The sequence below is a fragment of the Chaetodon trifascialis genome, chromosome 13 (genome assembly GCF_039877785.1).
Source record: "Chaetodon trifascialis isolate fChaTrf1 chromosome 13, fChaTrf1.hap1, whole genome shotgun sequence".
In the NCBI taxonomy this organism is placed as follows: Eukaryota; Metazoa; Chordata; class Actinopteri; order Chaetodontiformes; family Chaetodontidae; genus Chaetodon; species Chaetodon trifascialis.
This window is the reverse complement of record NC_092068.1, coordinates 5250829-5322917: the sequence shown is the minus strand read 5'-3', so window position 1 is coordinate 5322917 and position 72089 is coordinate 5250829.

Genomic DNA, 72089 nt, shown 5'->3' with positions numbered 1-72089 from the left:
TTATAACATAAATTGTTATTATCGCCTCACAATAGGTTTTTAATCCAGTGATGTGTGACAGTCAGATTCTACTCAATTTATGGCTGTCATGTCTTTTTTTTTTTTTCATAAAAGGACAGTAAAGTTCATCTGATGTGAGAAATCAGGAGCATTATTATGGAGAAACCTTACTGTCACATCAGTAGATCTCCTTGATCTGCTTTTTTCCATCCCAAGGACTTCCCACTTCTCCAAGCAGGTGTTCAGAAGTCTGGGTTAACACCCTACCACCACACACTCATTCTTTCCCCATCACTCGTTCCCTCCCCTCCATTTCTCCCTGAAGAAAATTAACACTCGCCTCCCACCCCAGGTGGTGAGGGGAGGGGCAGCAGGAATGGAGAGGCGGGGAGGGCGGAGGAGTGTCGAGAGGCTGATTTATCTGAGCCTGTCAGGCCCTGGGAGGCCTCAGTGGGTATTTATGTGTGTGTCTGTTGTGGGGGTCTGGAGGGGGGTTCAGTGTGTTTACAATGGGTGCAGGGAGAGAAGTGTCTCTCCCACCTTGGCCCCTGGGTTGGCACAGCGGAAGCCCCTCTCTGTCTCATTAGGATGTGTGTGTGTGTGTGCGTGCGTCTGTGTGTTGCAGGGGGGTGCAACAGTGTGACAGTTCAAAGTGACATTCACACTCCCTTCTTTCTCCTGTCCTCCTTCTCACTTTTACACACACACACACACACACACACACACACACACACACACACACACACACACACACATACACAGAAAGAGGTAAAAAGGTGTCAATATGTGACGTTAGTCTTGATGCCTACTGTATATGATAACTTGGTATATTTGCAAAGCCAGCAGCACAGTGCTCACCAACACTTACCAGCTAACCAGCACACACACACACAAGCACACGCACGCATGCACGCACTCACGCACGCACGCACATTCAGTCTTACGCACAGTTCAATCACCAGGTTTGTATTATTTACGACAGTTGGAAGTGGGCATGAAGTAATACACCCTCTGTTATGTTTGTACTACTTATCATCACAAAGGCAACTTCATATTCAGAATGTGGTAAATAATCTGGACTTTTAGCATATTTTTAGCCTCAACTCCAAACTATTCATTCCCTCAGGGATAATATATGGCCCTTTTACAATGTACCAATTACCCACTGCTTCTAAAATTCCATTTTTAACCTTGCGAAAATTAGGCCAAACCATTGCTGGATTTAGTAAGTGGCTATCTACTGTATATCCTTATGGATATATGTAACTTTTTTTTGTACCTGCCACCAACCCCATCAGGAATGTGTCTGACAGTGTTCGCGCTGTCTTTATAATGACAGAGTAATGAGGCAACATGAACAGAAGTGGTGCTTCACATAAGGGAAAGTAGATGTGTGTGTGGTTGTGCATATGCGTCCATGCACATTTGTGTTTCATCCCAACTCTGTGCCAGTTCCTCCACCAAGCCACTCAGATGACAAGATTAACAACCCTATTGCTAGAAAGTAATAATGATGATTCTGCAATATGATAGAGTTTCTTTTTTTTCTTTTTGTTTAAGTCTGTGGCAACATTTGAAAAAAATTCAGTTTCGTCAATATCTGCACATGGCAATTACTGTGTGATTATGGCTATGGAAACGTGGTGATTATAACACACAGGATATGCTTAAAGTATGCTTAAAGTTAGGTAACTTAAACACTTTGTAAAGGTTAGGGAAAGATCACATGCTTCATGCCCATCAACCACCCTGAACTCCACACCCTCACTATCCACCTCACTGTATAAAGGGCACACTATGTCTTACATCGGCACTGAATGTTGGCGCTGGCCATAAATTGTGAGCTGTGGAATCTTCCACTATAAATGTAATTCTAGAGGACACTGTGCTGAGATTTAAGCCAGCCAGACAGCAAAGCAAAAAAAAGCTCGTCATAAGTGGTCGCCCAGCTCCCAGACCACAAAGAAGGGCTATGCACCCTGAATGGCCGACCTGTGTAATACAAAATGCCACTAGAAGGTACACCAAGAAGGTGGATGCACATCCTGGCACTGGGGAGCCAGTAGCTCCCAGTATGGACCCAGTCCTGCACCCAGGCCACATCCCAGGCTGACAGATTCTGATGTTTAGATTTTTCTCTTTTGTTGTTTGATGTGGTCAGTTCCTCGTGTCACCTGTCACTTAGGCTCATGTTCTCTACCCCAGATGCCACTCTTGCCCATTCAAGCTCCGCCTGAACCAACCAGTAGTCTTTGTTCAATGTGTTTATTGGTCAGAATCAGTACAGATACCAGGCATGCCCCAGAGCACCTTTGATTTTATATCAAACAGGTACCTGCTGTTGGTAACAGCTCCATTAGACCATGCATACCGTGCCAACTTTATTTGTTTTTAACACTATGCAAAAGAAAACAGAATATGGTCAATATCTAATCAATTTTCATATAATTGTGACCGACAGTGTAAGGTTAGTAATGATAAATTATACAGACACAGTGGACCAGTTTGCCCAGCTGTCAAAGAATTGCACATGCTTAAATGTCTTTTTTTTTTTTTTTTTTTTTTTTAAATTTCACATCAATGTTAGTTTAAAAGTTGAGGTTCAAGGTGCATTCTTGACCTTACAAACATAATAATGATTCTTAGTTTCCCTGGAAACATCTAGTGTTCAATAAAACAGAATTAATCTGAAAATTTCCAAGGTCCAGCATGAACTTTGGACCTCAGTTGGGAAGGTAAAGTTTCTAACATGCAATCATAACAGCTTTAGGCTGTAAAAATGTTTTTATTGCACCTGGATATTTTAAATCAATCAAGGTCATGGCGATAATACTGCGATCACTTTTCAAACCATCCTTTTTTTACACATGAAAAATTGTGCATCGCATTGTGGAGCAGTGCTTATTCAACTGCAGCTTCATTGTCAGCCGTGCGGTTATTAACCCAACACCTCCAGTTGGGCTGTGCAAGTATTTCCTCGCATTAGCATACAAGATTTATTTCACTAAACCCATTAAAACTAATAAGCACACAATTACCAAGCACGTAGAGAACACAATATTCATATCAAAAAAGCCAGAGCTGTCATATTGTCCTGAGCGTGTGCCAAGCTCTCCATGCTGACCATGTGGTCCAGGATTATAATAAGAAGCGCTCTCTGAAAAAAGCAGCTCCAAGTACTTTTACAGTTAGAGCTGCTTACTAATTGGACAAACATAATTACAGAGTTCTGAGGGAATGGGCATTGCTTTAATTCATCATAATCATATATCCCAGTCTTTAAATAATGTGCGCATGTGTGCAGTCAAGTAAAGGTAAAAGTCGTAGCATATGGTCGCCACAAAAGAAACTGAGGCTGAAGAAAGATATCGACTGTGAGGATGTCTTTTTTTAACTGACAGGGAGCAACAATGAAAAGATGAGGGACAGCGATAGCATAAATTAGCAAGAAGCGTCTCTTTTCTCGTCTGATTTCTTCTTCCAGATGCCCTCTCCCTCTCTTCTCCCCTCTGTCACTTGCAATCTCACTCTCCCTCCCCTTCCAATCCCGGCTTCCACTCCTGATCTATCTTTCTCTCTTTAAAGATGGGCAGAGTGTCACACAGAAGAGAGGAGGAGAGGAAGCGAGGAAGGAGGAGGTGGGGGTATGCACTATGCAAAGCAGGGCCTCGGTAGCCAAAGTCGGCAGGCTGAGATGAGGTGTCAGCATTGCACGGGTGCACTGATGTATGAATGCGGCGAAATCAAACGCGTCAGTCGACAGACAGGAGGGGGTTGGAAAGGTGAAACCAGCGTGCCGAGAGAGAGCAGCTGTACATCGGCGTCAAGGTGCTACCATCCCTCCCTCCTTTCCTCTATCACTCTTCCTTTTTTTTGTCTTTTTTTTGTTGTGTTCCACTTATTTATTTATTTGCCTGTATTTCTTCATCTCTAACTCTCTGTTGCTGCTTCCTGTTTGGTGCCATGGAAGAGGCCACAGCCCTAACAAGGCACAGCGGTCACAACGAGAGAGCGACAGAAATAAAGAGACAGAGGGGGAACACAGGTACTCAGAAAATATTAGCATATCCCTAAGGAATACCAACTAAATTGATACAGAATGAACCCAACCCCTCCTTCTCTCCATTTTCACTTCTTCCCCCACCTCCTCCTCCTCCTCCTCCTCCCCCTCCTCTCTTTTCTCTCCCCCAGACCTCTCCCAAGGTGTCACGGTGTCTTATTCATTAATATGTGTAAATCCTTGTTTTCGTCAACACGGCGGACAGCGGGCAATATCGCCAAGCGACATCGGTCGGCCGGTGTTGCCGCCTGCCTGACTTCCCGACTCCGGTTCATCGGCTGAGGCTCGTCACTCAAAGTGATGAGCGAGCCAGGGCTGAGGAAGTGAGAGTGAGAAAGAGCTGGGAGAAGAAAAAAGAAAAGGACGAGGAAGGGGAAACAGAGGTGGGAAGAGGGAGAGAGAGAGGTACAATCTGTTAGCTTGGGTGTGACTTCATACAGTCTGAGCTGAAATGTTGCAGGGCTCAAATGGAAATCACTTATTAACTAGTCCATGACAGGTGAGTGAATTTCAGTACATTTGTCATCATGAAGTAGCGTGACACATATTTTTTATTGCGATGTAGAGTTTAAAAAGGATGGAATCAAAGACAAAAGACAACTGTTACTGCTACCAAGAAAACAGCAGGACGAGGCTGAAAGCTGGAAAACTGAGTAAGTGCACTTAGATTTTCAAAAAACAACATAACATTTTTGTTATTATTGTTATAAATATATTTTCTATTTTACTAATGCAGCAAAATTCCGGACATGACTTCAGTGGTCGTCAACAATGGCAATGCGCTGTTCCACAGTCTGATACCGCTTACTGCTGTGTACAGTACAGTATATCATAATGTTACCTCACATCCACTCCACCGTTCAAAATGTTCAGTAAGTGTACTCTGTGCTACCCCTCGCTGCTAAACATCCATAATGCAATATTAAACTGGCGCAAAATAAGACATGTCATACTTTGCCCTGAATTGTGAGTATTAACGTATTTCAAAGCAAATCAAGTTGTTTTGTCCCTGAGTGCACTTTCAGAGGTATTTAAGATGAGTCATCCCTTTTAAGAGCACATAAGTGGAAACAGTCACGGCCACATTTGAAACCACTTAGTTGAAACAATAGAAAAAGAATGCAATTTGCACTGTTGGAATTAAGTTGTCTGACTTAATGTGGTGTACTGACTTCTTTTTTTTTTAATTTTCCATAGTAATAGAGCCAGTTTGCTCAGTGAACATGCTGACATATACTGGACATATTAAATTATAGGATCTGCAGGAAAAAATCAATTAATGGCTTAGGCAATAAGCAGTAAGCTGGAGCTGCTCTGACATGCCAGGATGGAACTCTTGTGACACTAATACATGCTACATTATTTGAATAAGGACTGAAGGCTTACTCCATTGATTTTTATTACAGAAACAGCAAATTGATTTAAAGAACACTTGTAATGGGAGAGTGAAACGTAAAGGCTTAAAGCAGGCCTCATAGCAACTAACATTATAATTACAGTCAAAGCATAAGTAGCCTAATTCAAAGGACAAAATGATTTTTGAACTATATATTATTGGTTCAATGTCAGTGCAGCTTAAGGATGATGTGGCGATGGTGACGTCTTCCCGAGCAGTTTAAATGCAGTGATTCTTGTATCGCAGCAAATGGCAAAAGGAAGGTGCGTATCAAGAGTTTGCAGTCGCTCACATTAAACCCATGTTGCATTGCAAACAGCTCCTCCATTACTGAGGATGCCCCGCTGTGAACTCTCAACTGAGCGCGTGCAATCCACACGGGGCATGAGGGATGCGTAGCACCGTGCTAGTATGTTAAGATTTCATTTAGATTTCATTCATGTTTTAAAATATCTCTTGCGCGGGGGCTGCATGGGAATATATATTCCATGAATGGGAAATGCCTGGATGCGTGTGTGTGTTTGTGTGCATCCCGCACTGTAGGACCATTCATCGGTGAACAAGGCCCTTGCCGTTTTCAATTTCCAGAGGTGTCAGCCGGACCTGAGGAAGGCTGGAAGCTGATACATCAGTCGAGCCGCCAGTCCTATTGTGAATCTTCACTTCATACACAGATATCATGAAATATATGAGCAGAAATTCGGAGCTATTGTCAAAGTCTAACATTGACAGGTAGCAACAGCAATGGCCGCTTCCCTGATTATATTCATAAACAGGTTAACTTGCTCACTGTCAGAGACACATGGAAGCGAATACACAAAACCATGCACAAGTGTATACGTATATCTTTTCTTGTCGTGTTCTTCCATGCACAGAAGCATACATACACACATGCGCAGTCATGTGGCTGCAAACAAACACCCATATACTTGAATTCTTTACTCATTCTCTTGGTGTGCCATCACATTCACAATGCACCTTTCTGTCTCACACACACAAATGTGCACACACACTCACTGAAGACAGCTGATGTCGCTCTTCTTCTGATGTTATGCATAGTGTGATTTATTGTTTGCAGTGTGTATGTGCAGACAGAAGCAGCAGAGAGAAAAAAGTGAACATAAAACGGTTGTAAACGTATGATGGACAAATGATTATCAGGTAGATACAGTCGTGTGGCTCTCAAGCAGATTCTAAGTAGTTGTGCAGACTGTCTGGTCTTTTCTTTTCATTTTTTATTACTCCCTCTGTTCCCCTGACCTTACATACAGCACCTATTTCTCTTCAAAAACACCAAGCAGGTAATAGATAATGACTGTCACTGTGACCCTACGTGGAGTTGTTGTAAAGCAGGTGTCATTTTAATAACATATGCTAGCAGAAATTCTAAGAGACATGGTAGTCCTAAAGCAGCTGGGATGAGATGTGAGCCCTGGTGTCTAATGGCTAATGCTCCTTTATGAAGTACCTTATGAAACGCTCTTACATGAAGACCAGGGCGGCTTTATGCTGTGTGATTCACACAACAATGCCACAGACCTTGCTAGGTGTTAGCAGCCCAGATCTCGGTTTATTATATTCGGAAATATGAGTTCCATTTTGATTTGATGTGACTCTCCATATATTCCACCAAGCCTTATGTGCTGGTGGAGTTTTGTTGGACATGGGAAAATCAGGACTGATATTCAGGGATGAATCTTTTTTGGATAAAGTCTGATATTACTAGGTCAGTTTCTTCCACAGTGTCTTCATTGTATCTAAAATTGAATCAGAAGCTTTTTTTTCTAGGAGATTTGGCAGATTTAAAAGTGATCTGATACGTGTGTCAAAGCAATATGGCTCTTTGCTGCATATATGTGTGGTCTTTATCAATACACTGTTACCTTTTTCATTAAATTAATCAAAACTGTATGTATGTTTTATATGCAAAAAAAACCCTGCACATTTTGTAGGGGACCAATCACATACCAGCACCTAAACTAAACTTGCCATGGTATTTTGGAATGCAATGAAGTCAGCATAAAGCAAAGCAGAATAACGACAACAAGGACAGAACATAGGAAGAAATAGTTCAGGATTTCTGGATTTACTCTTTATTCCTTTCTTTCTTAGCGTTAGATGAGGACCACTCTAATGTCTGTACGTACCACCAAATGTAGCAATCAAGGTGTTCATAAATACTTATTTAATAAGTAGAGGTGTTGCTAGGTGTATTTTTTATTTGTTGTTTTTGGATTTGGACAGGGCCAGTTTCTCCATGTAGGCAGTCTTCGTGCTACGCTAAGCTAACCACCTCCTGGTTTTACCTCCATATAAAATGCTCTGTATTAAATGCACAAGTGTCAAAGTGGCAACAGTCTTCTTAGTCTCCGAAGGATGCAAATAACTGCATTTCCCATAATGTTGAACTACTTTGGTCTCTGCATTTAACCCATCCCTGAGGAGCAGTGGGCAGCCACTGTGCAGCGCCCGGGAACCAGCTCCAGCTCTAAGTCAAAGCCTTGGTCAAGGGCACTGACAGGAGAGCTGACCTATGATACATGTTTTGACATGGAGCTGCCAGCACAGTAATTCTGATCTTAAGAAATGCCTGTGTTTGAGCCCTGCATTGGATGACTTTTATGGAAATGTTACTGAAACACGTGTAATCCAGGCCTTTATCTGTCCACATGTGAAGAGGGTGTTTCAAGTGGAAAAGAAGGAATGGCAATGAAAATAGTAGAAATGCAAGGTGAGAAAAATTCCCCTGAAATCAACTTGGAGATTGTTTCTGTGTTTGTGCACCTGCAAGGGTGTTTGTGTGCAATATCTGCACCTCTGTTTCACTTTATATTTCTAATTAATTTTTTTCATTTTTGGTCTCTGACTGGTCAGACTGTACTGTAAGTAATGACAATTAAATGAATCAGAAAATCAGAATCAAAAAAAAGTATTCCCTCTTACTTACTGAAAAATAAGAATCACCATTTCTCATGACACCAATGAATTTTCGCACAAGAGAAACAACACGTGAAAATGCAGACGTGTAACATTCCTTCTATAGGAAGGTAGACTTCCTTCACTGTGCATTGCGTGCCCTTCTTATTCACCAGGCCACAACTTAAGGGCCCAGTTACAGTGGGAAAGGATTTTATGAGTTTACGGGATGCTGTTTTTACGAGCGGCTGAGGAGAAATAATGGGGTCGAGTATCTCCCTCCTTCGTCCTTCCCTCACTCCATCCCTCTCTCCCTCTCCCCAGGCCTCTCCTATTACCTGCCGGCTGGAGGACTCAGGAGTATCGCTTAATAAAAGTTAATCATGAGAAACTTGTTCATTAATTACAGTTCAGACCGGCTGCCTGCCTGCCTGCCTGCCTGGTTGCCATGCCATTTCTTCCTCGTGTTCAGGTGTGTCTTCCTTCGGTCTCGGTTTAGACTCTTTTCTTTCCTTTTCTTTTGCTTCGCCTCTGGATCTTTGTCATTTTTATCAAGAAAGTGTTGGATGGAACCATCTGTCATGTAAGTATTTCCTTAGTTTTTTAGTCAATAAAATGTGTATTCACACACAAAAAAAACACACACATTTATTTAGAAGTTCTTGAGGAGACCAAAGAGGGCAAAAGGGACATGATGTAATGTATGAAACACATTGTATTCACGGTGTGTGAAGGCAGCAGGGGAAGGACCCAAATGCAGCCAGACCAGGCAGACAGGAAGAGTTCAGGGATTTATTGAAGGTAGACAGGCAGACACACAGGCTGGTTGTGGTACATGCAAAGACAAAAAAAGAAAAAAAGACTAAGTGTTTATTGTGTGAGTTCTCTAAAATAACGAGATGATAACTGTGCAGATGCATAAACAGAAGCAGAGAGGCCCACCCTGCCCTGAGTCGCAGGTCAAAGTTGAAGCAAGTCAGTGTGCAGATTCTGATGGATGTTTAAGACAGTCCAGGTAACAAGATGACCTTTGCCTTCATTTTCTCTTTCAAATGAGTTTGGCTATCCCTGGTGTTTGTTTAACATCACGGCCCAAAAAGTACTCCGCTTGTCTGTCTGTGTGCACAACAGCAGTGTTTAAGTTTGTTCTACAAAGCTATTCTTCTGATTTGATTGATGCAAACCATTTCAAACTAAAATCAGCCAAAAATAGCCAATGAGAGTACACGTTGACAGGAAGTGGCTCATTCTCTTTCATGTAAAGGTTAAGTGTTTTGCAACCAACTGTTCCAGATGACTGGAACTTTGTACAGCCAATGAAATTCCAAAAACAAGGATATGCTGCTTCAGCAGCTAATTTACAGCAAAACCAAAGGACAGGTACCAAGATAAATGTAAATACAGATAGTCTAAATATAGATTGTGTGAATACAAAAATAGATATTTATTAACTGGCCTTTCTTTGGACAACGCCTTGACTTCAGAAAACATCAGACCATCAGAAAAAGTCTCAAATATTAATTTTATGTGGTATTTTTAGCAGTTTTTGTTCAACTTGGAGGAGGGTAAGGCTTCATGCTGTGGTTCCATTGTGTTTTCCGGCTAATAAGACCCAGATATAGTAATTTTCAGGCATCTATTTGCAAGAAAAATATTGAGGAAAAAATGAAAAGCTTCTACTTCAGGCTGTTCAAACTTCTATCACTCAATAGTAGCACTGTCAGTGACTCTGACTGATGGGGATAAAACTTTTGTGCATTAACTTTTGTGCATTTCAAAAGACCAAAATGTTATTATTACTGAGAGAAAAGATGTTTTTTTTTTTGTTTTTTTTTTCCCCCAGTTTCTTACTTCTTGGGTCCCAGTAGTAAGAAACGGGAATCATCCTTAATTAATGGTGATGAGGCACTCTTCCTCCTGTAGCTCAACTCCATGATTAAACATTTATGAAGCTGACCAGCGCACATTACCTGCCACTGGTCATGCCCTCACATGCCAGTTTACTGGACACACCTAACTAAAACTAAAGCATGCTAATACAAGAGCCCTGCAATATGTTTGTTTTTTCTTGAAATTGTTGATTCAGCTTCATGGTGTCCAGTAACATGTGCTGCTGTTGAACTCTATTGCATTGCACAGAGAGGTGTCACTGTCACAGTCACTGACCACAAAATACATCTTGCAAAATAAAGTTGAATCAGTACCTCTCAAAAACTCAACATTATAATCTTCATGACTGCGCGACTTACTGTAAAACTGTTCTAACAGTCTGCATTGTTTTATCTAAGTGTATCTGATAAACAAGCAACTGAGTGCACGTTCACTGTCCTGTATCTGTCTTTCTCTTTCTCTTTCATACATATACATGCAGGGAGACAGTAAGTGAGACGCCGTTATAATGTATCTAACCATGCGTCTCTCAGTTTCTTCATTATGTGGTCCAGCTGGGTCGAGACTGGATCATCGCTGGCTTGGGCTCCATGTGGATTCCTCCCAACCGCAGAACAGCAACGGCAGAGGGGCCGAAGACAAACACAGCAGACAAACACATCTTTCGGCCAAAACCAGCGGGGTTTGGACTCCTGCTTCCTCTGAAGAATGAGGAAAAATAGACTCACCCGGTGCTTCGCTGTGAGGTCAACAGGCTCACCCAGCCGTGTCATTACAAAGTACACACAGACACACGCAAGCACACACTCTGCAAAAATGATCAGACTTGACAAATGTTTTTATCTCCAATCCTGCTAAGCAAGGCTTATTTCAAGACATGTTTAATGAAGTGACCTCAGTGTCCTGCCAGATATTTTTCTGCTCTGGTTCCAGAAGTTGCACTTGTTCCAGTATGTGAGTAAACAGTGAATTTATTTTGGAACAAATGGCAGGTTGTAAGATACCTTAATCAACATTTTCCCATAAAATTTTGAGGAAATTATCATTTTTTTCAATGTGTTTTGTCCTGTGTTCCTTGTTTCTTGCTCTTTGGATAGGCCACTCCAACAACATCTAACAACACAGTTTAATCCAGCAGTGAAATATTGCTGTGGTGTGTTCATGAATCCAAAGACAAAACATTGCTCAGCATATTTTTTTCTTTTTTTTTTTTGTGGTTCACAGATGTATAGTTGACACAGTGTTTCCCCTAACTCTTCCAAACATCATTAAGATCTCCTCACTGGTTAGTTAAATCAAAAAGATTACATAATGACCGGGAAGGGCTGCAAAACCTACCTCAGAGCCACAGTGTGCTCGTATACTCCCTGCCCTGCTGTTTTTGTATCTGTCTGTGTCGTCAGAGCTGAATAATGTGTCTCACTGGTGAGTTTAGGGCTGTTTCTGTCATGAATCAACCTTCCATACTGCGGTTCTTTAAAATGGGGTTTCAGTTTGGACAGTTACTATACAGATTAAGCTTTGAAATGCAACAGTGGTTTTCATCTGTGGAGTCCGATCACATGACGAGCAATAGATGGTCTTCTTTTATGGATGTATTCTTTGAGACACAGGTTTCTAATGCTGGGTGAGTCCTGTTTAATTAAAGAAAACAGTACAATGTCAAACTATGTATATGTGTGGACAAAAAGGGCCCAGATAATTTTACATAAAATTATACTTCACAGATGACTTTATGGCAAACCATGTGCACCTATCGTGTTACTGTATTGAATCATATCTTCAGATCTTTGCCTTTAGGTGCACTTTTTTTGTTGATCAGCCTTCAAATCGTGTCCCTTTTAACTGCACTGTGTATTTTTTTGTGTGTGTGAAAATGTGGATATTCATCTTAAATCAGTGTATGTTTCACATAAATGTTTGCTGTTGAACGATCATGTTTACGTAGCCAAATTATATTTTAGTCGTAAGAATGCATTTTATGGTTCAAAATGTATAACAGCACTGCTGGATGATGTGTTGTGCCTTGTTGGGTCAAGTGTGTGTTAAAATATGTAAAGTCTTACTGAATTAGAGCTACTGTGACTGTAAAATGCATTGTGTGTGACTGGAACAGTCAATTCATTAATGCAGTGCAGTTGTCATTTTTGTTATTAGAAGCACAGCACTTAATTAATGCATGCAAATAAGTGCAAGATCACACGTTGCTGAAGTATGAGACAGTTCAGTTATGTGTTGCAAATGTGTGTGTGTGTGTGTGTGTGTGTGTGTGTGCATTAATTAGTGAGTTGTGCAAGGTCCACTGTCTTCTAAAGTGTGAACTGGTGATATATGAGCTGATTCAGGGTGGAAAGTGTCGCGTCTGGCAGACAGAATTCACACACAAATTGCTGAAACTATCCCTGGATTTAATTACAAGTTTTTGTTTTTCATAATCCACCTTTATTTTGAGCATCTGCATCACCATAAACAAACACACGTATATGACCAGAGCTTTCAGGGGGCACACCACAGGCAGACAAGGTATGACGCTGGTAGGACATTGTGGGGGAATCTAAAAAGCTAATTTTCCCAGTGGCCTTCTCGCACCTCTGCCCTTCATATACAGCCATTTCCATAAAGTGCTCCCCCTGGGGAACCAACAATAATAAACAGTTATTAGTAAATGCATTATGCCAGCACGTCCCTTTTGCCCTCTTGCCTCCTCTCAATAGCCACCTACAAACACTGCCAGCACCACTGCAGCACCCAACCGGACCTGACACAGGCGGATGCATTTGTGTGTGTGTTTCTGATCCATCTCACCACAGAGCATTGAATTCGTAAGGGAATAGGGCTAATGCTCATAATAGTGCCGGCCATTACAGCAAAAAGCTTTGGACGTTGTGTGCCTGCCAAACTGTTGTGATTTCATCTGATTGCCTGGTGCTTTTAGTTATGAAATCCCTTCATATCACTTTTTTTATTTATCCAGTTATTTTGCAGTGGGCTAAATTGCTCTGAAATAAATTCAGATATTATTATCCCTGATGTTTAGTCATTCAACCTCTTCAATTAGCGATCTGAGACTGGTCGCTTGTGATACTGCACCTCAGTTTAAAAGCGGCCATATCATGTCTAAAATACAGAGTTATAATTTGCATTTATTCTTGATAACCTAGCAAAACTAGACTAAACTCCAAACTGTGTTTGTCTTGTGTTTAAGGACAACTGGTGACTCATGTTTACAAGGGTAAGGGGTACCACCAGAACATTGTGTGCCATTACTGATTTTTTATTTGTTGTTGTCATTATCATTGGGACTCATGGGAGCAGACGTGCACACGAACACATGCACATGCACGAAAAGCATCTCATCTCCATAAGGGGAAACACAAGCTTCCTTTCATAAACAGAGACTTTCTATCTGCATGAAGGGCGGGTGAACCCGTCCTCCATGCAAATGGGAAGATGGGGGGGGGGGTGAGAGGGGGAGACAAAGGACAAGCACTTGCCAGGCCTCTCCAGTGTGGGCCCCCAAACAAAGGTCCCTAAGTGCATGAACTTATTTACATCTCTATTTCATTGTAGGCACAGAAGGAGGCTGGGGGGATAGGGGTGTGAGGACAAGCAGGCTGTCTACCTGAATGAAGCTGTCCTGTTGTGGATGTTTTGTTCAAGGTTGGTTGTTAGGGCAGCTGGAGACACACAACACTCAAAGATCTGCTTGGTCTGTGTGTGTGTGTGTGTGTGTGTGTGTGTGTGTGTGTGTGTGTGTGTGTGTGTGTGTGTGTGTGTGTGTGTGTGTGTGTGTGTGTGTGTGTGTGTGTGTGTGTGCTTATTTATCACTTTTTCTGCCTCACATTCACCCCCAGACTTGTCCTTCTGTGTGCAGTTGCATGCAGAGATGTTGCATACATGGACTGTGCAACCTAAACAATACCTAATGTTAACCCTACATCCAAGTTCAAACCCTAATTTAGCTCGAAGCTAAGCATGTTAGTTTTCATGGATGTGTGTTTTTACTGGAATGACTATGGACTCCTTGTCCCAACAGCTCCAATGATGCTTTCTACAATGAAAAGGTAATGTTGCTGCATTTGAACCCTGAGTTTGTGTTTTTAAGCTACTATTACTTGTCCTTTGGTAAATATACACCAAATAAGTAATACTGAATTAGCTAATAGTTTCTGGACAGCTTTTGATACAGATGAACCCTGCTGAGAGTAAACGTGGCCAAAGCTGCTGGGCCTGACAGCATCCCTAGCCATGTATTAAGAACTTGTGGAAACATTACAAATTGGTGTGGTATGTGCATGGCCCAGGACATGAGGTCTCTCCAGTGGGTCATGAAAACTGCCCAGAGCATCATTGGTACCCATCTGCTAAGTGTCAGTGATATAGGTGCCTGCACAGAGCCCACTAAAGGACGATACTCAGCCAAGTCTCAGTTGACGTCTGAAGGAACATATTTATTATATGAATTTGCTGTGACTGTTCAAAGATCGAAAGGGTTAATCTTGTGTGGGCCAGCAACATCCTATCCTAATGAGGACATTTTGATGTTAGGAGAATTAGATGAAACACATCTTGCTCATCTTCCACATGACCTGACACGATAAGAAGAGACAACAAGGAGAAAAAGAGGGAGGAAGAAATGAACGCCGATAAAGAAGTGAAAACAAACGAGAGAAAGATGGAGGAGGAGAGTGGAACAGACAGTTTGCATAAATGAATGAAAGTCAGGGAGGGAGAGAGAGGTGGAGCGGTGTAATTTGTACATGGCTGCTAAGTAAGGAGAGCAGGCTAATTACTGGCTGAACAGGGCAGACACAGGCTGCTCATGTCAAAAAGGACAGAGCCACTTATTAGGCATCAAAGTGTATTCATATCACAGCACAAAGGAGATGGGGGTCGAGGAAGCGCGAGAGAGGGGTACAGCATGTGTTAAAGGGGGGTGGGGGTTAGCTAATGAATGTCATTGAGTGGAACATTATGGGACCCTCTCCTCAGGCCTGTCACTGTTTTGGAACAGTGGCGACTGCAAACTGGCCTGCTTTGATTGTGTTCAAAGATGGAGCAGAGCAAATCACGGGGAGACGGAGACGAGAACACAGAGATGGGAGGGGGCTGCCAATGAGGTGTTTGGGGGAAGTGAAACAAAAAGAGGGGGTACAGGTGAAAAGACGAGAGAGAGTTTGGGTCAGATGATTTCCGCTGCTGAGATGAAGACAGGTCAAGAGAGTCTAACTCCATGCAGAGGTCAGACATAATGATGTAAATACATCATACAAAGGACTTGAGCTTTTAACTAACAAAATTGCTTGAAATCTAAAAATAAATGCAACATTTTCTGATTCAGTCATGGCAGTCAAACCTTGAACATCACACTCAGCCATTAAGTCCCAATAACAGAAATAGGAAAATAGGATGTATGAAACGTTGGAATTGAAAGAAAGAAATCTGAAAAGGGCAAAAAATAAATCTTTATGTGTACTGCTCGCAAGGAGAGGCCACAAGAGGAAGCACGGAGACAGGCATGAAACTGAGGTAAAAGCCACCAGTGGTACCCACAGAAGTCAGCTCACAGTGGAGAATCTAAACAGAAACCATCTCTGCCGCAGTCAGAGACTGAGTTTTATCCATTAATCTACATGTTATCAGCAAGAACAAAGCTCAGTTACATGTTTTCACACAGCGAGGTCCTCACACACTCAAGTAACCAAGTGATTTCAGCAAATTTCATACTGTCTACATAATATTTGTCCTGTTAGTCCTATAGGGATGTGGACAGACACAGTGGGAGACTTGGAGACCCACATCCAGTGGTGGTGCAGTGGGAAGTGGATCATAAACTGCTGCTTCCATCCAACATCCTGCGTTCACAGTATATGAACCAGGGAACCAGAGGTATAAATCCTGAAGTGCACCTTTTGGCTGCTCAGACCCGGCCAGGGCTGGCGTGGGATGAAAGGCCGTCTAGAATCCTAAGGTTTAACCACACACACATACACACAGGCACACATAACCATGGCTCACCCCCCTCCAGCCCCCTGCCTGGACCCTGGCCCAGCACCTATGGAGCATTTATTAGAGAGACTGAGCAGCATGTGCTGTGGCCTGGGCTGAAGGAATGTGCCTGGCCAACAGTATCTGTGAGGAAGGTACTTATTTGGGCTGCTTTGTGTATGTGTGCAAGTGCGCTTATGTACAGGATGTGTAAGCTTTTATGATAGTGGTAGCTGTAAAATTTGTGTGTCCACTCTCACCCACCTAGTTGTGGAAAAAAGGTGCATATAGATGTGTGTACACTGTGAGCGTCTTTTCGTCGTATGATATCATCCATATGTATGCTAGTATGTGACATGAGAGAAAGAGAATAGCGTTGGGCCTTAATACATGATTTTAATCAGAAAACTACAGAGAGCCTGATGAATGTGAAGTTTGTGTGACGTGTGTATGATAATTAGAGAGCCATTAATATCAATCAATCATGCCATATTGCATATTGCTTAATTTATTTGTTAAAAGGAAGTTGTGCATGCAATGGGAGTGAATTTATGAAAAAAAGAGAAAATTCAAACAAACGATCTGAAAAGCTCTCTTGGCTATTTTGCATGCACTTTTGACACAGTACCTAACCTCAGCTTGTAATTTCCCCTCTACTGTTGCACAAGATGTCAGGCTTCAGCATCAGATCATGGAGTGAAAAATAACACCTGTGGATCATCAGTCAGGTTTTATTCTGCAACACACAACAAATCTGTTGAGAAAAGTCTTGAGAATGAAATTCACTGGATGTCTGGATATTGAATATAAAACTCCTCTATTTTAACCTATTCTCTATGTGTTTACAACTTGGCATCATGGAAGGTGCTGCTGCTTTGGCTGCTATATGTTTCCTCTCACACTGTACAGACAGCTATTACCTGGAGTACAGAAATCAGCTGATTGTGGTCATGATGGCAGTGTGTTTTGCTTTGAGTTCTATTTTTTAGAAGAAGGGGTGTGACTTTTGCAAAATGTTAATCAAGTGGCAGTAGAACAAAACTATTATTGCCATAATCTGCAAGCTGTTCGTATCTGCTCAGATCATATTATCTGTTAATGTAAGATTGATGTGCTGTTTGTTTCGAACCACAGTGCATATCAGTGTGAATGTTCTTTCAAAACTGGACATGAAGCAGAAGTTTTTAATGCAGCAGCTAGTTAAAAACAAAATGAAATAAAGCACAATAAAATTCCTAAAAATAATGCCATGATATCAGAGAGACATCATTAACAACAAACAAACAGCTTTAAGGCACAAACTGTCACACAAAAACCTACATTCATCCCAACAGCACTACAACAACCAATATATATGCCTGCTAAATTAGCATCCTGGCACTCTCATTTATGCCGTTTGGAACATTCAAGCGTCAGGGTCAAAGTCGTATTCGCAAAAGGTGAGGCCAAACAAATGAGATTATAGCTGAATTAACTAATTACCATCATTTCCATTCCCTAACAGCCTGTAATATCTACGGCATAATGGTGCTTGTCAGGTTTATTGTTGTGTTTGTCTGGGAAGCCTTTGCCCTCTGGTCTCACCTGCTGAAACACATCGCCCATCCATTAGAATGCATTATGGAAATGAAATCTTTGTTGTTGTTGTGTGTTTTTTTTTTTTTGTTTTTGTTTTTTAAATATAAGCCTTGATATGACAAGTTGTTTTTTTTTATCTCAGCTGGTTGTGTTTTTATGTGCTTTTTTATACAGAGGGGAGCGAAAGAGTAGAAAAAGAAGAGGAGAGGGAGATTTAGAGAAGGAGAAAAAAGAAAGTCTGTGGGTCTTTATTCAAGGTTAGATCAGGCTGGAATTTGTGAAGGAGTACCTATTAGAGACAGACCTTTCAAAGGAAAATTGGACCCGTCTACCTTTTAAGGACGACATGCTAATTCATGTCAAAAAGGCTTTTAGTCAGGAGGACAGGGCAGGAGGAAAGGCTGTTGTGTTACATTCATCTGGGCTGATGTGCACTCACATCCAGGATATCGCAGGCAAAATATTGATGTCAGGATTTTATTTAAAAAAAAAGTGTTTTTTTGGACATTTTACAAGTGAAAAGATAATTCCACTTATTTAGGAGGAAGGAAGCATATTGTATTTCAATTGCACTTAAATGGCAGTTAAATTATCTCATTGTTTCATTTAAGAACACAGTTTACTGTAAATAAAATGACAAATTATTGCAGATATTACAGATACTGATAAAAAAAAAAACAACAACCCTATATGGACTGAGAAAATACTAATTCCCCTTATGGCACAAAAAACTAGTTACATACTGTAACTCCAGATTCTATAAGTATAGTCATAGCTCTCTAAGAGCTGTTGCTATTAGGTTTATCCCTGCACATATGCGCAGTCATGAAGATTTCCTTTCTCATGACTGTACACACTACAGTTCCTTCTCTAAGGTCCTAATGTAAAGTATATAAGGTATAGGTGGAGTGGGGGGGGGGCTTAAGTCTTTGAGTGCTATGCTTATACTCATAGAATATGGAGTTACAGTAACTATCATTATATTTCGTTAGAAGTTGTCATTTTTGGGTCAAGAGGCAGCTGATGTAATCAGTTCCATTGTCACACCAAGGTCCAGAAGCAGACAACACACCAGTTCATAACCCTGTAAAAGCAAAGTCTAATAAAGCAAGGTGACTGTGCCATGGATAACACCATGTCAGCCCTGTGTGGAAAAAGGGGCTGAGTGATATTACAATCCATCCACACAGTATTTCTGCTGCAGAAGGTTGGGATGTGATTACGTACCGTAATGCTCCCCCATGCAGCTTACTAATCCAAGATGATGGGATTTGTGGTGCACTGTTTGGTATGTGCGTAAAAGCGCCAGATCAGACAACGCATCATCTTCCGTCTAGCACATTAAAACTGAATAAGTCAGCGAGGACTCAGACACATCATGCAGATAGAAATGGATCAAAGGGCATGGAGAAGCCCAAGATGGCACTGTGCAGATGTCTGCACTGTCATCCCTCTCAGGAGGGCCATGGATGAGGATAAGGCTCTTGTGGAGTGCGCCTGGAAGCTCTGCAGAGGCTCCACTCCTGCTGTACTTTTGTGTGACGGCATTTTACAAACGTTGAGACAGACGCTGTTGTGACAGCCACGCCTTGTGAGTGCCCTCTGTAATGAACGAACAGCTGCTGCATAAAACATACTGAGACAAAGCATGCACTGGGCAGAGTCAGTGAGACACTTCCTCCAACTTGTTACTGTGTGGCAAGGGAAAGAGCCACTCGAGGGAAATAATTCTGGAACAAAAGAACTTTAGGCGGAGATGAGGGATTTGGCTGTAAAGTTGATGCCATCCTCTCTAACAGAAAGGTAAGAAGGTGAGGCCAAGAGTGCACATAGGTCACTCAGTCTCTGAGGTGACTTCAGAGCTAGGAGGAATGCTCTTTTAATGGATAACCTCTTGAGAGAGATTTGGGGTATTGGCTCAAAATGGGGACCCCCCATAGCATGCAGTACCAGGAGCTGCACCATGGTTGGGGACCAGCATGCCCTCCTACATTCTGGTACCTCCAGAATGACCGATAGATTCTCCTCCTGAATATAGTCTAAGAGAAGGCATCGACTCCCAGTGGAGGGGTGTCTTGTGCCATCATGCAGAACCACAGTGCCCTTTGCACATTCTCTCGTGAGGTGAACAGATCCACCTTCATCTTCCCGAACCTATTTGCAGTGTGGTAATGAACACCTGGGATGTACACTGCTCTGACGGACAGCAGGTTTCTGTGTGACCATCACCAGCAGCCGGTCTTGTGCTTAAAAACTGGTTCTATCATTTTTCTGGGCTTGGAAAATGCTGCTTCCTGAAGGGCTGGAGCTCCATGAAGCAAGGACGCATGGCACAACAGTGAGGCATGCTGAGCACCAAGGCAAGCCTTGTGTTGAAGGTCCTCTGGCAGGATGTAGCTGGTGTGATGGTGATCATCTGGTGGTCATCTGGTGGTCATCTTCACTTCTGATCTTCACTTGTTGACTGCTTGACAGTGACAAGAATCTGGGAGCAGAGCTGAGGTCCAGATGGTTTTACATACACCACATGAGGATCTAAGAGAAGCAATTCCATAGTTTACAGTAGCAGGAAATAAAATCTTCATGACTGTGCATACGTGCTGGGATAAACCCAATAGTGACTGTCAGGTCCTAGTCTGTGTCTAGTCTGTGTCACTTCCTGTTTTATTTTGTAGGGTTTTCAGTTTCCTGTTTTGTGTTAACTTGACTTCCCCACATGTGTGATTGTTTATTGTCTACACTTGTGTCTAATTGTTCCACCCCTCATGTGTATATATACCTGCCCTTCCCACTGTGTCTTTGTCAGATTGTCTGCGTCCTTGTGTCTGTAGCTTTCCAGCATTCCTCGTGTTTTTGATCTCTTCATGTTTCAACCTGTTTTTGTCTCTTGTTTTTGCCCAGCGTCTTTTGAACCTTTGCCTTCTTACGGTTATCTGGATTTGAGCTCTAGCCTGGTTTTGTGACTCCCGATCTGCCTAGTGATTTTGTTTCCTGCTACTGTAAACTATGGAATTGCTGCTGCTTTACCGGACTGTTTCCCGTGTGCCGTCCTGTGAATAAACGCCTCTCATCGCCCGCCTGTCTCTGGTCTGCTCTGTGGGTCCGCAGTTTGTCTGTCCTAGTTCTGACAGCTCTAAGATCTAGAACTGTTTGTTACCTCAAAAAATCATAATCATGTCATGTGATGTTGTAGGCATATCATATATGTATTTTAGCATTTACAACAGCTCTCCTGAAAAATTCTCAGCCGCAAACCTGTGGGAATTATTCACACACGGTTTATTTCTTCACAATTTTAAATTTGGTTTTATCATTCAAGTATAGTAGAGGTGAGACATTTACATGTAAATCATCTTATTAAACAGGCATTGTTACAGTATATCCAACTATACTGTTGCTTTTGGACTGCCTTAACTAAACTGAACTGAACCAGCAGGGACAGGTCACCTGTCATACTGAGCAGACATGGGGCCAAGGGACTCAAGCACCCACACAAGGCCAAAGTGGTGGTGGAGACCAAAAAAAGAGCTGAAAGAAAAAACAAGGTTGGACTTTATCCAATAATCTGAGAATCATCAGGGGGACAGACTCCACAACTCCAAATGAATACTACTGTTGCTCCATGTCTACTGGGTGTGGAAATAAGCAATTGTTTGCTAACTTGTAGCCATTCCACCTTTGTGAGGTCATATTACGTTGCATAGTGAATGTCGTGCTTGAAGCATGTTGTGCTGCACCCAAGCAGTCAAAAGAACTGCAGTGATGCAGATTTTTTCCCTGCATAATAAAGCTACAGTAACCTAAATGAGTAAAGAGTTTTATATGTTGAATCTAATGTAATGTAATCTAATGTGGTTGACATTGTAATAGTTCAGTATTAAATATAATCTGCATCATCAGCAACTTTCTTTTGATGATTTCCAGAAATATTTTGAGAGGAGCATTAGTGTGGATCTGCTGTGGCAGGAGGCTTTTGAATGGGTTTAAACAGAATCTGTTCACATTCAGCATGAACATAATCAACAAAAATACTGAACAGCTTCTACACAGCCGAGGCCAGACTCCACTCATTCATCCCCTGTGTGTGTGTGTGTGTGTGTGTGCACAATACAAACACAGTGGACGATACAGTGTCATGCTCTACGTAGCTACTCTGCAGTCATCATTGAATGCTTTTCGCTTTACAGGATAATCTGAGTGGGAATAGGAAAGGTCCAGTCACGTTATGTGACCTTACGATGGTTCTCAACCTGCTGGGACTCTCCACTGCGTCTGCACAATGCGAGCCGTGGACCTCCTGGGACCCCGTAACGGGAAGAGATCAAACAAAGAGTTGAAGATAGAGGAGAAAGACTCGGCTTTGGCTGATAACCTCTTCACCCCTCTGACACTGACAGCTCCCTCAGAAGAAGTTAGCCATGCATGTGCTCTGGAGCTGACACACATGCACACAGTCATACATCCACATACACTCAACTCTATCTGATTTATTCTTAATTTCTTTATCTCCGCATCCTTCTCGCACTCTCACAGCCTCCCTCCATCTCTGTCTTCTCCCCTCCCTCTTTCCTCTCCCCTCTTCTCTTGTAGCCAGCCGGAAAGAGAGGGGGTCTTTCATTTTTTCTGACATCCTTGTCCTTCAGCCTATTGATTGGCGACTGAGCCAGCAAGCCCCTGTCGGCTGCTAATAGAAAGTGAAGTTCATCAGCCTTTCCCTTCCCCTGACATACACACATACACACACATTAACTCAGCCCTCCACCGCTCAGGGACCCTCCCATCAGCAGATACCCAGTGATCTACTATAGAAAGGCCAGCAAGCCAACCTTTGCAGCACTATCCTTACTTCCTATCAAGCCTTACTCTTCCTAGAAGTCTGTTTATTTATCTTGGCTGGTTTTGTCCCTGAGTTCTTGCCATCTTGTATTATATCAGGCTGTTTCCCTTTTTATGACTACTGATGGCTTACTGCTGTATTTCAGTTGCATTCAGGGTCAAACGCAAATGACGATGTTCTGAAATGAAATGCCCTATCTTTTTATTTGTTAAAAGCTTACATTTTGTAATCTTTGAATGGAAACGTAAACTCTGATGACAAGTTTAACTCAAAGAGACGGATATACTGTATAGACAAGGACAATTTACTCAACAAGATGTTAGTGAAGTTTTAAACCAAACTGTAATTACATGCATTACTGTCCATACATTTGAACTGTTTGATAATAAAGAGCTTCCTTTTTTAAATGACTTAAACTGAGCTCAAACATGCTCTCAACATTATCATTAAATCTAGGTCCAATGTTCACTCTCCGTGCTCTGTTTAGGTCTTTATTAACTCTGCTAAATGCTATGCAACTATGCATACCAAATGCAACTATGTTCACCAGCTAGTTAGCAACTTTCAGCTGTTTGGTGCAGCTCAGTCAGTGAACTGAGCTCTTTTTTTGTTTCCAACAAGTGCCTGATGCTGCTGGAAGCAACATTGATTAGAGCAGCGAAACTGAACCAAAAAGTAAAGTTGTAGGTCACAAAATCAAAACAATGAGCAGAAAGATGGTTTCATACTACATACTGTGCTCATTCAAAGCTCTTCCGTCATCCCAAAATCTCTCTTAAGGTTTACTTGATTAAAGGTCAAAGTCAACTACAATGTGTTGATGGATATCCTGAAACCATAAAATGGAAAGGGAAAAGACATTAAGACACAAATTTGTTATTCTACATACATCATGTAAGAAATGAAACGAACAGGCGTGTCCCATAAGGTGATCATAGGTTCAATGGGCATAACACTCAATAGTCTCACTTAGGTTTGGGTCAAAGAGAGTAAATCACATCACACTGCTTCTTAACAAAGCCTTCATTCTCATTAACCATTAAGGTTAACTGAACTAAACAGCGATTGAGTTTATGTCCTGTGATGGAGCAAAGAGTCGAGAGGTTTAGAACACATTAAAACTGATCTTTAGAAAACTGACTGTACTGAATCACTTTTTTCACTGGCCAAATCAGTTGCAGTGGAGCTCCTCGCTGGTGACAGAGAGCGTTGTTGTTAGCTCAGCTGTGATTCACAGTATGTTGCTTCCATATTTCAAGCCTATTAAAAGAGAGTGAAAGCCACAGAAATAATTATAGTCTCATAACTCTATCTTGTGAATACTCTTTAAAGGGTTTATCTCCGTAGGGATCCTTTCTGTGATGTTGCAAGACGCTTCAACACCCTGAACCTGTCAGTGGCAAAAAGAAACATTTTTTAGGATGTACGTTGATGGTGGGAGGGATTACATTGCAGGCCGTTTTCCAGCTGCCGCGCTCTCGCTCAATATTGGATGAGTTTCAGAAATTGGCGTCCCCATTAGCCACTTAGACACAATAACATGAGAAATAGGTTCCGGAAAGACAGATAATATTTGACTTCTCTTAAGACTTCTCTCACATCTCTGGGACATTGAAATCGTCCAGGACACACAGACCGGATTTTTTTTTGGAAACTCTGTGAGGAATCCATCTCATCTTAATGGAATGACTTTGAAAACTTCAACATTTTCAAAGTGAAATTTCAACTTTGTTACTTGCTCTAACAAATGTGTGCGTGTTTAGGCCTGTGCAATGATGAATTGTCTTATGAGGCTGCATGCAAAGTTCATATTATTACATTCACGTTACATTCTAATGTTGATGAGCATAAATGGCATCGTTAGCACCAGATAATACACTAAAGTGATGAGGTTGGGAACACATAGGTTTATGCATATTTGCCCTTGTTGTCTGAAGTATGACCAGTGTGTTTTGACTGTAGCTGAAGTTATACCTTAAAAACAAGTACAGTTCCCAGGTTGCTTCTCTTTTCCTCGAAAAAAAAAGAAAAAAGAAAATGTATAATTTTGGGGAAAAATACGAATCCCTAATGGACAACCAATATGGGTCCAGTTACTTGCAAGTAATTTTCTCAGTGCCTTTGTTTAATTACATTCTTTTATGCTAATCAGGTTGAAATAAAGTTCAGCCAAAGGCTTAGCTCAAGTAGAGCTAAAACATTGAGGTGAGGATTTGCTGTTGCAGCCTGCACATACTGTACTTGCATGATGGAAATGGAAGCTTTCTTTGGCTGCAGTGGTTATGACTACCAATGCCCAAGTGTACCAGGTTATTTTCTCCTTTGTTTTTTGGGTTTTTTTTTTTTTTTGAAAGAAACCAAAAATATTTTCCTGTTCATTGATCAATTTTCCTAGAAATGTCATGGGCAGTTTAGAGCTGATGTTCCGTCCAGTTCATTTGAACCTAGTTTTCATGAACTGGACTGAATGACATTGATTATGGTGAACCACTGTTAATCCATTGATGCATGGCCATTTTTTCATAAGAAAATGTCATACATTATTACTTAAATTGACAAAAACTACTAGAGAGGCCTCAGGCTGTAAAGAGTGCCAATTTACCATCACATCTATTTTAATGAGTTCTCCTTGGCTTGCTGTGTGCCTGTGACACCCACTGTGGCTTTGCTTACATTCTACATGCAGCCCTGGCATTATCAGACAGCATTTTCACCTCTCGCTAAGCCTTCATTTCTAGTGTTGGAAGTTTTATATACTTCTGGGAGAGAAACCTCGGCTGCATCCAACCCAGACTCAAACTTTGCAAGCTTAAGGCCATAGCCAAAACCCATCTTGAGGTGAAGGAGCTCACTCATTTTCTTCCTTTTCAGCCTCTCTGTCAGGTCTTAAGCCAAGACCAATGGCTCCTATTAGTGAGTGTGGCAGGCCAGCTGACAGGCTAGTCAATATCCATGAGAAGGCCACTTCATTAATGATCCCTACTTGCTCAGAGAGATGGAGGGGCCAGAGAAAGTGGCCTCTGACAGGCCACAGTGGAACGTGAAGGGCTTGGACTTTATTTCCAGCAAGACACAACAAAATTGTCTGACAGTATATTCTTAAAGGTATACTCCAGAGAGCAGGGGTATATTAAGAGCAAGGATAGCTGAGAGTGATGAAAATGGCATTTTGAATGCCATAACAAAGTGGATATGATTATTTCTTCTATATGTAAGTCTTTTAACAGTGAATGGAAGTGTGTCTATAGTGCAAATGGATAATGAATAGTTAAGACAATAGTAAACTGTCCGAGCCAAATGAACATACTTCCCTTTAGAGACTGTTTCTGCAGTGTTGTCAATGACAATGACTCCATGCCATTTAAAGTAACATCGGTGGGCCATTGTAGCTTTTCATGTTCAAACCACAAGTTGAACAAGCCAAAGGATGTACCACATTATCAAAAAGCTGGTGTGATGCATTGATGCTTTTCCATTTCTTTTATGCTAGTGGTAAACAGAAGAAGTACTCAACCAATTTTGGATGAATCAAAGACACCACAATTCAGTGGGACTACTTCCTACCAAAGAAAATACTCCTGAAAATGTTGTACAGTGTCTAAACCTGGATAAATAGAACCCAAACTTACTGCAAGGCTAGATGCTGCAAGAGGTTAAGTGAGAACATTTTTGTTGTGGAATTTGGCTGAACCATCCCTTTAACGATAGAGCCAATGTTTGGTTTCTGGGCTACTGTAGAAACATGGCGTGCAACATAGCAGGCTCCTAGGAAGAGGACCCGCTCCCTCTGTGGATACGAAGGGCTCATTCTAAGATAACAAAACTATTCTTTGTTTCAGATCATAATTCAATGAGAAATACATAATTATGAATATTACATTCCATTTCTGCCAATAGATCCCATCCTACACACTGGTTCTTAAGGAGTACCTCCCTATACCAAATGTGCATACATTATTTTTCTGTGCAAGGGACCTGAAGATAGTTTCAGTTCCAACTACACCTAAGGATAATTAAACCTGATCCAGAATGTGCCGGATGAAAATCAGTTGCTATTGCATGAAGTGACTAGAATAACTGTTACCATTAGTTAACAGCAGCTTAGCCTTTGTCCGTATGGCTAAGGAAGCACTTCCTGAAAAGCTGTGATAAAACCTGTTGAAAATGATATTTTTAGAATGGATTAGACCACAAAAGCTAAGTTGGATTCTTGTTTGCTCATGAGTCATGGTGAAAAAACAGATAAAAAATCTGTTCAACTGTATGCAATCCCTGGCTGTATCCTCCCAGTTGGCAGTGCTGAGCCAGTAGAGGATTGTGGGAGAATGACAGAGAATTACAGCGGTTTGGTAGCTTGTGGGATTGCAGCAGCGATATGGTTTCCTGGAAGCTATAATACTGTGTAACGCACTCACTGGCAGCACGTCACAAGTCGTTTAGATAAGTTTCTCTTCGCAGGCCTCCGTGAGCGCACATACTTTTTCACACTCACACACACAAACACAATCCAGATACATACCCACCTGCCTTTAGCCCTTGTTTTCCGTCATGTTGCGGCACTCATCAGCAGGTGTGTGTTCCAGGGTGAAATGATGTTTCTGCCCTGGTTGACATGGGAGAGCTATCTGTGTAATAGAATTATCTGGAGAGGCCACTCAAAATTAACATAATATGGACTCAAAATGTAAATTGTCTTTCTGTGAAATGTAATGTGCATGCGAATCTGCTCTCTTGCTCCTCTGTCTTATCATCCCCCCTTGCTCTCTCCCTCATGCACACACGTTCTCTTATTTCCTGTTTCTGCGAACTGATAAAAATCCTCCGTGTTGATGTGGGCGCACACACTTCCACACATTTTGGGTGCAAATACTTGAGAGGTATGTGTTCCGCTGACACGTGCGAAGCTAAATGCCAACGTACCATTTAAGAGAGAAAGGGCAGCGGCACATCCAACCTTTGTAGTGTGTCATTCAGCGGTGTTCACAGCCGTTCACATATAAAAATGAGGTCTCCTCTGTCCCAGGGAGCACCAGATACCTTTCACCTCGTCAGGCAAAGGAGGAGAGGGGATGTTAACAATCACTCAGACTGTCGAATGGAGAGACAAACAAGGAATCTTTCTTTTCTTTTTTTCTTTCTTTTTGGTTAGCCTAGAATTTAATTTAATCATCTAGATATGTTGAAAAACATTCTCTATCGCAAAGTCATTGTCTATATTTATTTCACCAGCAATGCCATCCCTCATTTTTTCCCTGTTTCCTGCTTTCTTGCCTCCTCCCTTCCATCATTCCATCCTTCCCGTCATGCTGTGATGATGAGCACTTTCAGAGTGTTCAGGTATTGCATTTAGCCATTCAGAGAGTTTGATAAAGCTAAAATCTTCCCCCAGCCTTGGAATTATATGGCAAAGGGAAAAGGCCACCTCTTTGTCACTAAATGCCTCTCCCATTCATTCACATGACAGCAAAGTAGTATGTCTTTTCCCACGGTAAAATGCCAGATTTGAAAGCCCTCTATTCGATTAATGTTTAGAGTAAGGCTACGTGCCATCTTTAATCCACAAAGTATTTTACAGTCAAATAAGAGCCTCTCTCATTTGGTAGACTGGAAGGCGTTTCTGCAGTGAGTTTGACCCAGGAAGATTTTCACTATCTACAGTTGTGTCACCTCTAATGCATAGATGCATCTGGACTCATCTTGACAATTGACAGGGAAGAGCTTGCATCCAAGCTGGAGCAAAATCCCCCAAAGATGGAAAAATACAAAGAACTAAACTAATAACACACCAGTATGACGCGAGGAACACAAGCAGGAACACAGAACACGAGCAACAAACACAGGACAAGGGAACAGACAACCTGACAACTGACAGAGGGACAGGTGAAACTAATCTCCAATCACAAGGGCAGGAACGAGACATGAGCAGGAAGTATTACAAAACATGACAGATGAGGAGAAACTCTTTCAACATAAAACAGGAAATAACTAAGGTCGAACCAAAAACCATAACAAACATAACGTGTATGATGTGCGATAACATAAAGTATAAGTTATTGTGTATATTACTGCAGATAGTTCCATTATATCATATTTTATTTTCAAAACATAATTTGGGGCATCTGACATTAGTTTGCAGAAAGTTCCAGGACATTTTAAAGTGTGAAATAAGAGTGTGAGGCCGAGCCGACATTTTCCTCATACAACACACTCACTCATATGTCTGTTACTTTGACAGCGCTGCCTGTTTTACTGTGTTTGTAACGTGTATCAGAGGTTTCTCTGCTGTAAAAAGCACAATGTAAATAAAGATAATTCAATGTGTGGTGTGTATGGAAAATGCAGCTCTTTCAGTGGACTTTTTAAGTCTTGCTGTCCATCGTCAAGTTGCTGCTGCTGATGTTTTCTGAAGCAGATACTGAGGATGCATGGACCCTCCCATATCAGACTAACAGAAAGTTTTTCCAGCCTATTTTAGGTATCTGACTCAACAGATTCCTGGGACATGAACAAATAACATGAGATATCATCTACACAAGACCAACATGACCTGGTAATATTCCATGAAAGAAACTGAAATGAATGCAGTGTTATGTCAGAATAATGTTTCTCTTACACAAATTATGACATCACAAACTGGTGTCACGTAGAAAGGTTGATTAGCACTCACTTCAGTTTAGTTGTAAAGTTTTGTTTTGATTATTTTTTATAGAATATTTTGGTCATGCGGAAAATACTCACTGAAGAAAACTCCTTGCATGAGTTTTGATTTCAGCTGGTGTTGATTCATAGCCTTTACTTCATCTTCAAAGTTTAACTGTTCCTGTCCTTGAAACCCTTTCATGTTTTTGTGCATTCATGGTTTTGACCAGACTTGAATTTTTGACCTACTATCCTTGGCTTGTACTATGACTGACCAAGCCAGAGGTCTTAAATCTTTCATAACGTCTGTCATTAAAAAAACAAAGCAGACCAAGACATCTTCCCCGAGTATTACAGGGCTAGCGTAAACAGATTTGCTTTTTGAAATGATTTTATTGAAGAGTGGAGTGACTTGGTGCTAACAGAACCTTTAGAGGCACAATGGCTTTTTAAAGAGAGTTCAGGCTGAGCTCTTTTCAAGTGTTACTACCACCGTGATGAAGGTCAAGGGTTGTTTTTCTCCATTAAGGTGAGTGTGCATACCCCGCTACACCCCCTCAAGCAAACGACTACATCTCTATTTATTTTCTTTACATTTTTCTTTTCTGTCTTTTGCAAGAGCCTTCAAAGACCTTGTGGTTGCACTCCACACATTATTTCTTCCTTTCTCAAAAGCAGTGTTTCCGCTGTTCACTCTTGAATAGCTGTTGCTGGTGTAGAAGCCTCTAGCAAACAAACTGAAGACAGCTTCTCTTCTTCTTCTTCTCTGGCCAGAGTGCTTCTGTATTACAGTTTGCACAGGTGGCACAATGCAAGACTGAGATGTGGAAAATCATTCCTTCACTGCAACTTTCTCAATAAAATGGCAGACACTAAATGACTGCGCTTCTAATCTAACTCAGTGCTACTGATTGCATGGCTTGCGAGCCTCATGTGGCTTGCCAAGCTTTAAATGGTGGTTTGAATGGCAACTAAGAATTATGTGATAACGTATATATGTATCTATATATATGTTACATATGCAGCATGCAACTTTTTCGCATAACATTTGGGCTTTTAAGAAATGCATTAATTTTGTTAAAGTGGTGGAAACTTTCAACACTGCACTTGCGTTGTAGTGTTACTACGATTGTAGCTTCTCATGCTAGCTAGCATGATGTGCACGGCCAGTAAAAACTGATCTATTTCTAATAAAACAAAGACACAAACCATATGGACTGAAATAACGTGGTGTGACAAACAATGAAAATGAAGACTCGAAACATGCAGCAACCGAAAATCAATACAAAGACGCCAGAGAGGGGACTAGCAGGCAGACAGCAGGTCAGCGGCACTTCAGCCGCAGAGGATATGTTGATATTTTGGAAGCGCTGAGAGGAGAATTTGAATGCAGATTCAGTGATGTGAATGAGCACAAGGAGATTTTCAACTTTATTAAAAAGCTCTTCCGTGTGAATGTATCCTCTCTCTCAGCTCTGGCTTTCTAATTGTGCTGCTTGGAAAAGCCAAATTATAAAGCTGCACTTCTGGAGTTTGGTGTCTGAAGCTGATTTTCCCACTTTGAAACCACTTGCACAAAATGTAGCGTCCTTCTTTGTCAGCACACACACATGAATACCATGCCATGGAAACAGAGAAACTGGATCACACCTGAATCCACCCCTGAATGCCTCTCAGGGGTCGCAACAAACTCCAGAAAGTGAAGGGAATTCATGCCTGCGTTAGTTCATCCCAGTATCAAGGTTAGCCCGTTCTGAATTAGGATGGTATTGACTACGCTACATATTGCATGTTGTGGGATGAAAAGTCAGTAGGGAGATGTGCTTAATGACTGTAGTGGCTTCTGGGGTGGCTTTTTCTCCTATTGACTTTGTCCTACCAGTGTGGCTCTCATGGAAAAATAGTGAAGATCACTAATCTAACACAATGTGTGCTAAGATTAAATACCTTGGATGAGAGCACCACTCGTGTCAACTGTAATGAGTTTGTACCTTCAGTGGTCCATGTTAAATAATGGTTCGAGGGGCTTGAGAGACACATCTATTAGTTCACCTAGAAATCACTGTGTTTCATTGAAATGGCACTTGGTCAAAGGATTTTCTGCAAATGCATGCACCTAAAGGCTCTGATGCTGAGCTGTGCAAGGTAGAATTATGAGTGTCACTCTTGAAAAATATTCAAAAGTCTTCTTCAAAAGAATAAGAAAATCTAATGAAAGAAAATCAGAGGAGGAGCATAATGGCATTGAAGCAAAATGCTTCATAGTGAATGGAATGGAAATTGAGAAAGAAAGCAAACATTGGAAAGGTGCAACAAAGAAGACATTTGCTCACTTACCCTGTTTAAAACACATTCAATGAAAATACAGCAACTTCTATAACAATAAGTTAAATTACCCATCAACTACCGATAAATGCCTTACCTTCCTGACAAGAAAACTTTAAATAATTTATATCCTTACGAAGTTAGAAAATATGTATCATTGCTTTCTTCATCTGTCTGTTAAGGTAAAGGCTTTTGTTCCTTGTATAACTTACCCTCAACACTGTTTAGACTTGATTCAGATATGACAGCATAAGAAGCAAAAATGAATTCTGCCACAGCCATGTTCCATAGTTTTTTTTTTTTTTTTTAAGAAACATCCTTTATTTGTCACAATGAACAAAGCAAAGGTATTAAAGGTACCTTGTGCAGTTTTGCCCTCTAATAGTGCTATTGAGCATTATTATTAAATGTGCTCCCATTTTGTGTGTATTGCTGACACACATGCAATACAGCCTCTTGCCAATGGTTTCTCACTATTTCTCTCCTAAACAGTTGGTGACAGTAAGATCCAAAGAAGTGTAGCACTGGACGAACTAAGGTTAACTGCCAGCTTTGGACATATTTTCTAAGGAGGGAAAGGCATTCAACACATTTGATAGACCTCAAGGATTACGGTCAGAGGTACTGAATGTTAAAATAACTATAACAGGGCAGCTTTAAATTAGAGACAGTGTTTCACGGTGGAGAAGGTGGAGCTATCTCCTGTTGCGTCAGGAAGTGAGAGCACTGCCTCGTCTACAAGCTCAAGTTGGGGAAGAAGAGGACTCTTTAGTTAACTATCTACAGTAGTCTATGTCAATGGTTCTCTTCCACTGATTACACTGCGATAAGTCATAAATAGCATTAGGATGCTGATTGATGTACATCCAGTAGTGTTGCTGTATTTTTTGACTGCCAGCCCATAATGAGCATTGATGTTTGTTTAGCTCCTATGGGATGGAATACTGAAATAATGGTTTGGATCTGATAATGTTTGGTGTGGTCAAATAATTAACTGAGTCTATGTTTAAAATAAATCGATAAACGCAATGTTTATGATCTGATCATGAGAGACTTGAATAGATTTTGGTTGCCATGTGCTGATTGCATCCTTTTTATGAGCAGGACAGGAGAGAGGAGAACAGGCAGAGACGAGGAGCGCCACAGATAGATGAGACACCAAAAGAGCTGCTGGAGAGGTGAAGAGGAGAGAAACAGATAGACAGATAAGACAGAGTTAACACACTTTGTCACAGTTCAAATTTGTCACAGTTCAAAAAGCGCCCTTGTCACAGCATAGAAGCAGAAGCAATGAGACCAGGGTTGACCAATTTTCAGAACTGAACAAAGCACTGGCAACACGCAATCTAACGTGCCTGCTTTATCAACGTCAAGGCTCCTCTTTCTCTTCGTTTTAATCTTGCTGCTGAAAACAGAAATAATAATGAAGCTGAGTGAGAACTCATATTTCACCAATTTTCTTTTTAACACAGTAGCTTATATCTTGTGTTCATTTTAACTTGAAAACGGTGCAGTTATGAGCTGAAGATTTCTTGTCTTGGCTAAGCCCCCGATGTTTCTACATCCTAACAACACCTCTGACTTCCAGGATGATACTGTACATTTAATTCCTACAATATGAAGTCACCATACCGGAAAAAAAGTTAGGTTATGCAATTTGCAACAACTAATTTTATAAAATGTCTTAAGACGTTTTGAGGTATCTATCATCTCTTCTGTCTTTTGTTACATATTTTGGAGCTCCTGTAGACCCAGACTCAGCACACTGCAGGACTCATGGGATTCTATGCCTTCTCTGTCTGTTTTTCCACCAATTATGTCCCGGACTCAAGTCTAAATGCAGTCGGAAGGACGTACAGAAACAAACAAACGCTCATTTCGTTCATTTGGCTGAAAAAAAATTAGCTTGTTTTTGTGTTTTAAGGATTTCAGTGACCGCACCATTTGTCAAAGGCTTCTGAGGAGTAAGTATGAATAGCTCCAACAATTTATGCATTAATGATTTTTTGTTTTTACATTTACAGTAAATCTTCAACTGGAATTCCGACATCACTTAAAAAGTTAAATTCATCATTTACATGAGTTTTTAAGAGACCTTGTCATGTCAGGCGGTGCAAGCCATGGTCTCTCCCTGGCATTAACAGATGATCAATATCATTGATCAGCCAAGTAGGAAGACTTCAGGAATTCATTCACTTGCATACATTTCTGGTTTTGACTTAGCAAGATGCTGTCCATACTTGATGAGGTTTTGGCATCACAAGGCCATATCCTAATAATTTCCTTATTCAAAATTAAATATTAAATGGTAATTAGCCACAGGCTTCAATTTCCTTTTATCATTTATATTTTCAAGAGGCTTAAAATAAAAAATTCTTTAAGCATAACTGCCATTTAAGATTAAACAGTCACACAACATGTAATGGTTGGATTTTATTCATGTGGTATAGTTGAAGCTCTTTGTTTGTGTGGACAAAATGTATGCTTCTGTTCAGCTCTTATTATAAAAGAATGTGATGCTTAAGCACTTTTAAATTTTTGTTGTTACGTTTTTAAGAAATACACAAACATGCATTTACAGATGTATGATTCAATGAAACCATATAGCAATTTTCTTTAACCTGCTGTATCAATTATATGAGAGCTGGCAATATGATACAAAAGGTATGATGCCCAAGTTACCATTGATATCTCACAATTATGTGTGTATCATATTGGTCATCTCTGCATGCAGTGAACATGGTTTTCCCACCAGATATAATCAGATTTTTTGACTAGTTGGCTCACCCATGCAATGTGAGACAGCCGCATCACATATTATGCTCAGGTTAAGCTCTGGCCAAGAAGGCTTGTAAGCTTCAGGGCGCGTGCAGGCCTAAATGTCTAAAGGCCTCTCATCAGGTGGCCAATCAAATTACTAAAAGGTAAATAAGCCTTTGGGGATTGGCAGAATGGTAATCCTCTTTGGGACCTGGGGTAGCTACCAAGGTTGGACATGTTGTCCTTGATCACAGCCAGAGGGAAATAGTCCTTTCTCACAGCAGATGTTGACTCGTAGCAGAAAAAGCAAGTGGGTACAACAGTGTTACTTTCAAAATGTGATATATCACACAAAACTAGCTTTCATCTGAAAGTCTTACGTTGCTTTAGTTTTTTGCTTTACTTTCCCCAAAATAACCACAGAAGTACGGCTAGCAAAATATGTTATGGTTTGTAATAATAATGCTATTGTTACTATAGCCTCAGCATAACCTGGTCTCTATGGTAACCCTACCTTACCTTGTGATTGTGAATTGACAGGGATTTTGCTGACAAGCTTTATCAGACAAATTTTTCCTACTTTCAGGTCTCACACAACAGATACACTCTCATTTTAATCTATGCAGATGTCTGCAGTGGCTCCATGCAGGCTCACGTTTCCGCAGCGTCTCATGGGCGTAACTGCGACTTGAAACGTTTATTTACTCTTCAAGTCTATTTTTTCGACAAGACGTGTGTAAACACAAGGTTGATGCCCAATCAAAAGGCACTGAATAAATATATTTATCTACATTTTGCAACCTCAGTGGAGAAGAGTGTGTTGCTCTCTGGACACACACAAGCACAAACACACCACACACCTGGTTTATGTTGGTAATTGTCATTTAGTGTTTATAGTATTAATTATTAATGAGATGGCTGTTGTGTTTCTTGAAGCCAGCTGAAGTGGATCACAATGTTGTCACGTTTTTTTGAATATTATTAAAGGGCTGACGTCATTGTTAGTTGCTGAAGGCTGGATAGCTGGCGGTAACGCGTTTAGCAATATATTAATTGTAATAATTTCACCATAATCTTGCTAGCAACCTGTTTTATTACTTTGTTTCTGGGGAAAGGTGATAGATTACTGTAAAGCCTTTTGTAACCCCCAACACTGAGTAGAACTAATGACATTTATGATGCTGCCTCTCCATTTAGGTGTCATTGCTTCTAATTTATCTAACACACACTTGATCTACCACAGATTGTGAATTGTAAAGATTCACAATCTTTACATCATACAACACCCTCTATCGTTAGACCCTTGATTCATATAAAGAAAAACTCCCCAGGATGGACAGATGTCATGTATATACTGTGTGTTACGAATGTATCCAGGAGGACATTGAGCAACTTTAAGTGTAACCAGACAGAGAGGACCTCAGCCACATGACCTCCTCTCGGTCATGCTGGAAGAAGATCAGCTACACAGACTCATAAGAGCAACACTCAAGCCCACCATTCACACAGTAGGACAAAGGAACACACTAACTAATAAAGGGAGAGAGAGATAAGGACAGGATGCACACAATGGAGAGATCCCAACATCTGGAATAAGGCAGCCAGGGTAGAGGGAGGACCCAGGATAGCCATTGGTCCAGCACAGAGAGGCCTGACTGACAAAGAGGACAGGGAGGAGACGGGGAGGACAGAGAGGGAGGAGAGAGAGAGATAAGCATGAAGTTGTCCTTGTGGGACACAGACAGAGGTTTAGAGACATGCAGTGGTTTTCAGGAAATGTACGGTATCCTTGTCAGCAGCACAAATGTAGAATTTTTTTGATAAATTAATTGAGACTGAGACCGACCCACTGGACAGATAATGGCAAAAAGACAACTTTGCAATGATCACATTTGGGTGAAACAAAGGAGTGAATTAGGATGTCTTCATCAGCCAGGACAAAAAAGATCTAATTTTAGTGACATTGTGTAGGAGGAAAAAAAGCAGTGTTGGTGATTTCTTTAATGCTGATCAAAAGAGATGGTAGGATCAAACCAACACCAAAATTCTTGGCTGCCAATGTCTGAAAATCACAGATATCGAGGATGACTGTTGCTTGATCAAACTGGTGTCTGTGTTGAGCAGGGCCAATGACCAGCATCTCAGTTTTTTTCAGAATGAAGGAGCAGGAAATTACATGACATCCAGTCTGTTCACAGCAGACAAGCAGGCCTCTAATTTAATAATTTAATGGAATCACCTGCCTTTAAAGGCACATAGAGCTGAGTATTGGCAGCATAGGAGTATAAATTAATTCCATGACTACGTGTAATTTGGCCAAGAGGTTAAAGAGAGAAAAGAAGTGGGCCGAGAACAGAGCCCTGAGGTATTCTGTATTTCTTATGAGAAAAAGTTGATGTAATACTATTATAGGAAACACACTGTGCTCTTTCAGCTAGGTAAGACTTTAACCATGGTTGACCTGCGGGATGTCTCTGTATGTGTAATGTATGTCTCCTTTTTGTCCACTTTGTTGATTGTAGTGCTGTCCTGTCACTGTGCATACGTTTTAATTGTGACCTGCCGACGGACTGCAGATGAAAATTGACTTAAAGCTAATACTGGTACCATGCATCAAATGTTAATATTTACGCTTAATATTGTCCATGATCCCTTAAAAATGAAATCAATAAGCCATGCCAGTGAGTCAGCACACAGGGCAGCTAAAGGAAAGGAGCTATTATTGAAGGTACTCTGGAGTGTGCACAAACTTTGTGTTTACATTCAGTTTCTCACCATAACACTCTATGTGTATCCTTGAGGTCTGCAAATAAATTGAATGTCTTTTCTTCTTCTTCATACAATATTTTGGAAAGCTGATTTTTTTTTCTTCTTCAAGATTTTAAATTTTTACATCCACTTCTGCTTGTTTGCTCTTCTGTTTTATTGCCTTTGTTGGCACATTGCTTATCTTTAACGTAGCTATTGATCAGCAGAATATCCTGAAACCAACATTCAGAAAAATTTTGCTCCATAGCGCTACAAGTGGGACATATAATACAACAAACTGAAATGATCTGGCAAAAGAGGAACAACAAGCTCCCTGGTTAGAATACCAGTTACTGTAATACAAAAGTGAAATGATCTTTGACCTTAAACCGACACCAGTGATGTAAAAATGTCTACTCCTCCGATGCAGTCCAATGTGAAAGTTGAGCTCGGCAGCAGTCCACTATGAAAACTAGCTATTTTACACACACATGCTGAACTCATAAGTAGGCATGTCTGGGTGTCTGTGTAATTCTTCAGATACATATAGAATATGAAATATGCACAAAATAACTGAAACAAGCTTTTCATCTGCTGGCAGCATGTTGTCAGTGTCAGGGATGTTGGCTGTGATCCAGGGGCATGGCAGGCATCTCAGGTCCACAGACGGCCTCCCAGAAGAAGACCAATAAATCACTGGCTCTGACCTTTGCTGGCATCAGGGACCTTAGTGCCTCCAAATGCTAGAGACGAGAGCAAGATTGAGACTTTGAGAAGGAGTGATGTACTGCAAATGGCTTCGCACCACACACACACACACACACACACACACACACACACACACACACACACATAGATACTGTACACACACACACACCACCTGGGTCACTCACCTCTTCATATACTGGAGCTATCTGTCTCTTTCCATGTCTTGTGCTGTGCTTTGGGTTTGCTAAGAAATTGTTAAGCTGGACACTGAAAAATACAAGGAGTTTGTTACGGGTAATGAAACAGTTCGATTTCAATGCTGATGCCTCTATATGACCTACATAAGCAAAGTGAGACCATCATTGTCTATTTCTGTATAGTTACTCTTAATACTTATCACAAGGTCATGAAATCAGATGAAATGATTTAGGACACGCAAACTGGAGGAGCCCACGTTTACACGTTCCCAGGCAAAGTTTAGCTGTGAGTAACGCATTAGCCTGTTAAATGGAAGCAGGGGAGATTTTTCTTTTGAGAATTTTATTTTTGATGTAGTGTTTTGTGGTTATGATATGACAGAGCATGGGCAAAACCATGAGCTAATCTTCAACAGCCCTTCAACAGGTGGAGAGAATTGTGGGACTCTCCAAATCTGTTAATTATATGCTTACATGTAACTTGGTGTATGAAGTTGACTTTGATTCACTATCATCATATTACAGTTATTCACTGTACGCAGCCACAAATAGATGCATTAGCTATGAATCCTGCAAACAGCTGTGTTTAAAAGAGAAAAATAGTACAAAGAATAAATAATAATTACCTACATTTCAGACACCCCTCTAGGACCTGCAAAGATAAGTGTGGTGCAAGAATTCTCAAACAAATTGTTTGGGGTTCAAGTCCTTTCCATTCACCTCATCACTCATTCATTCTTACAGCTTGAAAGGTAACTGAAGGTCCAAAATTTCTTCCCAATGAATGATGTCTCCCATGTCTTGACATACAATTTGGGCCGATTTTTGACACACTAAAATCTCCTCTGAAGTATGAAATGTATCTGTTTTTATGGTACAGTTCTCCATCTAACATCCGTCCTCCCTGCCTCTCCGGTGGTGGTGGAACATTTCCATATGGGAGCCGTCATGGCCTGGCGGATGCATACTGTCAGGCGGGTGTGTCATGCCCAGCATGGAGCCTGGCTGGGCAAGATGGAAGGTGGGCCAGTCAGCCACGCCACACGGCTGGTGGCCATATTAACCCTCGTGTGTCTCTATGTGTGAGTAGTGGGGAGAGCTGTTCTTGTTCTGGTGTTCCTCCATACGGTTGCTGTCTAAACACCCCCCCATCCTCCAGCATACGCACGTTAGACCCCCTGTGGAGCAGCAGTGTGTAGATATTCATTCTGCCAGTAAAAGAGGGGGGACAACAAAAGGCCCAGGGAATCCGTAAAAGGCTGGAGAACAGAGAGTGGGCTGGCAGGAATATAGAGGCCATTTAAATACACCCAGTACAGTTTGCATGTAAAGTGCTTTCCTTATCCTTTCCAAAGTAAGAACATGTTAATATGTTTCACAGTGCTGCTCGTGTCATCTTTTTCCTTTCTTTTATATGTCTTTTACTACTGTGCATTGGGATTGAGGCTGAAAATCAAAATGGACAGATCATCTGAAATCTTGCGTTACTTGTGCAAGAATAAACAAAAAGAAGTGGCTAAAAGCAAGAAGAACATCAGAAAAGAAGAAAAAAATAGAGCCCATTATTTGGCCAGGTTGAGTCCATCTTGCCTCCCTCTTACCTGCTGTGATGTTCAGGCTAATGGTGAATGATTAATCACAGGCTGTGGATTTAAATGCACTGATACATCAGGCAAAGTTAAAATGGAGAGTCAAGAGCTACCTGGTGATTTGCAACAGAAGCAAATTCAGAGCTGATAAAATGTTTGAAATGGATGGGAGAGCAAGCCATGACAAGTTTCAAAGCCTGTGGTTTTCACTCTAACTGTCCTTACTCTTACAGATTTGTGAAACATCATCAGTCACGGTTCACACTTTGCCAAGAAAAGGTCCAAACATCCAAATGGCCCGTGTTCTTCCTCTGCCCATTTCATCAAGGATACTGTGGGAGCTGACTGTAGTCTCGCAGCATCCATTCTGCATCAGTCAGTGGCAATGGTGGTGAACAATCAAACCCACAAATACAAGCTCTAATTGACAATGTGTCAAAATTTTAAGATTTCAAAGATGAGCTTGATTTATCAATTAATATCTAAAGTACACTTGAAAATACGCTCTGACAGATTCAGAAATGTTAGGGTAGTGGGACAAGTTCCAAGTCCCAGCTGCAAGTTGAGCGTACTTGAGTGTCTTACCAGAACAGGTTTGCCTGTTTTACTTCACGTTCATGAGCCACAATCAATTCACTGTTGATGCTGGGAAGCCAAAAACAATAATGAATAGAGATCAGCTATCACCAGTGAGTGTGTGTGCATTAAAACACAGCATAAGTGGTGGAGAGCAGGAAAGGGCTGAGCAGAGGTTTAATCAGTTAAATCTGCCTGTCGCACTGCTCAACACATGTTGGCTGTCATCAAAAGTGAACAAAAAGAAAAAAAAAAAAAAAAAAAAAAAAAAAAATTGGCTGCTTTTTTCCCCCCAGTTAGGCACTTGAGCACGGTCAAAGATCTTCATTGAAACAACCTGGAAACATGTAGCATTTAATGGCATTTCCTGATTTAGCTGGCTTAGTGTGGATGTAGCTAATGAACTAACAAGCTTGCTAACAGTCTGTCAGAATAAATGTCAGTAACTTAAGATTGCTGTTGACATTACATATTTTCCATACGGTTGTCAAATGTCAGCAGGTTTCATAAATCAGTGATGAAAGCGGAGAATGTTTCGGAAGTGCCACTGCCAGAGTGCCAGAGAGCATTTGAGTTCTGAGGTCACTCTCCAGTGTTCCTGGTGGGATATGACAGCCAGTTTATCGGACCAGCAGAGCCACACAGCGTCCCTGCACCTGGAACATTTGGCCAATTACTGTAAAGACCAAGCTCAGAAATGCAAAGAACAACGAAGGAGCCTAAAGAAAATGTATGAATAAGAAAACAAAAATAAAAACTGCAAACCAAAAGACAGACAATAAAGCCAGCAGATATCAGTAATTGTATGTTATGAAAGTTTTAGTGTATAAAAGCACCAGTAACTGATGATGACTGTCAGTATTAGCCATGTTATGTTGATTAGCCATGGCCGTAATTTCAAGTTCAAGACATTGTGACCTATGACAAAAGATCACGTCTTCCTGGTAATTACCACTAGCAGAGTGACATGAGTGACAGCTTGTATTTACAGCAAATTTGATATGACGTGAATATGGCATCACTGCTGGCAGAACTGTTCATTAGCTGTAACCTCCATCCCTAATCAATGCATACATGTAGGCTGTGACAGCTATTTAAAAGTCCAAGTTTCATTGAGGTTATTATAGACCTGGATTTGCTTTCACTCCACGTGTCACTTTCAGACGTTGCTCAAGCTACTGGTAACCAATGTGATGCTGTTCATCCAACTTTATCCTTTACTTTCTTTATTTTTACACTGTACTATGCACCAGAAAAGTTACAACCCCCCCCCCCCCCCCAAAAAAAACTTAACTGTTAACTATACTATAAGAACTGACCTTTCCTTCACATCCAGCACAGGGCAGATCTGTCAAGATGGCAATCTGAAGAAAAAAAGATGGGGAGAGAGAGAGAGCAAACAGAAAATGATGTTAATGCCACATGGAGGATTTGGAGCGGTGACTCATGAGTGCCTCCCCAACGATATCAACCAGCTGTCACCATGGTGCCGACCTTTACCGTGGCCCAGGGTGACCGCCACTTTAGCGTCAACGTAAACTTGACCCCTGACATTTCCACGGCTCAGTGCCACTGCGGGCTTTGTGGGGGAAGCAAAGGGGACGAGCAATGGATGTGACATGGTGTGTGCACATGAGTGTGTGGAGAGGTTTTAGTGTTAAAACAAGAGGAATGAATTCGTGACAGGAACAGTTTTTGAACTGTGATGATAATAATGAGTCTGATAATTGCAAAGATGATGATGAACATACAGTACGAATTCCACATACAAACCCAGTTATTGATTGTAATATTGGTGAAGATGGTGCAGATGATCGTGTGGGTTGTATATCTAAATGGTAATGAGTGAAATTTTGATGATGTTGAAATTAATTATGATGAAAATTGTAACAATGGCAGCTGATTAGATGGTTAGAATTACATCAGAGTGGTGGTGTTGACTGTGATGATGAGAACGATAGAGATTAGAACGATAGAGAGAACGATTTCAATTATTCCAATGATGATGACGATGATGATGATAAGGATATAATATTATTTAATAAAAATAATAATAATGAAAATGAGAGTTTAGATGTGTTTAGTGATTCTAATGATGATGATGAATATAAGTGATTCAGGCAATGATTCATTTCAGTGCTCAGTGAGTTTTTCCAACAATTGTGATGATGATGATGATGATGATGATGATGATGATATTGCTCATTTACTCTCAGTTGTAATCATAAAACTACTATCATACAATGGCACCAGAAGCCACTTTCCAGCAACGTGGCATTAACCTGTCATCAGCTGAGCAGTGTGGAGGTACTTTATAACAAGCGATGATGACAAAGTAGAGCAAACTGCAAACTGTGCTGTGCTAAATTGTGAAGAGGAGGAGTGAAAAGTAACGTCTTTAACAAACAATTTGACCAAACATCGAAAGACCCAACACAATGCAGAGTTCAAGGAGTTTGCTAAGGCTAGCAGTGGGAAGCAGCAATAAAGCAAATGTCCAGATCATCCAACAGAAGCTCTTACTCACGACATTACTCTAGATGAGCAGCCATCGCTGATAGAACAGGATTTCATCAACTTCTTTGTGTACGTGAGCCAAGGTATGAGAGTCCCAGCCGTCACCACAACACCAAAGCTGTATTACCAGTCTCTTATCGAGCAGAAGCAGGCCTTGGGTCCTAATATGAGCTCTCAGCGCTCACCAGCGGACAACAGAATCTGTTCCATCTCCGTTTGAGGAGTTAACCTGTAAAGTGAGCTCCTTTGATACTTCAGCATCAGATGTGATTCCTGCGGTGACCATGCTCCAGAGACATTTCAGAATGATAAAAATGGGACCGAGGACACTTTTAATGATTCTGATTAAGGTGTTGATGAATTAGGATGTGTTCAGTGATGAAGATGATGATGATGTTTTGATGACAATTATGGTGATGATGCTCATGATTGTGATGTCGATGATTGGAAATAACAATAATGATGAACATGACGAAAACGATGAAGATAAAGATGATCATGATAATGATAACAGTGATGTTGTTAGGATAGTGATGATGATGTAGATCATGATGATTGTGCAAAATCCCGATTGATGAAATATATGCCAGCTGGCATTAAAATGAATGAATATAGAAAGACTATGACAGTGAAAATAGAGGGGACAAACATGTCATGAGTCCTCCTCCGATGAAGAGGTAAAGGGTAGAGGTGAGAAGGCATGGAAGGCGGTGAGATAAAGCGGCACTACAAGCAAGGGACAGGCAAGGGAGTGAAGTCAGAAAGGACAGAGAGAGAAAGAACATGAGGTAAGACAGTCAGAAAGAGAGAAAATGGAAGTGATAGTGGGCCCAGGGACGGAGATAAAAGCTGTATTACATGAAATTAATGGTGGTCTTCACAAGCAGTACATGAATCACAGTCTTCCCCTACAGTGAGAGAGAGAAAGGAAGACAGAAGCAGACAAAGGAGAACAGAGCTGCCAGCTCACTAACTACAACTGCAAAGGTCTCTGCATTTAGCCAAACTGCATAACATCTCTGAGGAAGTGACAGGAGAAGAAGGGGGAAAGAGACAGGGAGGGTGAGAGAAGTCATAGTGATGCACAGAAGAGGAGAGTAACTAGATCACTAAATTATTTACCAAATATATTTCATTCAAGTTGAATCTTTGTAGTTAATGGATTCGACTGTGAAAAACATCCACACACTACTGTTCCAACACGCAAAATAGTGCTAGACTGTGGCTGTGATTATGTGCCTGTAAGCTAAATAACATGGATGCTTCACGTCAGTCACTAATTTAATTGATAGCTATATTACCAATTTGACAATAAACACAATTATTGAATCTCCCCTAAGTGTCCGATAATATTATTAACATAGCAAATGTTCACTACCTTGCTTCCCACATGAGTCAGTCAACTTTAAGAGTACCAAATGGAGAAATTATTTTTATGGATTTTTATGGAAATATCCATGATTTGCGGTCAGAACTGCATTTTCTTTGTGTCGTTTTCAATTGACATGGTAGCTACCTTGCTCATTCTTCAGCTACATCCATACTTTTTGTCGTAAAAAACAAAACAATACTGCTGTTGTTTATAGACATTATGGCTAAAAATGGCAAGAACTGTTTGACAAACAGTGATATGCTAATTAACCAGCCGACAATGGACAAATTTGCCCCTTGTGGACACTGAGGGAAAAACACCCACTATAACTGTCATCTACCAGTTTCCTCTGGCCTCAGGGGGCAGTAATGAGCCCATCAATGCACTACAATGAGAAGATGCCTCACGAAGCAACACAAAAGTGATCTCTACAAATTTCTATGCCAGCATTTTTCTGTGCAAACTCAACAGGAAACGCTCCAGCACACTAGGGTCAGTAACCAGTGCTGGATTACATCACATACTCTACACGTGCACACATTCACAATGAATGCTTTCCGCTACAGGGGACTCCCACTAGAGGCATAAACATTGTATTTATGTAAATACAGTGGAAACATACATTGCTGCACATGCACCTCCACATAACAGCACACTTACACCTCACACTGCTGTGCTGGGTCAGAAAGACGTGAGTGTTTTTTTTTTTTCTCCTCCACTCTCTCCCTTGTTCTCTCGACTCTGTTCAGGCCTGTTCTTCTGTGTATAAATCTATGTAATTTGAAAGTGACAAGGAGGAGATTTATGAAAGTATAAGTGCCCGTTTCTAGTGGAATTTATAGTGCAGAGCAAGGGATATGCAGATGAGAGTGCAAAGGGTGTTGCAGGTACTGGCCCATGTATTTGCGTGTGTGCGTGTGTGTGTGTGTGTGTGTGTGTGTGTGTGTGTGTGTGTGTGTGTGTGTGTGTGTGTGTAAATATATATGAGTGTCGTATGACAAAGGGGCCTATAAACATTTCGTAATCTTTCAAGTGTTATTATACATGGCCTAGTAGTGGCCAAGCTGTAGCTCTGCAGATGATCAAGGAGAGGGCTGGTGGTTTGAAACTGTCATGCAACTCAAGCCAATCAGACTGCAAAAACTGAATAAAAAAAATGGTATCTCTCTCCTCAACTCTGATCAGTGAGGAGACCCCCAGCAAGGAGCTGCTCAGAAGGTTACCTGCTATGATCACAAAGCCAACAACACACCAAAATCCTGTTACGTATCGTTCAAAACCGTCAGGACATGAGCTCTGCATGAGCTGTTTCTTCAGCATCAAGCAGTCAAGTAAGGATGAGGAAGTACAGCCACAGGCCACCTCACCTCGTCACCTTCTGGAGCTCTAACCATTGTCGGAAGGTGGACTGACCAGCCAAACTAATCTTCAGCAGTGACTTCTCGGACATCCAAGCTCCCTCCATCTTGCACACTTCTTCCAGTTCTGCCATCTCCCCATTGGTAGACGTGAAGCTCAATTACAAGAAAGGAGCTCTGCATCTGCAGCTTTCCCCATCCCCCGCCGTGGTCAGGAGCTCAGCCACAGCGGCTCTCTCCTTCTCTGTGTCGGTCAGCCAGCTGTATGCTGGCCACCAAAAGACTTTTCTATGATTGTCCACTCACCCTGGTACTATGATGGGAAGGCTATAAAGGCTGTCCTGACTCCAGCCACAGCTGTTATGGGGGCTACATCCAGAATTAAGGTGTGGAGAAATATCTGGCTCCACATGTCTCAGTTTCCCCCTTTCAGCAGAGCTGCTGGATGGTTCCATATCCCCCAGTTGGCTGTCTGAACCACTCCTCCAGGGTGTCAAAGCTCACTCACCTCCTCCTGTGGTCAAGCCAGTGTCGGTGACAGGATGCAGGGAACGTGAGTAAGGGAAACACCTCTTCATGGCCAACCACATTTCCTCTCAGCCAGGCCACTTCTAGTCTCACCAAGCATTTTGACACCTCCTTCACACAGACACACACTCCCCACACGAAACAGACACTTGCCACCACGTACATAAACACACACACACACACACACAGAAGCAGACACATCCTGAATATTTACTCAAATTTTCATGATTAGCAAATCCTTACTTGAAATTAATGTGCCTTACTGACCATGAAAAAACATCTCCAGCCTCCAACTTTTCAGGGTGAGTTAGTGGCTGTTTCAGACTCAGGGTTTGAACAGTGTTGACTTCGTCTTACACTTTCAGCGCCTTGGCCAGCATGGGTCTTTTTGAGATGGCCTTCCCATGGTCAGTGATGAGCAAGCGATAGTTTGACAAAGCGGTGGAGAAGGCCATGAGCTGACTGCAAACTGATTTTTGAGACTGACTGTGGACCTGTAACTGTTCAATAGGTACTTTATGAAGCAGTTTTTCCACATGACAATCAGACATGCTGGAATGTGCATGACCCAGTGACTGATTCACTTCCACTGACCTGAGGAATATTTAATTCCACATCCCCATCATTCACCAGGCACAGAATATTCCAACACTTCCCCTTCCAAGGGGTACAATACCAGTACCAATCGGCTATCATTTAGCTATTCTTTGGCTCCACACACTTTCTCCATGAAAATTGAGATGGCAATGATTATGGTTTGGTTCAACTAAGACCACCTAATTCTTGTGCCCCACTCCCATGAGAATGCTGCACTCCACACAGTGGTGGTTGAACAGCACCTGCAAACACTGGGTTTCACTGTAACTGGCAAGAGCTCCCTGCACCCCACCCGGTCTTTACTTTATCTGCGTGTGGAAATGAACTCGCTCACCATGAGAGCAAAGTTGTGCCAAGCCAGGCCAGATATACTTTACTCTTTGTGTCGTAAATCACACCCCACAGAGTGGAGAAGGAACTGTCAGTGATGCATCTGCTGGCTATGAGGCCCGCAAATTTGTCATTTACACGTAAAGTCCAAACAAATCTCCTTTTGTTCCACAACTGTTTCCCTCATGCCATTCATCCCCTTGAACTATCTTATTGACTCTGCCTGGTGCGCATTGTTTCAGTATGCCTCACAGTCAGCAAGCAACAAGCAGCCACAGCCGATGTTTGGTCATTACAGAGGACACTACAAGACGCAGCTCTGCCAATCTGTCATTGGCTGTGAGATGCCATCACTGGACACACATTTGCCAAGTGCCAGAGACACTAGACCAAATAAATGCTTCCTTATCTATTTCATGTGTAAATCTGCAATTCTTTGCAACAAGTTTGCCATATCGACTTCAAAGGTGATATTATGTCAGGTGTGTCCGCTTTAACCGCTGTCTCAGACAGAAAACGACAACATATTCCCATCTGTAAATTAACAAGCCTGACAGTATACCTGTATTTCTGTTAGTTAGCTTAACGAGAGAAACTGCACAACGTAAACGTGGTGTGAAAATAAAAAAAACAATAGTAGCCCAGTGTGTGCTTTTGTTTATGTGTTGGCAACCTACAGACATGACTATTAGAGTATATATTAAAAAACAAAAAAAAGATTAAAATGCATGCTTTTGGCTATAGTTCACTTAGTTAGCTAACGGCCTCCCACAACTAGCCTTCCTACATCTCTGGTGGAAATTGTGGCATTGATGTGTGAGACCATAGCTCAGCAGGACAAGAATGGGTGAGAACAAGGCCACAGAAAAGTTATTGCTATTGCCTGTAAATTAAGCAAACCAAACTATTACCGCTTTTGCAGTCGTATAATTATATGCATGACTAGGAAGTATAGCTTCACATTTGACAAGCTAGGTCTAGAAAAAAAAACTTGAATTAATCAGTAAATTGTGAACCCAGATGTGTTTAGTGGCTGCAAGGCATGCTGGTGTTGATGTACAGAATACCACTCCAGAAGCCAGGCATTAACAGTCAATCATCTGACAATCTGCACAATAAAATAAACTCAGCAGTGGTGGTGGAGTGTCACACACACACAGCCGAGCAGCACTCACAGACGTTATATTAAGGCCTATCTTTAAACATAATAACCGTGCCTTTTATTTGAGTCATTAAACACACAAACTTCCAATGTCATTTAAAACTGGCTCTAATCACATTCATCTGTTTAAACAGGGGCGTGTAGAGACAGAGTGAGAGGGGATGAAAGACACGCAGAGTGAAAGAGAGACTGTGGTGAGAGGGCTAATGAAAGAGTTGGCAGTGTTTACTCAAGCTGTGGAAAGTAGGCACGAGGACAGAGAAACAATGATAGAAGGACTAGGGAGGATGGATAGCAGCAAAATGCTGGTACCTATGTATACATAAAAAGACCAAATTCTCAAACAGAGACCCTGGCCTTTATTCTTTTCAGCTGCACAGACACTCAGGTTTTTATTTGAAACAGGCTCATTTTAGTGATCACCCTTGCTGTTTCATATATTTAAACATTATTTGGTTATTTGTTCGAATCTGTTTTAATTAGCTGTTTGCTGTCGGCGTAAATGCAACATGTCCTTCACGTGCACCTGTTGTCTTAATAAATTCAAGATAATGTACATTTCCACTGCACTAAAAGGTCACCTCACTGATTTTACATGTTGATAATCTGGTTAATTTTCATGGAAAGTACCACTCATTCTGCTTTGAGTTATGTCTGCAGGCTCTATACAGCTGGCTCTGTAGTGAGTTGTCCAATGATGACTTTCCACTAACCTAAATTTATTTATGTTTTGCTGTTCAGCCTTTCAGTCTGTGTTCATCTGTGCATTTGAGTGTGTGTGCAACACTTTGCATGTGCACACTGAGCCTATGCAGGCGTATTTCTGGACAAGGAAGTAAGAGAGAGCAGGTTGGGGCATATTGTAATTACTCGCTGCATTAAAATCGCTGTGTGTTATGGATCACAGGGGGAATGGTGACGTTTGAATGGCCAACGGTCGTCTCCTTCAGCGGTCATTACTCAGAAGTCATGTGACAGCAAAAATCCAAAATACAGCTTAGACAGGGCAGCGTAAAGGGGAATGGAGTTTGTATGTTTGTATGACTCAATATCTCAAATATATCTATTTTTATTACAAAGACTGGGAAAGAAAAGTCTCTCTTGAGAGTGCTAAAACAGACCTACCTTATTGGCATTAAGATTAATACTGGAACACTAACCAACGGTTGCCAAAAATCTAATTAACAATAAAAAACAAATCCGAATTCCAAATTAAACCTAAACATGGGTTTTAATTGAAACCAGTCCCCAGTGGAAGAGTGACCAGTATTTCTGCTATTGTGAAGACATCTGGTTCCAATATTGCACAATAAGAATACCACGCATACAAAAAGAACAAAATACCTTGAATAACAGCGCTGCTGGGGCGAGGGGAGGCAGAACATCAGTTAACTGGAGCTGAAAATAGGTGTCTGTATGTTTGTTTGTGTCCTTTCTTTCTGTCTTCCTTCTTTTCCCCTGCCAACACCTCTCTTTGTCTCACACTGGCCATTTGAGGAGAGCTTTGCTCTGACCTTCTGCTGCGGAGAGTGATGACAAGGACAGCACAGCTGACCTTGACATTCAGCATGCTAAATGGCTTCTTCCACAGCCAGTCAGCAAACACAGAGACAGGCAGGCAGGCAGGCAGGCAGGCAGGCAGGCAGGCAGGCAGGCAGGCAGGCAGGCAGGCAGGCGGGGAGACAGTCACCAGTGTGGCTGGATGGTGGCTGTGTTTCTGCTGGAGTAGGATGGACACTGACAGAGATGCTATAAAGGAGAGGAGGAAGGTCTAGTTTGAGGTTTTAATACCGTCATGGGGGAAGTTTTAATAGGATCTTTTAGTTTATTGGTATGCAGAGGTTATGCGCACAGTCAATGCAGTGATAACTGCCGTAAGATGGAAGTTCCATCCCTGTTCCTTCCATGTGCTCTCTGTTCAGTTTTGCAGTGCAGTAAAGAAGTTTCCTTCAGTGTTTCTGACCTGTAGATACTGTTATACAAGTGCTTAGCATGGCTCAGTAATAAGAAAAGAAAGTTTAATGTGGGAATGAACAAAGTCACCTGGTAAATGTAAGTGTTGTGAAACAGCGTAGAGTTACAAAGATCCTCTGCAAGTAGCTCAACATCATCCACAAGCGTCACAACAGTAAGCCTGTAGCAAACCTTGAATGGAAAGACAACACTGTAATTGTGAAAAATAGGACAATGAATTGACTGTGCCATTGCATGTCCATGTCAAACTCAGGAAATATCCATACTCAAATTTTGCTTGAGTTATCAGTCTGCACTTAAACAGAGTTACTACTGAATTAAAATAGCAGTCTAGTTAAGGAGTATGACATGCAACAATAGTCCCTGACTGGAACTTACAATGTTACAATTATGTGCATTTTGGCCATTCGGCTGGCTGGACATCCCTAAGCATATCTTAGGAAGTAAAAAAATATTTCAGAAAAGTCCTTTTTTTAACATCATAATCAATTTAACACTACTGAAGTTGACTCATCAAACCAGCGTGTGCTTATGAGGCGCCCTACAAATGTATGGTCACAGTTGTTAGGTTACTTTACGCATTTATCAAAAAGTCACAAAGGCGAGATATTAATGTACTGTTACAATGGTTTTAAGAAGCATTTGTGAAGCTGTAAGTGCTCAGTTGCACCACAAGTGTACCAAGGTGAGCACCAGTTGCCTGCTGAGCGAACACAAACAACGTTTCCTGTATGAAACAGTGGTTACTGCAGTTTTTAACTAAGGTTTAAGTGAAATATAATAAGTGAAGGTGAAGTAGGGTTAACACGGATATTCAAGTTCCATGTAAAATTATTAAAATGTTTTCAGTTTATATCATCATCATATCATTCCATTTATATCATATCAATCATAAATTGTAAACTGTTATTCTAGCAGTTTATTGTATGAATCTGTGTTTTAAGGTAAATTAAGTTGTAAAATTGGTCAGAAGAAGGATTGTTGTAAACTGTGAGAGCAAGTTGTGTAAATGAAGAGAAAAGACGAGATAAATTCTGTTTACAGAAGACAGAGAACAAGCTGCTGAATGAACACAGCAAGCATTTCTCATCTCTGCTTTTCCTAACAGGACATAACATCTGTTCACTGGTAACTCGTGCTGGAGGCCTCTAACACTTAACTCGCCTCAAAGCGAACACATTTCAGGAGCTGAGGATAACACCAGAAGTTGCCTCTCACACAGCAAAGTGTGGCATTGTTGGTGGTACTGACTCACTGTCCCTTGTCCCTAATGAGAGACGACAGTGTCGGGTGAAAACACCGCTAACCTTTCTGCTTGTTTACACTCTCCGCTGACAGGACCCAAGGATGGGCCGGAACGAGGGATGAGAGAAGGCGGAAGATGGAAACGAGGCGGTGACCTCTCCAAAGTTTACTCAGCAGCCCCCCCCCCCAAGTCCCCTCGAGAGTCGGCGCCTGGGCCTTAATGAGGGACCCGGTGGAATTGTTGGGACGTCGCCTCAAAGAGCGCTGGGATGTTGAGACTGGCCAGGCGAGGCGAGGGGAGGGGGAAGAAGAGTGCGTGTGTTTGTGTGTGTCTGGCTTTTGTCTTCGTTACTGGAGCAGCTTTTGGAAGGTAAAGCGCCCTGGGAGAGCAGCCATGTGTGGAAGATGTTTGTGAAAGTTATCTTTTCTTAGATGCTGGTTGAGGCTTGCTTTGTTTTATCGCAGGTCTCCTCTCTCATGCTTTATGTGTGCAGCAGCACAGCATCCAATGAAAAATATGTTCCCAAGTCATATTTTTCCTCTTTTGCTATATGCAGTGAATCCTTTAAGAGCCCTCAATCTTAACTTTTCTAAACACGCAGACACATTTCAGCTCAACAGCAGTCAGCAAAACTACCTTTTCATTGCAGGAAACAGTTTGCCACAAATTGAAAATGATGACGCCTCTGCGCTTCAGTGTCTCTGACAGAGAGCATGCTACATAATGACCGACGTCTTTAAAGGTCCAAGTTACGGGTTTGTCTGGCTGTTTCCGAACATTCCTGACCCTTCTGAACTCAACATAATCTCATCCTTTTTGCCTCACGGACTCTAGGTTTTGTGGAAATTGTACAAGCCTTATCAATCCTTGATTTTTCCAACATTTTATTGTCACAAAATCTTGATTAATTTTGACTAACTAATCTTCACACAGTGACACATCCTTGTTTCCTCTGCAGTTGGAGTTTTCACAGTTGATCGTTCTGTTTATTGTGATTTTCAAGGTGTCTAAATTTTGGTGACAGAAATTTGGTTTTACTGCACAGTAATGTGGAAGTTTGTGTCCTAAATTGCAGTCCTAAATTCTTGAGGACATCACAGGATAACGTCATCTATGAAACAAACACAAAAACCTTCTCGGGTCATAAAGATTCATGTAAGCATGAAATTGTGGTAAACTGCAAATAAAAAGACGAGCGTATGGGCTTTCAGTGGTAAAATATTTATGTACTCTTTCTGAATTTTGTCTTTATTTGTAACAATTGTGTCTTCCCGCTGCCAAACCTCTTCCTTCAATCTGTCTTGGGACACTCAGACTGTCTGCTGAGTCAATGACTGGAGGAACTGGAAAAGCATTTAGTCGAAATGGCCTGAAGGACCACAGAATGAATATTTCCATTTTTCCTTCTGCTCTGACAGACAATCCTCCACAATAAGCATGTTCATGCTCTCAAGGAAAGAAAGGGAGAAAAAAGACGCCTTTCAGGAGATACCTTGGGTTTCAAATGTTCTTCTGGTTTGTTTTGCAAGGTTTTTGTAGCAATAGGAGTCAAACAAATACCTGCCTTCTTGAAAAGTTTCTCTCTAAAGTGAGTTAACATTTTTAAAAAGAATATGTCTCTGTGTGGAGGCCTGTGTGTTGATTGATGGTACAAAATTAAAGGATAGCAGGTAGTGACAGTCGGTTGACAAAATGCAAACACTTTCGCAGACTGGATTCTGGCTTTTCAGTAGATTCAATGTGTTCTGAATAGTTTTTTTTTTTTTTTTTTTTTTTCAAAAGAAAAATAAAAGCTTTTTAGAACAGAACCTTTCATTTGTCCTTCAGATAGTACTGACTGAATTGCCGCTGACCTCGGCAGGTTTTTGCACACTGAAGGCAAAGAGGTAAGTGAGAAAAGTAAACTCTTAAATTTAAAAAATACCATTTTACACTTATTTATTTCAAACGGGTGAGAAGGACAATGTCACAGATAAAAGTGCTGCCATATAAAACTTGAGATATAGAATTGATCCCCTCAGTGTGTCAGGAAGGGTTAACAATTGCTGTAATGCCAGGGTCTATGTGTGTGTGTGTGTGTGCGTGCGTGCATGTGTGTGTGTGCGTGTGTGTGAGGAGCCTTCAGCAGCTAAATATGACTCATGGTTTTATAAGGCTCTGTATGCATCTGATGGGCATCTGAAACTGTGAACCCAGCTGAACTGTACATTTCCTTAATTGCTCCAGTCCTTGTAGCAGGGTAATTGCAGAGTTCTCACTCTCTTTTAACTTTAGCCTGCATGAATCTGAAGAGTCTGCCCTTCTCTCACGCCACTTCAGACCTCACTAAAGCAGGCTGATGGAAAGAAAAGAAAGAGAGAGGGAGTACATTATTTAGAAGAGATATAAAGGGAGGAGTGAAACGAAGGCTATTGTAATAGATGATGGGGGTTTGAGCTGATTGGACGTGAAGACAGGTGAGAATAACTTTTTTGTTCAGTATCAAGGTGCTGATAGAGGTCTGGCTGAGGGACACAACAAAGCACATTTAATCATACACAGTGGCACACACGTCGAACAGAAAAACACTCTAGAGGTGCACCAGAACACAATGATCTGATGAGTTATTATGGTTTGTTGTGTTTTCAGACCTTTCTCTTCTAATGAGTTTCAGCTCATTGTTTAGCTGACCAGCCACCCACTTTCCTGTTTTTGGTTCACTGTCACCACTATGTAGAAGTTTTAAAGCTCACTGATGCTTGTTAGGCCAAAAACACACATATGACAGAACGTTACATAAGTGGTTTTAATTGCTTAGCGACAAGTTGAAGTGCATTTCCTTCTCATGAGCCAGCTGTCTGACCTTCTGTGGCTCTGGACAAGCTTTATCAAATCTGAATAAATAACTCCCAGTGACGTCATCAGAGTTATCATGGTCTGGTCTTTGGGCCTTTAAGTGTTTAACACAAAGGCTGTATTACAAATTGGGGGTGTGGAGTCTGAGGGAGGCAAGCATTTACAAGACATACGTGGTCTGACAATAAGACTTATGAGATATATTTGACTTAATATAAAATAGTAGTATCAAGGGTGAATGGTTCATTTTAAAGTGTTATAGCCAAAATTGACCATTTGGGAAAAGAAAGGATTTCTTTGGTATTCCTAATTAGGTTTTGAATCATTATGCAAAGTGTTAACACATCTTGTTTCTACCAGGTCAACAGGTCCTTGTTCGTGTATTTATGCTCTGTGCATTAATTGTTGCACTCTGAGGATTACTAACCCACCCACTGCAACAGCCAGCTCATGAAGAATCAATGTGTAGGACAATTTCTGTCTGTCACAGCCTGCTTTTAATCCAAACCCACAATGAAAAAGCAACACTTTTTCCATTAGCCACTGTCCTGATCTTTCAGCTTGCCAAAACAGAACCGTGGTAATGTGGCCTCTTTACCTGGAATTTGACAGTTGGACATTTGATGCCATTTTATGACCATTCATGCCACTGATGCTACAGAGTCCTACATCCTATAAAGTTCACATTAATACAACAGTGTGGATATCTGGGTTAATGCCTAGAGGTCATGTTGGTATCCTGACCTTGAAATGCAACTGCTGCGTGTGTGCGCGCCTGTGTTTATGCGTGTGTGTGCCATCGATGGCAGCATCTGTGTCTTAGTGTGTGACTCTCCAGCATTGAGACTGAGGCCCATCAGGCTGTGCTCACATGCAATTCAGATGAGCTCTGCAAATCCAGCATGAAATTAAATTTACGACTTGGACCACAACACACACACACACACACACACACACACACGCACACACTCCCCTCTGATGGCTGCCCTGATAACACATGGCCCTGGGTGGATGTGTGTGTGTTTATGCTCCAAACTAACACATTTATTAAGTGGCTTTGCAGTATGCATCAATATGTTAACATGGCGCGCTGCATTGTTGCTATGATTCATATTTGCTTTAACAGTGTGACGTGTGGCCTGATCATGGATTCATGATTCAGTTCAATGACAAGTTGAATATTACACAGATATGATTTTGTATGTATTGCCTGTGTCTGTGTGTCCGTGTGTGTGTGCAGTTGCATGTCATTCGCCTCCATATTTCTGCATGTTATGTGTATTGCCCCGCCCTGCCCTTCTGAATAATAGAACATTTCCAACAATAACAATAATACTAATGGCTACCAGCATTACACCACAATCATGGCCACATCCATAACAACTGCTACACACACGTACACGTACACGCACACAAACACACACACTTCAATCAACACCAAGTCTGGCCCAATCATGTCAGCCCAAGCTCTCTCCATTTGCATAAAACAATTACCCTGGGCGGACTCAGGGTTCAATGTCGTCTAGACGACATGTTTCACCGTGGTGTCATCAAGCCGTGTGTATGTCTGTGTGTCTTTGGGAGTGTGTGGGAGTGGGGGGACACACTAGGTTGGTTGTAAATTAGCTAGGGTATGGTTGCTCGGGCACTGGCCACATCACATCACCCTGAGGCGCATGGGGCTTGGACGGATTTATTCACATAGATAACACACACACACACACATATGCAAATGAGGCAGCCTGGACCCACGCACACACACGCACACACACACAACTGTGATGTGGAGGAGTTAGGGAAGAACCAATATTCATATGGGGCACAGGGCAGAAAGGAGGCAGGGAAATAGGATTGTGTATGGGAGAGAAGTGTGTGTGTATGTGTGTGTGTGTGTGTGTGTGTGTGTGTGTGTGTGTGTGTGTGTGTGTGTGTGTGTGTGTGTGTGTTTGTGTACACACATGTTTGTAGATCTCTTTTTTCTCCTTTTCTCCCCATCTCCCTCTCTCTACTAAGCTTTCACCACCCCATTATTTTCTGCTACTGAGCCTCTGCGATCAATACACGCAACACACCAGGCATCTGATAGAGAGAGAGAGAGAGAGAGAGAGAGAGAGAGAGAGAGGCCTGGCTCCCGCTCTCCCCTGCCTCCCCTCTGACCGACCAGAGGCCACGCAGAAATAAAAGGAAAAGAATGAAGGAGCGATAATAAACGACAAGACAAGCCTTTGTTTATTTGCTCCTGAACTGCCTTTTTATATGAGGGTCACCATTCAAGAGCAATTAGGAGAGGAGGGTGCAGAGAAAGACTGTGTGTACAGTACGTGTGGATACATGAGTGTCTGTGTGTCCTACTGAGACACACACACACACGTACATAGCCCGCTCAGAAGGTGTACCCTTTATCCAATCAGATAGCTCTTGTAATTCTCTCTATTTAGGAAGCTAATTTCAATTTTTTCCTCAATCTGCTCACTGATTTGGTCCATTACTGATTACTCTATCAGTGTATTACCTGTGTGGTAAGACAGGATAAGGTAAGATAAGAGATTAACTTTAATGATCCCATGCAGGGAAATTCAAGTATTGCAGCAGAAGAAAGAAGTGCATGAAGAGATGCACAGATAAGTAACTTTAAAAAAAATCACTACACATCACATCCCCGCAAGCCTTCAGGTTCTTTGATGGACACGATGGGGAGACGTAGTCAGGCTCTTCACCATAGTGCTCTACAGGTAATAACTAAAGTTTTATATTTAATCATAAATGCCACAGGTGGCTGGTGGAGAGAGGCCAACACTGGAGTAATGTGCTCACTGCTTTGTTAGATAAAGTACAATACATCAGATTATATACCCAATTTAAGCATGCATATAATTACGGTTCTGACATTTTGCCCACATGGTGAGTGGACTGGAACAGGGCTCACTTTAGATTATATTTAGGCTTACTTGCAGCTGTTTCTTATAATATCATGTAAGTTTTTGTTCATTTAGTTGTGGTTAAATGTTTAAATGTGGTTAAAGTAATGAACATAATGAGTATTTTTTATGGAGTATTTTATGTGAAATATGAAATAATACATTATGAAATGGAGTATTAGCAACAATGAGAGAGCTACAGGATCGTGGGTCATAAATCTGTACATAGAGTAGATTCAAATTCATTAGGATTTAGGCCAAAAAACCGCATCCATGTTGTCAGATTTGACTTTGTGCAGAATTACATTACTGCTCATGCTTGCATTCTGACATCTTACAAACAAATTTCTTTGGATCGTCCTCCGTAGGTTTCATGAACCTCTGAATGTGTGTGTGTGTGTGTGTGTGTGTGTGTGTGTGTGTGTGTGTGTGTGTGTTCATATTTGTACCCCTGAACGTCTTCCATCCTCTGCCTGTAAAGCTTGAAAATCGACCTTGTTTGTGTTTATATGTCTTGTACAGGCCCTGTACAGAACCTGACCTGTTTCACCCCGGCCATGACCCACCAGCCTGTTCAGTCTGCACACACACACACACACACACACACACACACACACACACACACACACACACACACACACACACAAAACTTAGTAGGGCATCAAGTGTGCTTCTTGCTGCCTTTTTTAATTATCTGCATGGCTTCGTTATCATAATTTCAGAGCTATACACACACTTTTTGGAGATATTGATGATTATGTAACACAATATGACTCAAATGTTGAAATTGTTGTATTTCCTTTTCTGAAAATAGGCACTGATAAAAAGAAAGGGAGAGGAGAAGTGGGAGGAGGGAGGGGTTGGGGAAAGGAGGAGAGGGGGGTAATTATCGCTGGCAAAGGGGGTGCCATGCTCTGAATGGAGAGTGACAGGGGCACGGGATGACAAGCCCTTGCCCTTCACACACACGCACACGCACGCACACGCACACACGACACACACACACACACACACACACACACACACACACACACACACACACACACACACACACACACACGCACACACACACACACACACACACACACAATAACAGCGAGAGAGAAAGACAGAACAGCAGAGAGAGGGCAGTGGAGGGAGGGAGAGGCTCTGAGAACCCCGACCCAGACTGGAGGATTAATGATGAATAAAAAAGAAAGGAGTGCACACAAAGGAGAGAGAGAGAGAGAGAGAGAGAGAGAGAGAGAGAGAGAGAGAGAGAGAGAGAGAGAGAGAGAGAGAGAGCTTTTTTTCTCCCACAAGGATGGATGAAGTGGTATTGCAAGTCAGGCCTCCTAGGGGTAGAGATCTATAGTCGCACACACACACACACACACACACACACACACACACACACACACACACACACACACATTTCAACAGAACACACATCACTGTATATGCATGTGAATGCAAGTAGAAAAAATATGAAAATACACACTTTCTTGCTTCTCCATCCGTTCTTTCACTTTAAAGACTACTGGCATCACTTACAGCACGTATAATCCTCGTGCATATACACACACTCACGGATAAAAGTGACTGCACACACTCACGCACAAACACATGGCATTGTGAATCAGGGGATGCTTAATCAATGTCAGAATTCAATCAATAGCCCGGTCCCATGCGACGGGGCTCCCCTGCTCCTCCACCTCCTCCACCCTTCCTCTCCTCTTCTCTCCATTTCCTGTCATCTCCCTTCCCTCTGCCTTCCTTATCATTTCCTATCCTCATCCTCCTCTTCATTTAACCTTCCCCATGCCCTAAAGTCACCACAAGAAGGGCACGTTGTCGCACCGTGTTGGTCAATACCCCCCCCCCCCCCCCCCCCCCCCGGCCCATGACAGAAATACAGTATGGAGGCTGAAAAAGAAGCTGCCATATCACAGGGAAATTTTCACAGGCCTATGAAAGAAAAAGCCTCCAGAATGTTACATTGTGTCTTTTAGTCGGCCTGAATTGGTTTTCTGATGTTATGCACTTTTATTTTCATCTGAAAGGGTTTAATGACTCTTCAGAGTCATATAATTTCATCCACCCATTGAGGCTTTTAAATCATGAATGCTGTACAAAGTATGATAATTTTTTGCAGACACATTTGTCTTCTTGACCTCGTTAATCAATAAGTGATACTTCAGATTTCCTGCATGTGGGAAGTTAAAAAGACAACACTAGACTCCTGTTTTGTTACCCAGATTTCTACTCATCTGATCTAAATGAGAGAAGTCATTAAAGAGAAACTTAAGAGCACACTGAAAAGCAATGTTTGGAGTCAGAAGTGTGCTGTCTTTGCAGCTGGAGCCACACTGATGCCTTTTTTTTATGTGGAAACAATTTGCTTTGGCACAAGCGTTTCCGTGTTGTTTTTGTAGCGATTACAGTGAGTCAGTACAACACCTGAACAACATGAACACAGCTCAATCTCTTCTTAGCAAACAACAGCCAGTATCTGAGGAGTGGGACAGACTGCTGGTGGACCAAGGCATTATTTCATGGTCAAAGCGTCATCTGAACAAGTTATGTTGTTATGCTGTGTGATCACTTATATCAACATTTAAAATGTATGATTACAGAAAGAGCTGAGACAGTATGCTACATCAGTGCCCCCCTGCTCTCTGTGGTCACTAACAGCCCCCAATTTCCATCTTTTTCTGTGTTTTGGTTAAAAATCTAACCAGTTTAATATGGAGGCACTCTTAAACAGTGAGGGGTCAGCAGAACAAGATGGTCAGCTGGTATTAAGTGAGGAAGTTTAAACTGTTGCACAACATGCTACTCTTCAGGTTGTGTTAAGTGCAAAGTTGTGAAAGTTGATGACTGTATTAAATTTTTCTTAAATTTTCCTATCAAACCCTCTTTTGATGCTGTTTATGGTTGACATTTTTCAGCAATATCCTTTTAATGTCCACACAAAGGGGAACGCATTTCCCAAAAAGTCCATCAAATGACTTCATTCTGAAGGCAACAGCTGGTTTTATTTGATCATGAGTTCAGTCTTGCTGCGTCAGCTGAAACTGGAGATTGTCTTCTTTTGTATTTATCATTAAACAATGATGTGATGAATGTCCTCAGGCCTCAAGTTGATTTATTTCTGCTACACTTCTGACAGCATCGCCACTTGATGCATGTTTGCTGCCCCCTGTGGTTGATGCGCTCGTCATTCCACACAGAACTCTGGAACTCGTGGTGTTAAACCGCACTTGGTGTTTCCACCACAGGTGTCACCAGATCAACCAGGACTGAAAGTCATAGTGATAGTATATAGTACAGAGTGATAATATGAAAACTATGACAAAATGAAAAATTACACAAACGAACATGCATGCAAGGTCCTCTCAGTACTTTATCATTTAGAAATTTCAAAATACTATTTCTCAAGTCAGACCTCTACTTGTAGAATTGCATGACAGCTAGCATGAGTGTTGGTGTGATGGTAGGAACAGCTAGTTCAATACAACAGCTGGATTCTAGCTTTTATTTTTGAGTTTATACAGTACGCACTGTGTATAATGTCTGTTTACTCTGAGCATGCCTACTGTGTGCCAACTTATGTGTTATGGTGTGAATGAACTGGGTGCTATATTTGTTCAAAACAAATAATACAGTACATCTGGGAAAAAATAGTGATTTACTGCCCATACATTTCAGATGCAAAGTGTGCATGTTCCTGTGTGGGTGTGTATTCATATGCAATAGTATGTAGACAGTACTGCCTCTCTGTGTCATCTCCTGGGAAAGGCAGCTTTAGTATCCTCACACAGCCTCAGCCTCTATACCCACATACATGCACACACACACACACACACACACACACACACACACACACACACACACACACACACACACACACACACACACACTGCTGAACAATCAGTGAGAGTTTTATTCCCTCTTCCTGTTGGGACATGTTACTAAGCCTATGTATGTGCATGTGTGTGTATTTGTGTGTGTGTATTTGTGTGCGTGTGTGTGTGTTTGTTCGCTACACAGTATGGACATCAATATTTGAAGCACACACAGAATTGCTGGCAATAAAGTTGTTATTAAAAACCCTCATGTTATGTGAGCCTAATGTGATTGTACCATAATGCTTGCTTATGAAGATGTAAATGCTGCTGTGTGGGACTAGTTTACATAGCTGTTATTATTTTGATGTGTTTAAATGACAAAGAAATAACCTTTGCTTGTCCGTTGGGATTAAACAGGTTCCCCTGTGTTCATAAAAGCACAATTTTCTATGAACAGTTATCAGGTTATGTCTGTAGAATAGTGTATATAATATTGTTTTGGAAGTTGACCTTTCACTCACGCTTAAACCACACCTTCAATATGTCTCATGTTTATTTGAACTACTGTAATTTGAGGCCCTCTTGTTCTTGCCAGCATCAAATTGGAGTCTCCATTTGAACTGACCTGCAGGTGTTTCTACTGTGTGGGAGTAACCGGAGTCCTCACATTGGACCAATGTTTTGCACTGAAATTCCACACTTAAAGAACCAGAGTGTAAAATTTAAGGGGATCAATTCGCAGAAATGGAACATAATATTCAAAAGTATGTTTTCTTTGGTGGATAATCACCTGAAAATAAGAAAGGTTGTGTGTTCATTGCCTGAGGATGAGCTCTTTATGTCCACAGAGGGAGTGAGTCCATCACGCTGCATCACCATGTTACTACGGGAACCCAGAACAGACAAACCACAACTAGTGTTTTACAATTTTTGCGGGCACTTGGGCACTCGGTTGCAATCTCTTGCATGATAGATAGATAGATAGATAGATAGATAGATAGATAGATAGATAGATAGATAGATAGATAGATAGATAGATAGATAGATAGATAGATAGATAGAGTTGCTGTGAGATCAGTGGCTCTGACCCAGTACTTAATGGATAGATCGTCTCAAGCCAGTCAACATGTCTGTGACCTTTGTGTGTTTCTCTTCATGTAATTTTCCATGTGAAAAAAGGAGTTGGTGCAATAATCTAAGCCATAGTGTCCTAAAGCCTGGAAAACTATTTGTAGTTATTGTGTGGGGGTGCTGTCTTACTGTGTCTGCCTTCACACTGAAATTCTGACATGGACTTTAGAGACTGCAAGAACTATTGTAGTGCACATCAAAGGGTTGTCATGTTGTCTTCATAATACAGGTAATAATAATAATTATGTATATGTATATGTATATGTGTGTGTGTGTGTGTGTGTGTTTGTCTGTGATTATGGTTTCTATTTTTATCTTTAGATATGTATTTCATATTTCCTGCCTGCAGGCAAAGTAAGGACGGGCCCCAAACAAATTCTTGCCTAGGGACCCTGATGGGGGCTGGGGAGTGGGGGGTGGGGGGGCTCAATGTGAATGCATGGTGACTGTCCTTCCACTGTATCCCTCTCTGTCTCTCTCATGTCACAATAGATTTAGCAATTGGCAGAAGGAGAGAGAGGAGGAGAGACAGAGAGAGAAGGGTATAGTGAATGTCTGTGTGGGCTATGTGACCTGTGGTTATGACTAGTGTGTGTGTGAGTGCATGTTTGAGCATGTGTGACTGCATATGCATGCGTGCATACCTGTGTGTGTGTGTGTGTGTGTGTGTGTGTGTGTGTGTGTGTGTGTGTGTGTGTGTGTGTGTGTGTGTGTGTGTGTGTGTGCGTGTGCATGTGACTAGGCCGCCCTGAAGCTGTAGATTTGATCTTTGCAAAGGCTAACATCTGTCGCCTGTCATTTTAGCAAGATTGATGACAGCTACCAGAATGAAAGGGTGAGGAGGAGGAAGAGGAAGGGGCTGAGGCAATGTCTACAGTAGGACAGTGGAGGAGGAGGAGGAGGAGGAGGAGGAGGAGGAGGAGGAGATGGTATGGGCTGGTGGAGTTTGAGAGCTGGTGGTAATGGACAGGTTGTAGCGGGGTCAAAAAAGAAATCCTGGCAAGACTGGATTGTGATTGGCTGGAGATGCATTGAGATTGGACGGGGTGCTGATTTTATCTCAGTTTTCCTTCAATTGATCATGATCCAAAACTTATTGTGTTTACTGTGTATACTGTTGCTTTTCAGCCCAGAACCTTTTATTGAGCTTTTATAGAGTTGTATTGGCTTTAATGAAGTTTCCACACTTGTATGCCTTGAGTGCCTTTCTTCTGTGATTTTGCTGGAGATTTTTCCTCTGTTTTCATGGAGGTTTACGGTTCAAGTTCAAGTTTAAAAAGTAATTCCAACCATAAAAAATACAGTTTAAATTGAATATTGTTTTGTCAAGACCAGGTTACAGTTGACCAAGGGTCAGAAAAAACACAGAGCAAAGTACAAGACATTTTGAAGTCAAGATTTTAGATTGCAAAATGTTGATAACACTGCACCTAACTTTTACGAAGGTTAGCAAGGACTCATTTTGAGTGTGACACACACAGATTATCGGATGATCTTGCCAAATTTCCAAAATTGGCAGAACTACTGTTTTATCAGTTCTGACCATATTGCTTTTGCTCATGCAAAATATGGTGTGCTCTTAAATTCTCCTCTATGGATGAAAATAGGAACCTGCCTTCCCAGGTTGTCAAATACCAACCACGCCTCTTGGCATCTCATACAGACACACTAGGAACCCTTTAGCCCAGGGTCAGGAAAATCCACCCTCTGGTCCGTATGCTGGTGAGTGTGCATAACTCCGTCAGGCATTTGGTGAGAGGTTTCAGGACATGAAACATAAACAACAGTGTTTAATGTGGAACCAGATGATGTTCCTGACACAAAATTACAGAGCTGCAAAGCAACAGCAAGCTCAAAGTCAGATGAAACACTGTCCCTCTGCTCAGGTTCTGTATACTATAGGTACGTCCTGAGGATTTTCCCATTCTTAAGAAACGTACAGTATGCTTAAGTTTGTATCTCTGTTTAGGACAGCAGAGGTGTAAGCAGTTCTTTTCAAACTGACTCTAGCAAAGAGTCTGAGACTGATCAAAGCTCTGCAACTGCAAATCAGTTAGAAGAAAAGTGAGGGCAAGAAAATTTCTGTTCAGAGGTATGAATTACAAGCCATGCTGTGTAGCCACTCATAATTGATTAAAAGTCGGCATGCGTGATGTCACCGAGTGGAAGTGCAAGTAATATAATACAAAAGGTGAAAATACATAATGACATTTGCGTTGTTCTGTGGTTGTCAGAAATGTAGCTCATAATGTTTATTCATCCAAGTAATAAGCAGTAAATTTAGAGTAATAACAGAGCTGCTCTCTCCAACAAGAATAGTCACCAGTTACAATTACTACAGCAGCAAATCAAGTCTAATCAAGGAGGTGTGTATAGGGACAGGAATAGAATAAAGGGAAAAAGGAAAGTGTGTCTTTTTTTTGGGTAACACCACTGTGAGAGACAATAAAGAAAATAAAATTGAGTATACAAAAACCTGGCAGTGGCAGTGAAATTTAAGATAGACACTGATAATGGTAAATGATGATACACTGTATGTTGGCTCACTTGGAACTTACATGACTGATGATGAATACTGGGTCAATGCAAGAGCAGATAGCATATAAATAAAGAATAAGATAAATATAGAGCAGTGAGAAGTATACTGAAGCAGAATTGGAAAAGTACCATATTAGGCATGGTATACAAATAAGCAAGCAAAGCAAAACTGGAGAGGAAAAGGAACATACAGTATGTAGGAAAACAGCCAATACAGAGACAAGTCATTCACTGTATACTGTGTGTTCTACTTTTTAATTCAGACTTAAAGCGGTATTCATTATTCTTTGTCACTTGGGGGCTGTGCAGTGACATTACCACCAACATAAGCTGTTGTGGTGAACTAGAACATAGTTGCCTAAACACTGAGCAAACACAGCGTCTTTAGCTTTAATAGAGTCATTTTTCTGAAGGCCTAATGAATGCAGTATTTACTCCCCAGTGAGCTACTTGTTAACTCGCTAACTAACAATAGTCTATGGCAAACTTTTGCTATCTGTCTGCCTTTTGATGCTGGGTAGCGTACAGTGGATTTATCTTACCTTTTCAGCTAAAGTGGCCCGCTCCTGAAACAAAAACTTTTTGGATTATAAAAACAAAACAGTGACCTACAGGGGGCTAAATTGCGACATAGTGATTCAGGCAGAAATGCAGGAGCTTACAACAGAAGAAGTCTAAAACAGGTATGAAACTTGAAAGGTATCTGTTTGTTTAGCATTTGGCTAAAACACAACCTAAACTACATCAGTTCAAACATGGCTCCGAAAAGTTTCTATTCCTTTTTCTCCTCATCTGTAAGTCATATTTGAATAACAATGAATTAGGACAGAGTTATATAAATCACCACCTAACCTGCATCATATAAACCACGTGCATAAGATTTAATCTTATGGGAGCTATCAAACCTCCAAAACTTCTCCACAAGGCCAAAAAAATACTTACTCTCTTCTACGACACTGAAAACATATTGAAGTATTGTGATGACAATAAAACCTTTAACCATCATTCAAAACATTGCTGATCATTGTTTTCCTCACACAACTTTTCAAAGTATTGACTGATTTGTTACATGACACTGCAACACTACACAATGCTAGTATATATGATACAAAAATGACAAACCACATTGAACTGAATTCCAAACAAGGCCTTTTTTCAAGTGCTCCTTGGTTCTAGTGTTCAAAGTAAAGTAATAGGGGACATTGAGAATAGCCATTGTATTGTTAAAGAATCAGGAAACAAGTAGACCCGGCCTAGCTGTCATTCAGGTCTCATTCGTGGCTAGACAAATCACAATAAAATGTAATCCGATCAAAAATATCATCATTTTAAATATCAAACATTTGTCACTCTCTATCATATTCAGTACTGCCACTGTCATCATTGGACAAGTCCTCTTCTGTGGTAAACCCTATATTCTTTGAGGCCTTAAACATTGTAAAACATACATCGAAAAGACATAATCCAGTAATTTGTTGATTGCCTTATTCTACCATGGCAGCAATGGATACATGACTGGCCTTCCAAACTGGGAGCACTCGCTGTACTGCGACGGCTGTCCTACAGAAAACACAACAGAAAAAGTTGGGGACACTTTCATTTTGTAGGCAGCAAAAAAAAAAATTATGTTGAAAGATTTTTGCTTTTATTTGACCAACACAATTGGCCAACAGTGAGCGATGGACTACACAAGACACTATTCCCAATTTGGATAAATGTTATGAAAAACACTTTTGATTGGTAGACCATTATGAACTAAAAGAGTATAATTAATCAAGGAGTAGGCACAGCTTCAAAGGTAGGAGGTTGCAACTTTTTGTGTATTATGCTGGTATATGTGAATGGATTACACTTCGGTGCTCATGGCTTCTGTAAAATGATGTGAGCATGTGTGGCATGTCCATATTGACAAGTTTTAACATTTCTCTCATATGTGCAATGCTAAACTGCTGCTATCTTAAATTAGTTGCCTGCAACTAACGACATGATAGTTTTCCCTTCAGTACAGGATTTTTTTTTAAAGAACATCTGAATGACATCTGTTCCAGGATGCTACGTACTAAAGAGCTGTAGCAGCTAGCTATGTGCCCTTGTTTTTAGTCTGAAATGACCCTCCAGTTTCCTGTTTCAAGGGTTAAACCATTTACTGCTGCCTGTAGATGAAACCATTTTCAGCTTCCTGCATTAACACAGTGAGGTAGCAAGCTGGATTAGTATGGCCCCCAAGATAACATATGGGAGATGAGAAAAAGAAACAACATTTTCAGCTTTGCATTGCAATCATCTTTGGTCCATTCTCTTTTCAGTTGGCTCTCAGTGTGTCCACCGGGACAAGTCCCTGACCGCTGTACACACAGCTGGCTGAAATAAAAAAAAGTAAAAACCTAATTAACTCCAGAGTGGAGATATTATCCAAACAGACAGAAAGAGAAGCTACACTTGTTTAAAGCAGTCAGCGCGGGTCATGCTCCATGAATTATTCAAGCTGGCCGGCAGTTTGCAGAGCGAGTTTTAAGTGGACAATGACCCTGTGCACACTCATTTAGCCTGTGCCTCTGCTAACAAGGCTAAGTATTCACTGACTCTCCACTATCCTCCACTAACAAGCTAATGGAATTTCAATCAAGAGGATGCACTGAATGGCTTAACATGGGTGGGCCTCACTCTGGCCCTCTATACACACACATATCAATATTCAATTAGAACTGTGGGTTTTTCAGCCTGGCCTTGTTAAGTAAGAAGTTGTGGAAGGGAAAGCTTGCAAAGGCCAAAAGGCTAGTTCCAATCAGGGGTAGATAACTTAAATGTACCTTTCTCTGTAATCACAACCTTGGCTTGGATTAAAAATTATGTTTGGAAAAATATAGCAACTCATACTGTAATGTACAAAAAACAGTGCATACATAACTGACATGGTCAACATGCAACAGCCAAAGATTATTTAAAGTGATGGCCCATTTTTTCTCATGAACCCCTAGAACTATGGAAGTTTCATTTGCTGCCAACATCTTAATGTAAAAATGCACGTGTTAACATGTTTTAACATAACCCCGAAGATTAGTCAAACTTTATTGGAAGAGAAAACACAGGTGAGCTGTACCAGTTTCACCCAAGCTGTCTGTTGTAAATACTTGTTGCTGGTTGAATACCAACCATGACCAAATTTCCACTTAGACTTGGCCTACAGCACTCCATTACCAACATTTCTGCTCACTTTCAGATTAATCCAAATGAAGTTGTTTAATCTGACTCAACTGTTATTTGTCTGTGAGGATTTCAGCCCTCCAGATCATGCAATCTCTAGAAGTGCAAAGGGCAACTGCAGCTGGACTTGCTGTATGTTTTTTGAAGACAAGATTTCTTTAACCATCACTCATTCAACAAGAGCTCACCTATTTGTCAGCCATCTACAATGTCATTCTGACATCCCTTCATAGACAGTTTAAAGGCGTCACTATGCTCCAACCAGAATGCTTATCAAATGTTCAAAAAGCATCTGAAATGCCCGGACGTCACATGTTTCTGATGTTGGGAGGACTGTGACAATTTCAGTAGCCTTATCCTTTATGCAACAATTGGCAATGTGTGGAGATGAGCAAGCATACAGGATTTGAGCTCTTCTCTCAGACTCTCTTTTGTCATCCTTCACACAATTACTTCTGTCACTTTTGCATATACAAACGAGTGTTAAACCATAAATGCCTTTGGGAAAGGATTGCCCAAAACTGCTCACCTTCATCCACACATGAAGAATTCATTGCGCCTCACTGCTCTTTTCACCAGCAGACTTTTCACCCAGCCTTGGAGTGAGGCCATTTGAAACACCTTTGTTTATACATGGTCCGACTAAGACTTGTTCACACTTGGTTAATACAACACATGACTTCCAAATGGCCAACCCACATGTGATCTCCATGACTCTCAGTGTTCACATCACTCTCACATTGCTGCAGCAGTGAATTGCTGAAAAGCTTTGTGGATAAGAGGCGAAATACCTGAAAGAAATCTACGGTGCTTGTCGTTGCTTTGACAGCATTTTCACATATGTTGGCTCATGTACGACCGGTCTGATCATCTGACCGCTGACCTAACAAGACTTTAGCTGAAATCAAGTAGAACTATCCTTTCAATTTCAAGTTGAAATGTAAAATTTTAGTTTGAAGAGAGTTTAAAGCTCAAACAAATTAGGCTTAAAGAAGTTTAGTGGCCTCTCAGTTTGAAAGATGTGTGAATTTTTGTTGTTACCATGCACCACGGATAGATTAAGAAAAAAAAAAAAACACAATTAGCTTGGATTCATTTTCCAACTGTTGCGGCACCTTAATTTCAGAGTTCATCGGATGTCAAATGAAAAGTCCTTGTAGCATTGCATTGTAGGAGAATGTCAATTCCATCTTATGTGTCGAACTAGTTGATGCGTTCAATTGAACATCTAAAAAAAAATGAGAGAGGGACAAAGAGAGAGCGAGCGTTATTCCAATTGGCTATGAGAAACAAAAGCCCACTCAACCTTGTTGATAGAAATTGCACTTGAGAGCAGAGCTGGCGAGTGCTACAGTAAATACTGATTAATTTGAATTCCTAATGAATAGGCGCTGAGTCTGAGAGAAGGAAATGTATTGAAGGAATGTGGCGTGTATTCTTCACAGAGGTAAAAAAACAAATGGATGAATAAAGGAGGGTGAAGAGGGGAATAATTAATTAGTTTGCCAAAGTGAAGTGTGCATTCAAATTGAAGGGCAGGCTGACAAGGCTTGCGCACACAAATGCTCAAGAAGGACAAGGTGTGCAACAAAAGTTAAGCAGAAATCAAAGTCCAAGGTCTCTCTGGTCCGTTTAAAAATGCCCTGTGTCATCACTCCAACCTTTTTCCAAATACTCTTTCAAAGCTCTTGGCTTGTTTAGCAGCAGAGCAATAACACCTCCAGCGACTTGGAAAAAAGAGTAAAATATGCAGAGAGAGGTGTAAAGATGTGAGAATCTTGGTGTCATTTGAGTTGTATCTTGTCAGCTATTTTATAGTTGTGTCTTGGTGGGGACGTTCTGTACTGACAGGCTTCTGTGGTGGGTCTTTGTGGTTTGACGTTAACTCACAGGAAACCTGTTTCGCCTTTATGCACTCACTTCATCAGCTTCATGCACCATGTTTGTATGTTGTCCTATTCTCCATTGTGCAACACAGGTATACAGTTGTGTCTTTTTGTGTAGAAAAAAGCGTTGACATGACATCGTTTTGCATTTGAACGGCCGAGACAAAGGCAAAACACGACGTGTGTGCACTGCCTGTCTCCCAGGAGGAAGAGGGGGAAAAATGAGGGAGACAGAAAGGGATAAGGGAGAAACGTTATGCAAATGGATTTTATAAGTCGAGTCGGGCATGTTGTCGTGACACTGTCTATATTTAAAACAGGTCACCTTAACCCCACCCCCGCTGTCTCAATGACAGACACCAAGTGAGGCTGCGCTGACATCTGGATGTTCCACAATTGCAGCCACACACGCACGGACACCGACACATTCACAAAATCAAAGGCATTGCTGGACCTCATTTGCATATTCAAACACACACAATGCACATATGACATACACACACACACACACACACACACACACACACACACACACACACACACACACACACACACACACACACAGCATGACAATGGCTATGATATATGTATATATGTAAAACTGGCCAGCCCATTCTCTGCAGGCCAGGACCCAATCATTCCAGTGCGCTGAGCAGAGAGACAACTAGTCAGCCACTCAGCCTGGCAACAGAGGTGATAGAAGAGAATACCTGACCCTGGTGCATTCACCCGTCCCTCCATCCATCCCTCCCTTCCTTCATGTGCTGGCCTCCTCACATTCCCTCACATCTCAACAACAGCACTATGCATGCATGCATACAAGCCCTGATTTTATGGGGCCATCGAGTGGCCGTGAAGAATGGCTAGCGCCTATTTACACCCCCCATCCAGGCCCCCAGGCTGTCCATTTTTAATGGAGACGAGATGGCACTGACCAGCACTCCCTCTCCATCCTTCCATTCTTCTTCCCCAAACCTCTATTTCAATAATTTTATCACTTCATTTGCTTCTTTCTTTTTTTCTTTCTCCCACTCTCTGTTGCCTTGACCTAGATACCAATGAAGTAGAGTGACACTTCTCCCCTGGCCAGAATGGGACCCCTCATATCTCGCAACCATTACCCCAACATATTGGCATCTTTCTCTCCCTTTATTTTCCTATCATTCTCCCTCTCTTTCCCTCTCTCCTACTCTCTCTCTACTGTCCATAAAATATGCCTTGGCGTTATCTCTCCCCCCACGCAGGAGAATAATGAAAGGCAGTGGCATGACAGATTGGACATAGATGAGATTGCCGCTGTGACTATATGCACGGCTCGCCTCGGCCCCAGCTTTGCATCTGAAATGGAAAAAGGGTGGAGGGCATGTGTGTGTGTGTGTGTGTGTGTGTGTGTGTGTGTGTGTGTGTGTGTGTGTGGGTGTGGGAGGCAGGAGAGGGGGGGCAGGGGATGTTGGGTGCAAGGGGTGACAGTTGGCTTGAGGGGCAGTGGTGTGCAAGGGAAGGGGAGGTGTAGCGGGTGGTGTGTGAGGAGAAAGGGGGGGATGGATGAGTCTGTGTGGCTGATGCGTTTGACGTTAAAGGGGAGGCAGATGCCAAACTGTGTGTATGTGTGTGTGCATGTGTGAAATGACTGTATCACAGGCAAACAGAGCAGAACTGACCCTCTGACTGAATCTTAACAATATGTTAAATACTGTACTCTTCCTCACACACAGGAGGATTATTGTGATGCAGAGTCATCATCTGTGTGTATGACCACTCCAAATTGACTGATTGACAGGTTGAGATTAGACAGATTACAGCTGGCGAGCTTGGGCGTGAGGGCTGAATATGCTGCCAAAATGGCTGCTGTGGTGCTGTGGCATGATGCCAGCGGGCAACATGTAGGCACCTGTTACTGCTACAGTCGGACATCATACCTTACCATGGTGCCAACAACTGCTGCTGCAGCAGGGGGTAAACGGGAGCAGAGAGAGAGGCTGCTATGCTCGGATGGAAACAGCCTCCTATTACTAGCCAAAAAGAAATTATACACAAGTGTTTAAAATGTGTTTGTTTGAAAAGACAAAAAAGTGACAGACAGCAGAAAGTTCTTTTTGTCCATATGTCTGTCATAAAATGTGCCTAAATGTGCATTTATTTGAAACAGGCTTGTTTTAGAGAAAGACATTTTCAGTATATTAGTATATATAGTATATTTTATCATATTGTCATGACCTATTTGCATTTTAATTTTGCTATTCATGCTGTTTGCTATCAAAGGAGACTGTAGATGTCCAGTGTTTACCTGTTGGATAATGTACAGTCATGTGTTCTGATCTGTTCTGACCCTTTTTAATTTGCTGTGGAAGCTACTGCAGACCTCAACATTTACATGTTGTCTTGCTAAAATCAGAATGTACATTTTCTCCTTCATTTAATCCATCAGTACAACAGAATCATGTCATACTCATTAC